General features: G+C 41.1%; 1 protein-coding gene across 1 annotated transcript; it reads left to right on the top strand.

Moving 5' to 3' along the window:
* Positions 1-15289: 15289 nt before the first annotated feature.
* On the top strand, positions 15290-71432 carry ACER3 (alkaline ceramidase 3; the record flags this gene model as incomplete). Its single annotated transcript, XM_082498760.1, has 11 exons — positions 15290-15392; positions 37142-37252; positions 45864-45916; positions 50545-50597; positions 52822-52903; positions 54072-54107; positions 62105-62163; positions 66418-66519; positions 69170-69274; positions 70993-71038; positions 71286-71432. The coding sequence occupies 11 exons, from the start codon at positions 15290-15292 to the stop codon at positions 71337-71339; spliced, it is 804 nt and encodes a 267-aa protein (XP_082354886.1). The 3' UTR covers positions 71340-71432.
* Between the last annotated feature and the right edge of the window lie 657 nt (positions 71433-72089).

Genomic DNA, 72089 nt, shown 5'->3' with positions numbered 1-72089 from the left:
GGAACAGGCTGCCCAGGGAAGGAGTTGAATCAGCATCCCTGGAGGTGTTTAAAAGATGGGTAGACGTGGTGCTGAGGGACATGGTTTAGTGGTGGACTTGGCAGTGTTAAGTTTATAGTTGGACTTGATGACCTTAAGGGTCTTTTCCAACCTAAATGATTCTATAATTCCATGATTCTATGTTAAGTCAGGGTCCACCAGGGACCCTGGAGAAGGGCTGTAAGGTCTGAATCAGACCAGGGCCAGGTCATTGGGTCTTACCAGCCAGCAAGGGGAGTGAAGTAAATACATCCAATAAGTGAACAGAGAGGGACTGGTATGTTCAGTGAGAGATGTTTCAGACAGACAGGAAATGATCTTCAAAGCCCGAGCTCCAGCCTAGACACACTCGTATGCATGTCCATCCCTGGAATCGCATCCATTCCCACAGACAAGCTGGTTTGCTGATGTGGCAGCTCTCCGAAACATCAGTGTCTCAATGGTCTTGGAAAGGAATAGTGTTTTCTGAGTATCAGGTCTTTTTAGGTGCCTCAGATTAGATAACTAACTGAAAAGTCATGCTAACAAATTCAGCCTGATATTAGGAAACTGAACGCAAGCGTAGCTGTCGCCGTCATTCACCAGCACAGCTATGCCTATGCTCCTCAGGGTCACAGCTGCAGCCGACATTCGCATCCCAATTCACTTATTTAAATACAAGACCATGCTCTGGCATTGGCTTGAGGAAACCTTGAGGAAATCCTAGCTTCCCAAATGGGACCTGACCCCATTTGTCAGCTGCCTGGTCAGCTGCTTCTGTATGCCCCCCTTACTCTTGCAGCGACACTACGTGATCAATGGATCCTTCTAGGAAGGGTTTCCAGGATCACCTTCCTTGAGGACATCTCAGGTCTGCAAACAAAATTGTGTGAAGTCAGTAAAGTGTGCACTTCTGGGCTGGATTCACATCATTTCAAGACATCTGAAGTCTTAAACCAATTCCATCCAAGCTAGTCAGCCTGGGCTCTGTGTATAATTAACACACACACACACACAAAAAAAAAAAGAGACAGTCTTATAGCATGATTAATCTGAACCCTTTTTAGACTTCTACTTTAAGATTAAATTATAGTGTCCGCTGACAATAATGGGCATGTGTGGTAACCAGTTTGGATGGAAACACCTACTCTGTAGATATTTGTATTCCATCCAAAAAAATTCAGCCTCTGAAGTGTTATAATCTGAATGTTGTGCAAAGGCAAAGAGGAAGCACGCCATATATGTAGGCAAAGCCAAAAACTTATTGTTAGTATAACTGAAAACTCTCTAATTCAAGAATTATTATTAGTCTTATTAGAGAAAAAAGAAAGAATAATAACTCCGTGCAGAGTAATTCTATACAGAAAAAGTTTCAATGATATTAATAATACAATTAAAATTGTATTAGTTTAGTTTCTAGCTCTTTTCCTGGTGGTAGGCTCCATTGCTCCGTTGGGTCTTAATATCAGTAACTTCAGACTGCTGGAGAGGGTAACACTGTAAGTCATCAGCCTCTGGTGCCCTTCATTGGGAAGAATACGCTGTTTATGTTACTGGTTTATCCTTCATCACTCTAAAATCCACTTTGGATCATTTTTATATGCTTGTTAATATGATTTTACACCTTTGTCTTTCTTCATGAGTCTACAGATCCAGGTTGCATCCAAATTTACGTATGTTATGTATCTTAGATACTATTTCCTTGTTACCCGTAAAACTAGTTTTGCCCAGATCCAAGTCTGCATTTCTGTCACTACCCATGGCTGAGTTGGCTATAGCCATGAGGTCTCCAGTGCCAGCCCATGCCCCATCTTCTGTCATACCATGCCGACACTCCTCAGCGTCGCATCCTCTATCTCCACTGCTCAAGGTCTCTGCTATTGTACCAGCCCTGTATTTCTCTATAATACATCGTTGTGTTAGAGCTGTGTCTTGTTTTTCATAAAATAACTGTTTGTTACTGCTGCTCATGTAAACTAGGGTTATACAAAAGTATAGCAAATTAGCCGCAGACACCTGGTCAATCAGAGAAATTGCCGTCACAGTTAAATGAAGTAAAACAAAGCTTAGGCAGGTGAAAAAAAGTTCAGTCGGACAACCCAGCAAGGCTCAGTCCTGAGGCTTTGCAAACTCGGTACAAAGCTGACGGTCTGTTGCTACCAGCAGCAATACTGGATCACAGCACACCCTTACAGAAGACGAGACATCCCAGTGGTACTACGATGCCCAGAGTCCAGGAGAGCACTGGGCTCTGGTCTGCTTCACCCTACAGCATCCCTATATCTGAGAACTGAAAACCAAGGTGGACCAAGGTCCTCTGATGATGCCAGATCATCTCGCTGGACCACCAGTAAATGCTCTAGAGAGCAAACGCCCAGTTAAAAACACCCTCAAGGTAACTCCGAGCATTCTGGAAGACAGCCCATGTGAAAGTCTCTGTATAAAATAAAGTGAGATCCCGTGTGGCAGCCCCTTGTTAGCAGCAGCATAGCGGAGCAATGGGAGGAAATTACAGGGTATTTCTCCTAATTTGAGACATCCAAGCAGCACAGTACAGAAGTTTGTCCTAACTACGCTCCTGAGAACAATGATGGGGGCTCCAGGGAGCCACTTGTCTCAGCTCACCCGCCTGGCTGCAGCGATTTCTGTGCCTCCAAAAGAAGCTGTTCTCCTGGAGTTCCACCAAACACTTCCAAAAAGCATATTCTTGCCCTTGGGTGAGCTCAGGCTACAGCACCTTGCAGGTTTTTCTCAGAAACCCCAGGAAAAGAGGTCCTGCAGTGTATGGAAGTGCTCCCAGGGCTGACCTAGACTCAGGTGGGACATAAAGCTGTCCTCCTTTTCTCCTTCACCGGCACAAGCCAGTAGGAACTAGTGCTCCTACTAAGCAGCAGAAAGACAAAGGGAAATCACAGCCAAGCCCAGAAAAGCTCATTCAATGCAGGAGCCTCATCTCCCTCTCCCTTACAGTGGTTGCACACCCAGGCTACCCTGCTATTACCTAAAACAGCTATTTCTGACATCTCTTTGTGAACCAAAGGAGTTTCGTGCTCCGGCTGTGGATCTCCTTTGCAACAAGATTTAGGCATACTGAAGGTCTTGTCTCTCCACCTGCGTTGCTCTTGTCCGATGCATAAAAAGGCTGTCGTGTTTGAGCCCATTTTCAGGACCAGGCTGATGTCCACGTTCTTCACACACGCATGCACAGCCCAGGGCAGAGCTGTGAAAGGAAGGCTAGAGCCCATGTTGGGTGTAGTCAGGCAGGTCTGTGCTGGTTTTGGCTGGGGTAGAGTTAATTTTCTGTGTAGTAGCTCCTATGGGGCTATGTTTTGGATTTGTGCTGGAAACAGTGTTGATAACACAGGGGCGTTTGCGTTATTGCTGAGCAGCGCTTACACAGAGTCACGGCCTCTTCTGCTCCTCACGCCACCCCACCAGCGAGTAGGATGGGGGGAAACAAGAAGTTGGGAGGAGACCCAGCCAGGACAGCTGACCCCAACTGACCAAAGGGATATCCCATACCAACGTCACGCTCAGCCTATAGAGCTGGGGAAGAAGAAGGAAGGGGGGGATGTTTGGTGTGATGGCATTTGTCTTTCCAAGTAACCATTAGGTGTGATGGAGCCCTGCTTTCCTGGAGATGGCTGAACACCTCCTGCCGATGGGAAGCAGTGAATGAATTCCTTGTTTTGCACGCGTGGCTTTCGCTTTACCTGATAAACTGCCTTTACCCCAACCCACAAGTTTTCTCTTACTTTTACTCTTCTGATTCTCTACCCCGTCCCACCCTGGGGGGAGATGAGCAAGCGGCTGCATGGTGCTTAGCTGCCAGCTGGGGTTAAACAATGACAAGGTCCCAGCTCTTGTTCACATTACCCAGAGGAGAACACGGGAACTGGCAAGGGAGCGGTTTTCTCAGCTCAGCTATTCCTAAAGACAGGGTGGAAGTTTTGAACTTCTGCTGCAGGCAGGCTCAGAGCCAGCAACGTGCCCACACTGCGAGACTTATGAGTTTGAGTCCTCTTTTCAGAGAGCAAGCACAACTCAGGAACGGCTCCAGCCTTGGAGCCAGACCCGTTGAGCACCACTGACCACCGCTAAACAAATGCGACGGTAAAACAGGTATCACAGAATAAAGGGGGGGGGGGGGGGGGAGGTGGCCAGGGTGGGGTGTTGTTACGCACAACCGTACCTGTTTGGTTTGTGCGGTGGCGTCCTACCTTTGAAAAAGAAGCAGGACTCTCCATTTAGTGATGCAGGTTTGCTTTGAGGGGGGTATTGCAAACAGCGAGATAATCTATTTTCCCCTCTTAACAGAACCCCTAGAGAATTAAGACATTAATCTTTCATCCCAGATTGTTTGCCATTCCAAACCCGCCTGGACGCTGTCCTGTGCCACTTGCTGTAGGTGCCCCTGCTCTGACAGGGGGTTGGACTAGATGATCTCCAGAGGTCCCTTCCAACCCGGACCATTCTGTGATTCTGTGACTCCTGCTCCAACACGTAGCTGAGCTACAAGCCCCAGCCACCTCCTCCTGCTCAGCCAAGGACAAACCATACTTTCCATGAGCTATAGGCAAAAATCAAAACCAGCTTTTACACCGTGCCTCCCCCTTTCCCCTGCCTCCCCGTTCCCGAGGTTCCTCTCCGCGCTTTGAATTAGGAGGTATGTCAGGCTTGTGGAACCAAGCCCAAACTTTCCTGAGAAAACACAAGAGTCAAAGGCATGTTTTGAAAATAAATATCAAAGCTGGCAAGTGAGGGCGAAGGAAGATGGAACTGGCATTGTCAGAAGCTGGTAGGAGCAAAATAAGAGGGGCTCTGTATGGCAGTTTCACACAGGACTCAGCCTCCTGCCAACAATATCCAGGGAATATTGCTCAAAGACCAAAAGAAAGAGCACTGAGCTTCGAGCAGGGAAGAAATTAGAAGTGTCTGTCTCTGCCACTCCGATAACACGAGGAATAATAATAGAGTGGGAGAAATAACTGCAGGGGGGGGAGGGGTGGCGTTCAAAAAAAAAAGAACGAGGAGAAACTGGGCAACAGAAAAGCATGTCAGAGTTATAAAAAGAGACAGAGAAGGGAATTTTATTCATGAGCTTTCCAAACGCATTTGCCATTATCGCAGGCATGAGAATATTATTCTGCTGCTGTCAGAGGGCATGTGACTGTGGCTCCAGCCGTCAGAAAATCACTGCCAGCTGTCAGAGGGCCAAGCCATTAAGGGCGATGGGCCAACACCAATCACACCGTCAAGAAATACACTTGCTTGTCAAGAGATTAGCAGTCTGGCCTCCAAAGCCTTCAGAGAGTGTTGGCTTTAAAAATGGAGTTGGTCATGTGAATAGCGCAGAGTTTCTGGCAATGGAAGCAGTGGGTAGAAATGTTCCTTTTAAAAGGGGAATACGAGAAGGAAGGTGTTAAGCTCTTTCTGGTTGGATCTGGTACATCAGGAGCACTGAATAGCATATAGCATCTTTGCTCTGACGGCATCTAAAAATATATTAAGTAATGCAGAAACATTGCTTAGCCTTTGATCAAATGGGCTGATGTACGGCACTGACCTCTGAGCACATCGCAGCTTTCCTTGGGAACACTGCCATGAGAGAGCAGCTGATCTGAGCTGGACCCTTGCTGAATTCTATTCCCCTTTCCTTCAAGCATCAGCAGTCCCCTAACCTGTATCGCTTGTACCTGATGATGGACGGGGCACATGTTTTGGATGGCAGAAGTGATGCAAACATTTCAGTCCTAGAATAGTAGACTCCCAGCCTTGTTCAGCGATGGTCCTACAGAAAATCCAGCTCCAGGACCAGAAGTGGTTATTCCTTTTCTTATTTTACAGGTGAGAAACCTAGACTTGGTTTTTGAAGTATCGCCTGCAGAAAAAGGGAGAGTCGCCGTATCCCTTTCCTGAGACAGTCACACTCCAGGTTCTACCAGAAAGCTACAAAACCATTAATACGGATCACAGAAATCACACAGCGTTCACAGAAGGTGCTCTATGGCTTGTGCTAAGCATATTGCGTCAAGTTTAAACCACGTATTAGCGTTTCCTGACTTTTAGGTCACGCCTTCCATGGCATTTGAACTCAGAAAACCATTGAGTGATTCAGATTCTCCGCAGCTGCCATGCTCAGCACTCAGTACAGAGAGAAGTTGTCTGAGACAGTGATTTGGTATTATATCACAGGCTGGGTGGAGAATGGATGGATGCAGCCCCGAGGAGAAGGACTTTGAGTTGTTGGTGGATGAGAAGCTCAACATGAGCTTCTGGCAATGTGCACTGGCAGCCCAGAAAGCCACTCGCATCCTGAGCTGTATCCCCAGCAGCGTGGCCAGCAGGGAGAGGGATGGGATTGTGCCCCTCTGCTGCGCTCTGGGGAGACACCACATGAAGTACTACATTCAGCTCTAGGGCCCCCAACATAAGAAGGACATGGACCTGTTGGAGCAGAGCCAGAGGAGGGCCACGAAGATGATCAGAGGGCTGGAGCACCTCTGCTGGGAGGACAGACTTGGGGTTGTCCAGCATGGAGAGGAGAAGGGTCCAGGGAGACCTTATAGCCCCTTCTAGTGCCTAAAGGAGCCTCCAGGAAACCTGGGGAGGGACTCTTGATCAGGGAGGGGAGACATAGGACTAGGGGTGATGGTTTTAAACTGGAAGAGGGGAGATTTAGATTGGATATTAGGAAGAAATTCTTGACTGTGAAGGTGGTGAGGCACTGGCCCAGGTTGCCCAAAGAAGCTGTGGCTGCCCCATCCCTGGAGGTGTTCAAGGCCAGGTTGGATGGGGCTTGGAGCAACCTGGTCTGGTGGGAGGTGTCCCTACTCAGGGCAATGGGTGGGACTGGATGATCTTTAAGGTCCCTTACAACTTAAACCATTCTATGATTCTGTGATCACGCTGACTTACCATTGCAGCCATAATGCTTTAACACAGACAGAATTCACAACATGATTCATGTACGTGATGTAGCCTCATATGTTTTAATTAGGTAATTCACATTGTAATTAAATAATTACAGCATGCTTCTGGATGAAACTTTTCAGAAAAATGTGTCATGATGGACTCACTCTCATCTACAGTTTTGCAATGACAGATGTATGAAGTTTGGTGTGTCAAACACCTGGACACTACCATGCCCAGAAGCCAACTCATTCATATGAATTCATGAAGCGAGTGAGCATCTCCACGGTGGATAAAGCAATGGCTTTCTGCAATGCAAGCTGAAGTGACTCACGTCTCGGGAGCTGATGTCACCAAGAAAGTAGGGTCAGCGGTACAAAAGCTCCAGAAAACTTCTTTCTTTCTCCGTCTAGTAATAAGCTGTCCTACTGAGGCTGATCATCAAACATTTACTGTGGGAATGACCATGGGACACAAGTCACCCCAGAAGTTGCAAGTGGAAATGTATTACTGTATTTCCTCGTGTTTCCTTTTATCCCCCTTTTAGCTCACAGGTCTGAAATAGCCAAGCTATGCTAATAAAGTCAATTTGAACTGTCTGAGCAGTCTCCTTTATTAATGACTTGTTAAAGGAAAGAGTTTGGCTGAGGTGTAAGTTGATTAGCTCACTGGTAATTAAGTGATACCCAGAAAAGTAACAAAGGATTTTTGCCAAGTAAATAATGACTTGATCTCCTTCATCTCCTCCTCCTTCCTGCAGTAAATGAGAGAAATATAACAATGGTTTCTTTACATGAGCAGCATATGCTTCATTTCCAGGCTAGGTAGAAAAATTTGCATATGCTTGTGTCGTGGTTTAAGCCAAATCGGCTCCTGGGGACCTGGGGAACCCCAGATGGGACCGACAGATGCTTCCCTCTATCCCTTTTCAAAGAGAGGCAGAGGAGGGGAAAAGAGACTTATAAGTTTAGAAGGAACTAAACTACTTTAATGAAATATTAATAATAAAATAAAAAGAAATAATGAAATATATACAAAACCGTATCAATCTCCCAGGATGACAATCACAACACCAGCTGGCACTGGGGCAGTCCCAGGCTGGACTCAGTGACGGACGGGGACTGGACTCCGGATCTGCATTCAGATCAACCTGGTCTAGTGGGAATTGTCCCTGTTTATGGCAGAGGCATGGAACTCGATGATCTTCAAGGTCCTTTCCAGCTCTAAACCATTCTATGATTCTAATACCTTCCCTTCTCTTCTCCAAAAGCATCTGGTTGTAGGAGAGAACCAGTGATGTGTTCTCCTCCAAACCCTTTCTCAGCTCCGTTTATGGGGAGAGGGGTAGGATTGGAACATAAAGAGGGGAGCACTGCTCCTGTTCTCACCATGTGAAAGGGGATACTGCCCTTTTTTTTAAGTCCCAAACGGACTCAGTGCTGCCTGTTCAAGTGTTGGAGAGAACCAACATTTTGTGGTTCTCATCCTCCAGTATACCTCTCCTCCCAGGTTTCATAGAGGGAGATTATAGAATCATAGAATTGTCTAGGTGGGAAGAGACCTTTAAGATCAAGTCCAACTGTTAACCTAACACTGCCAAACCCACCACTAAACCATGTCCCACAGCACCACGTCTACACATCTTTTAAATACCTCCAGGGATGGTGACTCCACCACTTCCCTGGGCAGCCTGTTCCAATGTTTGATAACCCTTTCAGTGAAAAAAATTTTCCTAATATCCAATCTAAACCTCCCCTGGCATAACTCAAACCCATTTCCTCTCGTCCTATCACTTGTCATGAGGGAGAAGAGGTCAGCCCCCACCTCTCTACAACCTCCTTTCAGGTAGTTGCAAAGGGTGATAAGGTCTCCCCTCAGCCTCCTTTTCTCCCGGCTAAACAACCCCAGTTCCCTCAGCCGCTCCTCATGAGACGTGTGCTCCAGACCCCTCACCAGCTTCGTTGCCTTTCTCTGGACACGCTCAAGACCCTCAATGTCTGTGTTGTCGTAAGGGGCCTAAAACTGAACAAAGCACTTGAGGTGAGGCCTCACCAGTACAGGGGAACGATCACATCCCTAGTCCTGTTCACCACACTATTCCTGATACAGGCCAGGATGCTGTTGGCCTTCTTGGCCACCTGGGCACACTGCTGGCTCATATTCAGCCGGCTGTCCACCAACACCCCCAGGTCCTTCTCCACCAGGCAGCTTTCCAGCCACTCGGCCCCAATCCTGTAGCGCTGCATGTGGTTGTGACCCACGTGCAGGACCCGGCACTTGGCCTTGTTGAACCTCACACCATTGGCCTCGGCCCATCGATCCAGCCTGTCCAGATCCCTCTGTAGAGCCGTCCTACCCTCAAGCAGATCAACACTCCAGCCCAACTTGGTGTCATCTGCAAACTTCCTGAGGGTACACTTGATCCCCTCGTACTGATTGTTGATAAAGATATTAAAGAGAACTGGCCCCAATTCTAAGCCCTGTCCTTAGGATAGGTGACTCCAGTGGTATAATATCCAGAAGAAAGGCTGCTTCCCATAAATACCTCAACTCCAGCCAACTGAGGTCAAAGCAAATCCAAGAGTCGATTAGGTATGTGCCTTCCATGGACCCTGTGAATACAGAAAATGTAACAGGAGCTTCATTGACCTCAAAATGGGGTGGAAAGCTTTGCAGAAGAGAGTAATGAGTTGGGATTCGTGACCTCACCCAACTTCATCAAGCTGAAAAAGCCAGACACCTAAGCTCAATTCAGCTACCAAGATACAGACATTTAATGCTTTTGGACACAAGGCAGCTGAGAGCCATACGGGGTATGACACTGGATCTAGGGAAGACCCAGTGACCCTAGAGCACCCTGCCTGGACTTCAGCTGTGGCTCTGAAAGAATCTCAAATGACACAAGATTCCAGCATTTAAGGAAGTGAACTGGGCCTTTAAGGCAGGATCCAAATTGAGATTAACACTCTTAAATATCCTTATGAAGTTCATGCAAGTTTCTTCACATTCAGCTCTGTGTATGCAAATTAGCAGGCAGAAAAAGACAGCTTGCTATATTTTTCCTAAGGAGAAAGCTGTTTACAAGTGTAAACAATGAATCGTTATGGCATTTGCTTTTCCTTTTTTAAAGCAGGGAGAAGACTTCCAAAGCACAAAGGCAGACCGACTCCCAGATTCCTTTGAAAGTCAATGAGACTGAGGCACACGCCATTTGTGCTTTTGCAAAGTCTCCCTCCCATGATAGATTTTCATTTGATATTTCAGCTTAAGCTGGTGTACGTTTCCCACAGACATTCTGCAGCTGATAAGGGCCCCATATAAGGGTGATTTAAGCGCAGATGACTGGAAGTTACTAAGATGAGCTCTCCTTCCACACCATTCCCCCTGTCAACTGCTTCTCCCTCAGGAATGGCTGAACAGCAGGTTTATCTCCTCCCACACCAAATTCAGCCCTGCAAATTAGTGCAAACTGCCATCAATTTTATTTCATGCTAATACAATGGGTTGAAAGCTGCAGGTGCTTGGAGACACCTACGCATGCTCTCTGCTTTCAGGGTAGTAACCACTGGGTGTAGATAAGCTCAGCTTAATCCACTGCTACAGGAAAGTAAACAACCCAATTTTGGTAAAATGGGATCTGCGGCAGACGGTATCATGTGCTTTTGCTATGAAAGGTTTAGGGATACATCTACGATAGACCCAACTGGATAGGCTTGTGCTAGGAAAAGGATGGAAAAGAAAAATGTCTCCCTAAAATCTGCTTTGAGAACTGGATATAGAGTCATAGAAGCATAAAATGGTTAGAGTTGAAGGGACCTTAAAGACCCTCTAGTTCCAACCCCACTGCCATGGGCAGGGACACCTCCCACCAGACCAGGTTGCTCCAAGCTCCATCCAGCCTGGCCTTGAACACCTCCAGGGATGGGGCAGCCACAGCTTCTTTGGGCAACCTGGGCCACTGTCTCACCACGCTCAGCATAAAAAAGTTCTTCCTAATACCTAAACTAAATCTCCCCTGTTTCAGTGTAAAACTGTTCCCCCTCCTCCTATGGCTCCCCTCCCTGATCAAGAGTCCCTCCCCAGCTTTCTTGGAGCCCCTTTAGGCACTAGAAGGGGCTATAAGGTCTCCCCGGAGTCTTCTCTTCTTCAGGCTGAACAACCCCCAACTCTCTCAGCTTATCCTCCCAGCAGAGGGGCTCCAGCCCTCCCAGCATCTCTGTGGCCTCCTCTGGACTCAGTCCAACAGGTCCATGTCTTTATGTTGGGGGCTCCAGAGCTGGACGCAGTACTCCAGGTGGTGTCTTCCCAGAGCGCAGCAGAGGGGCACAATTCCCCCCTCGCCCTGCTGGCCACGCTGCTGGGGATGCAGCCCGGGATGCCGATGGCTTTCTGGGCTGCCAGTGCACATTGCTCATGTTGAGCTTTTCATCCACCAACACCCCCAAGTCCTTCTCCTCAGGGCTGCTCCACCCAGCCTGGATTTGTGCTTGGGACTCAACCGTCCCCTGCATGAGGGAATGTCCTCTCCTCAGCAGGTCGCACCTCCTTCCCTAAATACCTGTGCTCAGCAGCCCCTGTTTCCCTCAACCCTTTATCGCACTATTCAGCTGGCTGTATTCATATCTGAGCCCTTCAGTGCTGGATGCTCACAGCATCCACAGAGCTGAAATCCGTGACACTGTCATTCACTACCACAGCCATTTGCCAGAACGCATACAATAGCCTTGAAAATATGACTAAGAACAGTCACATTACACTGGCGAGTTTATGAATATTTATATGGCTCTAGGACCCGAGTCCCTTTGATGATGCTTTACAAACGCATGACTCCATTTAACTTCAGCGCAGACATTGCTGCTTTACCTAGCTATGAATAGGAAATCAGTTCTGCTAAAGTCTGCTCAAGTTTCCTGCATCAGATCCTTCACATCAGGAAACGACTTCTCTTTTTCACTTATTCAGGTGCCAATAAATTTATGTGATATTACTTCAGGCATAATTATCATCATCCCAACAACAGTGCTCACAAAGAGCCCTTAAACTTCAAGGCGCTTTACAAAGAGTCTGATTCAGCCTCTTATAATCCTGCTTTTAGCACCTTACTCATGCTATCTGCATATAAATCAACGGGATAAATTACATGTTTCGCAGGATCAGGCTTGCAGGATCTCGAGGTGTTAATGACCTTTTTCTGTAACCAGTACGGACTAGACATTTCAGAAAGCTGCCAATAACGACATTTGGAGTTGCAGTGTTTGGGAGCCGACATTATCATGGGCTGTGAGCCTTCTGAGCTGAGAACTCTGACTCAGGATTCCACGCTGAAGATGCTGGATATGCTATGACCCTGTAAAATAAGATCCTAGAAGAGGCACAGGTTCATAGTTAACGTAAAATCTGAACAGCTTTATTTATGTGGTTGATACCTTTATTTTAACATTATTAGAACCAAGTGGTGAAAGCATCTTCAAGATTTTGTGTCAATTTTATCTCCCCCTTTGCATGTATATACTGATGAGGGTGAATACGTACAATCTTCAACATATGTAGCTGAAATGAGTTCTAATCAACCTGTTTGTTAGGTCTCATTTCATGCAGAAATTAAACAACCAGCAACACAAGCCATGATAAAGTGTTTGCATAGAGCAGGGACAGAGAAAAATGTTCTTCTTCAGGTGTCATTGCCTGAATTTCATGGATCACAAGGAGAAACAGCTGAACATGGGCAATTTTTGACCAGCAGCCCTTCCCCACTCCCCAAGCAAATAAAACTACTGGATCCACATACTAAATCTACAGGACAAATCCCTCTAGTGGTGTAGACTGACATGGCTCAATTAACCTAACTGATCAGTTAAGCCATGAGGCTTCAGGGCAACATAAAACGCTATGGAAAGAGGATCCTTTGCCACAAGCAACCCGAGGCCACAAGAAGTTACTCCATTGGCACATCAAGTGCATTTTTAGTAATACTGAAAATAGGCATTTCAGGACCTCTAATGTTTGTTTCTCTGCTTGTTATTTCAGAAACAAGACATTCCCTCCATAGGTCGTACAGGTCAGACAAAAAAAATCCAACACATGGCCATAGTTAGGTTTGACCATCCAGTCACATTTAGGTGCAAATAACATCAGGCTGTCACGTTATATTCAGTGCAGTAATGTACACTACAAGGCATAGCTCAAGGTTACAGTGGAAATGTATTGCTTTTAATATGTATTATTGTAACAGCTGAAATGGGCAAAGTGTTTTTTTTTTTTTTTGTGGAAAATGAATTTACCTTTACAAAACAGTATCAGGGAAAAAAAATATGTGTATTATAACAGTTTGTGACTGCCTCTTCGATACTATCCTTCTGAAGGCAATGCCTGAAAGGTTTGCCAGAGTTCAAAAGCAGAGAACCAAACCACAAAGTCAGTCAAAAGTAAAGGCATATTGTGATGGAGACTACTATAGAAACGTGTCAAATCAATAAAAACTCCCCAATGATTCAAATTAAAGGCTAGCTATACATTTTTGCTCATCTTTCCATCTAGAAAAAACAGAACAGATAACAACCCACAGTTGTTATTTATCCCGTGCAATCTTTCATTAATTTATCTTGCTGAGTTTTAAAGACAGTTTCATGTCTGACTTGTTTCTACTCTGGTTGCAGATCTTCTCATGCATGTGATGAGAAAACAAGCATCAATATTTTTAATTATTTATTTAAAGCCGACTGTAACTGAGTATTACACAAAATTGCTTCGGTTTTCATATTGTTCCTATTTTGTGCTCCTGGGGTGTGCGAACAGTATATTTAATAGTTTTTTCTTCAGTTTCTGAACTACTGCAATTTCAAACTTTGAACTGTTTTTCTGTTAAGAACTTTTAATCTTAAAATGGTTAACCACGATAACAAAAGATAGATCAGAGCCCCACAAACTTCCTTACTATACAAGCTGAAACTTCAAAAGTCCAAAAAGCTAAAGCGCATCAAGCAGGCTAGAATCTTCCTCATTTTTTATAACCAGTTTTTGTGCTTCTGAATCAGTTTGGTACTCTTCCAGACCTCAGTCTTGAAAGTCTAAATGTGGGGAGGATAATCTAGCTCTGAACAAAATAAAAAGACAGGTCTGCATAAAAAAATCCAGTGATTTTGATGGTGTTTTGACAATCTAAGTATTTTATCAATGCCATCACTAAAATCAATTTTGCTTTGAAGGCTTTGTATTGCTATGAAAAAACGCTAAATATATCTCTACCTGACGCTGAAAGCAATTACATGCTAGTTGAACTGCAGAAGGCAGGTTATTCTTCACAACAGATGTATACATTATGAAACATCAGCATTTACACTAGGAAAGGTCTGTGTTTAGATTGGATTTTTTTTAGCTTGCAGAAGGGGAGGCAAGTTGAAATAAGATGTGGAAGAAGTATTGTGTGTTCCTATGCAGGTATAATAAATTCTGCTGACCAGCAGGGTATAAGCCCTGCGTACAGCCCTCAAGGTCTGCCTGAAGCTCCTCATCAAGTCTTTGGATCTTCTCCTGAAACATAAAAACCACACAGTATTATTAGGTCTCTACCTATGTGTTTTATTCTTTTCCATTGTTTCAACTCTTCCCGGTTTTAGACTCTACTTTCCCTTGATACCAACTCTACTTGAAAAGCACTTTGCATATTCTGGGTGTAAGTATAGTATGCGTAGTAAGCACTGAGGAAACTAAATAAGGCATCAGCTGAGAGAAAACCCCCGTGTAGTAGGCAGCTCTATAAAAAAATCCTCCTTCCTCCTCCCAGCCCACCAGTACGAGAAACACTCATCTCTTCACTTAAAAAACACGAAGCCAGCACGCTTCCTTGCTCACCTTACGAACCCTCCTCGCAGCCTACAAGGAGAACCAGCCAGGAGAAACCCACCTCGGTGCCACCAAACCCACCCGGGGGAACTGATTTTGGCCCCCCAAAAAACGGGTGAGGAACCAGCGGCCGCAGCGAGGCCGCCACGCTGCCCGCCCTGCCTCCTCTCCACAGCGGCGTCGGGCGGGCCCTCTGAGCCAAACATGCCCTTGGCCGCTCTTTCCTCCCTTGGATTTTCCCGAAATCTCCGAAATCTGCCTTTCTTGCCTCAGCAGTTTTCTCATTTCCAAGTTGCCCCCCTCCCCCGGGCCTGAAGCGAGCCCGCCCGGCCTCCCCGCGCCTACAGGCCGCAGCCCGTCGCCATGGCAACCCGCGGGCCTCCGCTCCCGCCGCGGTGGCTCCTCCCTCGGCCGGGCGGGCCAAGCTCCGGTCCCCGCCCGCCGCCGCCGGGTCCGGCGCCCTTCTCCCTCCTTCCCCTTCCCCTTCGCTCCGTTCTGGCCTGAAGCGGGCGCCGCGATGGCTCCGGCCGCCGACCGGGAGGGTTACTGGGGCCCGCCGACCTCCACCTTGGAGTGGTGCGAGGAGAACTATGCCGTCTCGTACTACATCGCCGAGTTCTGTGAGTGGCCGCCCCGGCGTCCCGCCGCCGCCGCCTCAGTCACCCACCTATCCTCCCCTCAGACCCTCCGTGCCCCCACCCCACTGACTAGGCCCCACGGCAGGGGAACACCCCCCTCCTCCCCGGCCCCTCTTTCCTGAGGGGGGCAAAATGGCGGAGTAACGGGGCCCCTTACCCCTCAGCCAGCCCCGGCGGGTGGAAACGGGTGTTGTCCTGTCTCCTTCCCCCCCAAATCCGTGTCTTAAGGAGGGGGTGGTGTAGCTCCCCCTCTCCCCGTGCCCCAGCATGTTGTTTGGGGACACCCCCCCTCTCCTATCCCAAATCTGTCCCTTTGGCTGGTGTCCGAAGCGGTGGTGGAGCAGGAGGAGGGTGTCCGGGGACTTGAGGGGGTGGCTGAGGTGGGGTGGCCCGGTGAGATGGGGCTTGAGGGGCTTGGCACTGGAGCAGGGCTGGTTGTGTGGCCCTACACGGATGGCCAAAGAGGGGAGTTTCCACTGAAATTGTGGCTGGGGTGTCGTGCTGTAAAGCCGCGTGGGTCTGCAGCTCCGCTCCCCTTGAGAGGAGGTGGGAGCGTCTGCCCAGCCGTGGATGGTCAAACCAAGCAAAACTGTTCAGGGAGAGCAAGGAGCGAGAAGGTATTTTCATATGGAAGAAGCATTCTTCATCCAGGAGAGACACCTTCACCCAACTGGTCTTTGGTGGGTCTTGACCGTCATTAGGTCACTCTGGTGCAGGTGGTGGGAGTTAAGAGTAGCTGGAAGGGTCGCTCTGGTGCAGGTGGTGTTTTAGGATAGCTTGGAGCCATGGCAAGACAGCAGGTCATTGTTTTGACCTCAAAACTGTTATTCAGAGGCAGTCAGGAACTTGGATATATTCAAGCGCACGTTAGGGAAGGAAGAAGGTGCTCAGACTACAGTGTCACCCAGCAGGTGCTTGAGAAGAGGGTATATTGTGGTAGCTGGGAAAGGATCAAGCCATTTGTCACTGATGTTTTGCCGAAAAACTAAGTATTTTTGTATCCTGGGCAGTGACTTTAAAGGGTGTAGTAGTTGTAGTTATGTGCTGCCACCTGACATATGCCCTGTCCTACAAAAAGCTTTCACACGTATTAGATAGGCAGCTGCTTTTGAAGTGTTAAATCCTTAGGAAAATAGTACTCAAGTGAACACGCTCACCTACCCTGAAGTGCTTGGAGTGGGCAATCTGAGGAGACCTTTTGCATAGCTGGGATGTTTCAGCAGCGCTTTGGAAGAGCTTGGCATGCAGGAGATGGAAGGTTCTGGGCGTCCATGCCAGGCTGTGACTCCTGGTTACGAACCCTGACGTGGGTGAGGGACCAAAATGAATACTTGTGAAAGAGGTTTCAGAGTGTGGGAATAGGAAGGAGTACAGGATCTGAATAACAGAAGCATGGGCGGCATAGAAACTCAGAGGAAAAAGGAAGTTGATGTGTAGATTTATGGCTGAGAAGAAGCAGGCTGGCTGAAGACGGAACAAAATTAAATACACTTAAGCCGGGACAAACTTAGAAGTTTTTAAATAGAATGAGACTTTTGCAGAGTATGTATTTTGGTGTTTTCCTTGTGGTAGAAAGTAATTTGTGAGATAATCCACACAGGGAAGAGGAAGCTCTCTTGCTTCACCCATGTTAAAAAAAAAAAAAAAAAAAAATTGACTAGCATGTAAATTTTTGAAATAATCCCTACATTGTTGGTCTTGTGAACTGATACTTTTCATCTGCTTCTAGATTATGCATGAGAAGGAAGATGAGGATGAGATTAATGGTGGGAGGTGGAAAAGTATATGTTCTGAAGAAAAAGGGACTAATTATAGAAGGTCTGGTCCCTCCATATGGTTTCATTGTTTGGGACTGCAGTTTGTTGGTCTGTCAGTTGCCCTGAAAAAGATGTGTATAAGGGCTGTGGTGTAAATTAGAGCATTTAAATGGTCCAAGTTTTAAAAGAAAAACAGTAAATAAGCCCACTTCATTTTAGGGTTAGCTTAACAGTAGATAATTTTCTAGTAGTAGATAGTTTTTCTTTAGCAGTAATTCTGTGACTGTACTTTCAGGGTAAGAGGAAATATTTTTTTTTTTTTTAATTATATGAACCCATCGCATTTAAATCTTAGCCAGCAAAAGTTGGTTGGCAACGTATCTTACATGAAAACAACTGAGGGTTTCTTTCCCAACTTTCTCTAAAATACTTAATGTGAAGCTAGTTACTTTGGAAGATCAGAGAGATGTTACCTTGAAATCTAGTTGCTTTAGCAGAAGAGCTGAGAGTATATTCGGGGTCTGTGTGGCCCAGCAGTCTTCTGCAGTTGCCGCGCCTTTGTGGCCTTCTTAGTCTATCAAAAACCCAAGTTCAGAAAGCAAACAAACCAGAAAGTACAAAAATAGTTTTCTCATCTCTCTCAGAGTTCTCCTTGTGTTGCTGATACTGTTTTTAAAACTCGCACACAGAAGAGTGAAAATCGGTTTCTGACTTCTCACTGTCTTGGTACCATTCGGTTAAGCTGACGATATTTAAAAATTTTGCATTAAATGTTTGTTATAAATAATTTATAAGAAACTATTGGAGGCCAGAAGCTTGAAGCGTACTGCCAGGTCCAAATCAAATATTATGTTTTCCTTAGGTTGCAGGCTGAAGAGCCAAACTGAATGCTTGTTGTGCAAATTATGTCTTTGTGCCATTTAGCAATTTGTTTTTAATATGCTAATTTTAGTACAAATTGCTACATTGTGTTCCGGAAGCCTACATGCAGTTCTTTGCCATTCACTCCTTAAAGAGCTACTGTAAATGATGGCAGCTAATCAATTGCATGTATTCAGAGATGTGAAGGTGAGGTAAGGTGTTTTTGTAGCACTTCATATTTGCATTCTCTTGACGTACCCCAAACACAATGACCTGTATTCAAAGATTCATTTTCTTTAATAATGAAAAATGCTTTTTCTTGCCTTTCTGAGTCTGCACCTAGCCAGTTTTCCTCCCTCATGGAGGTGGATGACTAACTGCTCTACATCCTTCTGTAGAATATTAAGCCAATTGAAATGGAAAACCAGTTGAAAAGGATTATTTTGCCAGTTCAACTATGTTAAGCCCTAAAACGACTCTTAAATCCCCTCACTGATCAAATCTATTGTATGGTGTAGTAATTCCTTCTTCAGGGTTTCTCAGGAGCTTTGGATTGACTCCTGTGTGCTAGAGGGCAAGCAATAGAGATGTTTTTTTTCTTTTTAACTAATCTTTTCCAGCTCCATGCTGAATTACCTAAGATTTTGTACACAAACATAAGCAAAATAATAATAATAAGGGGAAAAAAAACAGCATCCTCCCACCCAAGCAAACAGAACAAGGTCAAATGTAAGTGCTGTTGTTTAACACTAAGTGCTTGAATGTTACAGTTAGCTCCTTATTTTAGCAGGGTTGATGCTTCAGGCACGTTTAGCCCACATAGTGTTCAGTTTTGGAGGTCTGCTTTGATGTGAATGTCTGTATGACAAGTGCCTTACGCTTCTTGCGTTCACTGTTATGCCTGTAAGAAGGGTGTGTTTTGTAGAATATGAGGAGTGGATATAACTAATCTTCACAGATTTCCTTTGTTGAAAACACGGAGAGTAGTATCAAATTAAACAAATACTTTAAATTCAAAGGAGCCCTCTGTGGTACCCGAGGGTTTATAATTCTCAGTCAGGAGAATCATGGGGGTGATTTTGTTGTTGTTATCAACTCAGCGTTGTGTTTCAGTTTGGATCAAACTTGAGTGATGTTTCCAGGTATGCGAAATATTGCCTTGAGCTATCATTGTCCATGAGTAATACGCATCATCTACAACATGACTGCTTTTGAGATGGTATATCCTTATGTTGGCGTTTACACAGCAGCAAACATCTGCAATGTGGCTTCAGGCTTCTCAAGAAATTGGTCAAATAGTTTCTTTCTTGGCTTCTGGTCCTCTCTCAGTATTTTCTGCTACCTTCATATAAGAAAATATTTTTTTATTACCAGAGTTAAATCAATTGCATTTTATTTTCATTAGAGATCACGTAAATAAGTACTTGTAACTGTGATTTCTTTATGGGAATCTTGTGTAGATTCTCTTTTTTCTTCTCTAAATGTTTCTAGCCACTTTTGCTGCTCTTCCTTCAATCCTTCCAGTTTTTGCTTCAGACAAGAGATAAGAGATTGAGATAAGATTAATGTTACTTGTGTTGTTAGATGCGAGATATCTCATTAACGCTGCCATACAAGCATTCTCTACATTGTGAACAGTGACACAAAAATACTGGGGTTTTTTTGTTGGTTTTTTTTTAAGCTTTGCTCAAAAAAGACAGCTGTCAAACATGCACAGATTTCTGTGTTGCATGGGGATCGTTATTTTGGAACTTAACAGCTTGCAAAATTTACTTCAAGTTAGAATAATGTTATTAATATTGAATTCTGACTGCCACATACGTACTGTCACCTGTTCCTCTTGGGCATCCTGCTGTATTTTGCCTCTATTGCCAGAGGCTTTGGAAAGCAGCCAGGGACTGTTGGGCTAGGTACTATCCATGGGAGTTAAAAAATAAAATAAAGCCAACTCTGCCTGGCTTCAAGAGCTCTGTCTGTTCCTTTAGTAATAAAGTGGCAGGTGAAGGAAGAATCATCAGGATTAATTGGGTGTGATCAGCCCAACTGCCTGGCTGCAGCTGAATTATTTAAAGACATCATGACACAGATGAGTTCTAAAATGCGATTTAAGAGAAGATGATGTCACAGCCTCACAGACTTTAGGACTGAAAGGGATTTGAGTGTGTAACTTTAATGACCTAATTGCAGGAAGCCACATTACAGGTTTCCTCTTTAAATTTATCAGGCTCCTTGAGGGAGCTCCCTCAACTTAGGGGGCAGTACTGACAAAAAGGTAAAGGGAACATTAAACAAATTGATGGTGGCTGTAAAGTCAAGTGGAGTGTACTGAACGATGCTCGGCTGTGGGATACTTTTTAAGATGAACATTTGTACCTCGCTTTTTGTGCTGCAGGCAAAAGGAAGTTGATAGAAGGGTTCCTTCCTTCAAAGAGTAATACAGCGGAAGTAAACTTGGAAGCCAGGTGGATGGCCACTGCTGTTGTGCTTTCTTATTTCTTTAACGTTTTCAAGTGATTTTGAATCAGTGGCAAATACTGTTGCATTAATTTTGTTTTGCTTCCCAGATTGTAAATGTATATACTTAAGCCTGAAGATAGTTACGCGGCACTGTAATTGTGGCAAAATACATCAAAATGATTTATATATTTTTTATAAAATCCTTCTTTTTTTTTTTGTCTCTTTGCCACTTTCTAATCGATGATGCAACTCTATCTTTCATCTCAGGACAGCTATCTTTTCAACAGAAAATTATTTCTGATTTCCCAAGAGCTTTCATTGAAAGACAAGGTCAAAGGCTTTTGGGAAGTCTGCATTTGTCCAATCAACAGATCTCATTTATCCTCCATCACATTATGGATATGCTTAAAACTTGACGGACACTATGGTAATGGATCACATGTGTGTTTATCTACTAAAACTTGCGTAGTTATTAAATGACAATAAAATTCTTAAATATGGTTTAACAAAGCGTTTGACTACTCTGTAATTAGTGCTTCATATTCAGTACTTGTGCAGCTGGCAATTGGACATCTGCCACTCCAAATGGTAACACAGCAGCGGCATTTGTACAATTTAATTTTGCTTATGTGCAAACTAAGGCAGACAGGTTTATGAACTGCATGATATGAATTTGCAGAATGTATATTTGTACCTAGAAATAGGAAGATTAAAATAAATTACGGTAAAGGAACACTGCTGACTTTTTAAATGCCTTTAAGTGAGTCTTTAGTCACAGATATAAAAGACTGTTGTCATAATTGAAAGACAAAAATCTCTTTAGTCTGGGGTTTGTTGTGTCTTTTTGTGTATGTGAAACTCCTATTTATGTAATGCATTTTCTGTATTTGCTGGAGTCTTTCGCAGATCAGTGGGGAAGATGTTCTTTAAACCAAAGAAAGATGTAATAATTGCTGCAAAAATGTTCAAAGGAACTCTGGGAGTTGTCTGCAGCCCCAACAGCTCAGTGGTATATGGTTGTTTTATCTTGCAAGGCATGCAAGTGCTAACACACTTGACTGTTTCTCTTGACTATCTCAAAGGCCTAAAGAGGATCACGGAAAGGTTCATGGATCATGAAAGGTTAAGAAAATGCAAAGAGTTCTTTTAATTCCAAATATATATATAAAAAAAGAAATTTATAATGCTGGAAGGGAACCCACTTACAAGTGTTTATCAGCGAAAAGCTAACTACCTTTGACTGCTTTGAGTCTTCTACGTGTGGGGCTCTTTACACCTGCCTCATTAATTACAGCCATTTTCCAGTCTGTTAGCAGAGAAGCTGAGCTGCTGCATGAATTAAAGGTGCTTGGTTATTCTGTGGTTGTGGAAGTACTACAAAGAAGAAAGGAAGGTGTCAGGAAGAGAGAAGTTTCTGGAGAATGTTACAACTGTGAAAAAAAACCAAACCAACAGAGCAGCACTGCTTTAGTGTTGATCTTTTACCATTAAATTGATCTGAATATCCCCATCTAGGCAAGCTCTGGGTAGAGTCCCAGTGATTTTGCTGGGCATGGTTTAGATTTAAGGTTTCAGGCACAGACCCTTTTGTGCACTTGAAAATGCAACTGCAAAATACCTGATGTTTTGGTGCTAGCTCAGAAACCTGTAGTGTCTGACCAGGATGTTTTCTTCCTATCTGTTTTTAAAAATTAAATTCCTTGAAGAAATATGCTGCATATGCACTGTGATCAGGGACTGTAAAATGGACATTGTCTAAGTGATTGGTGCAGTCAGCATCTGCCGGATCATTATCTCCTTTACAGTAAGGTCCATTGACCCCTGGCAGAGTATGTCCTTCAGTGTGGCTGGAGCTTGGGAGGCAGAAGTAGCTCTTTCTGTCAGTCCCGGTGGGGGGATGCACCCTTTGTGCCCCCCCCCCCCCATTACGAGGTTCCTCTCCAGTTCTTTACCTTTCCAGCAACTAGTGTCTCAACCTGCCCTTCATGTTGCAGAGCTTTCCTGAGGGAAATTCCAAACTTTATTTCAAAATTGAAATTAGTATCCAGCAGCGTTTCTGTTTCCCAGCTGTGGCCTTGGGCTTTATTTTATTTGGTTTTGGTTTCCTTGGTTCCTTTGGACTTGTTTTCTGAGTCCAGTGTCCTTGGAGTGACCCTGGAATGATGTGTGCTGTAGTGTGTGTCTTTTAAAGGATCTCCAGGTGGCTTTGTGGGCCAGAGGGTATTTTCCCTTGAAGCCTAGTTCAGGCAACGGTGCCCTGATTCTCCTCTCTAACCAGAGGAGCTGGAGAATGGGACAAGAGTGTGGGTTGATTTGGCTGGACAAAGTTCAGGATGTTAGTTTGAGACTTGACTTGTAGGTTTGAGGTGAAGTCAAGGCTCAGCCTTCTTTAGACAGGAAAGCAGACAATCAGAATTAGAAAAAGACGTGGTGAGCTGAACGTCTGCCTCCACCTAACAGTACAAGGTGAGTGAAGCCAGGACTGTGTATGTAACTCATCCTAGCGGTCCCTCTCCCTCAGTTTCTTCCTCCACATCTGCTTTTCTGTGATTCATGGATGCATGGCACAGGACACCAGACTCAGTTTTCTATCAGTTCCAACTAGTAGGATTTCAAGGTATCAACTTTATGGTCGTAAAACATGACCCTGGAAGCTCTCTGATTTATACAGTGCTTTAATGAGCTCATTATTTGCAGCGGAAGCTCAAGATGCTACTACCCCGTAGGCTGGATTTTTAGTAATTGCTAATTCCAGTTGGATAAGGATTTTCATTTGGACAAGATCCAGCATTTAGGAATCAGATGCAGTGTTAGATCAAAGAAGTCATCCTGTGGGGCTGTGTAGCATAGTTGAGCATTAAAAATAGTCTGGACACTGATAATCTTGGGACAGAGTATTTCTGTATTAGATCTGTCATTTGTTCATCAGGTTTTCTTCATCTCCTCTGGTCAACACCATTTATTTGTTCAGGCAGAGAGCTGCTTCTTGACTTGAAAGCTTGCTACTGTGATCCTTTCTAATGGGTGTTTTGACCTTACAATGAGGAAACCCAGGGATACCTGAAAAATCACTTACATGTTTTTGTGTAATGGGATTTGCAGACCTGGCTTTCTCTGAAATCAAATGGGTCACCAACAGCAGGGAGCTAAAATGCCCCAAAGAACTGATTTTACTGTCCCAGAGTGGAATTCACATTTCTCTAACAAGTGCTTAACAAGGTTTGCTGTGTAAGAAAGGGTATGTTTGTGTGACTCTCATTATAGACTTGATTGCTCTTGGAGGGAGTTTCCAGGGCTCTCCTCCTGCCAGGGACTGCCAGGTCCAGTGCTGGCCCCCAGCTGCAGAAGGTGAGCTGTGGAGCCTGCTCTGGGTTAGTACACTCGGGAGGAGAGCTGCAGGGTGTATTTCTACAGATATCCCCTGCATTCCTCCCACAGGATACAGATTTTTTTTTTTCCAGGCTTTAAATCTTGTAGACTTAAGAAAGAAATACAAAATATATAAACTCAGAGTTGCTTCAGGTGATGTTTTGCTCATGAATGAAAACTGATGCCTTATCTTTTTTCTTTTTTTTTTTTCTTTGAGTTTTTCTTTTTTTTTTTCCCAAGTCCTTTTCACAGTTGTGGAAATGACTCATACAAGCAGAGAGAACTAACTGTATGCAATGTGCTGACCAGTGCATGAGTAAACAGCCTGGAAAACTGGAGAAGCAAAACACTTTATTTTTTCAATTTAGTAACAGATTTAGAAAGAAGGCTGGCAATGCGCTTATGTACATGGCACCCTGTACCTGCAGATCCGTCTTCTGCAAATGGGCAGAGTTTAATGCCATCTCCATAAAGCTGCAGCTAGCAGCAGCAGCGTGAAAGTTCATGGCTTTCTTTACAAGAAGCGGAGTGAAAACCAGATGACCATTGCCACTTTGTATGGCTTGTGCCATACAAGCTTTCGAGCTGGTGAGCGCAGTCTCTAATAAGAATCGGCTCAATTGAATTGTGTAGACGCCTTGGAAAGCAGCAGAGAAGTGCACCGTGGTAGTGAAATCATACAGCAGATGTTGTTTTCGTTCACTTAAACAAACTGCGATGGCTTTGTGATCTGTGATATCACAGTTGCTTTTCACTTGGAGGCTTGGGGTTTGGTGGCTGTTAAATCTTTCAAGGCCCAAATTTTATCTTCCTGTGGTGCCCCTAGGAATATAGTCTTCAGCATAATGTCGAGCATTAGCACAGTACTGGAATGTTAAAACTCTTCAGTCCATCCCAATTTAATTTCTTCTTGTTCTTTTCTTCTTTCTCTGTTCTATAGGATGCAGAGAAATATTTTAAAGCTATTTCCTCTTCTTAAGCGCATTCCCTTCCAAGCTCTTTAATTCTTTTTCCTACCTTTAAACTCTTCCATGCTGATTTCCACATGGCTTTTGTATTAATTTTTTTTTTCCCTCAGCTTTATGGTACTTTTTCCACATTTGTCTCAAATCTGCCCTCTGCAAGTTTCCTCTGCCAGTCTTTGGGCCACCATTTGTGCTGGGAACTTGGTTGATTTTATGTTCAGTTTTTGATTGTTTACTACTCAATAAAATTGACTTGTGTGCTTGCCACTCACCTTACGAACTGTTGTTGTGTAGGTACTATATTAAGTTATATTTATAGCAAAAAATGTTTAAAGCTTGAACCTTCAATGTGTTGTATATCTCTTCCTGTATTTGGTTTAGATTGTGAGATACTTAAGATTTGGACTTTGATCTTACTGTCTTTATGGAGAAGCTTCATTTTCCCTCTAGATAAATAGCTTTTGCCAGGGTTTGTTGGCAGATAGGTAACTGCCAATTTTTTTCTTTCCATTTTTCAAGCAAGAACCAGAAAGTTGTCTTGAAATAACAATTGGACAGTAACTAAAGAATAGCGTTGGAGTTAGTTGTGGACCAGGAGCAACAACCTTCGAGCCTTGTGTTACTGAATTAATTGGGCATTGTTGAAAGTTCTTGCCAGAGGTTGTCATATTAACTGGAAAAGGTTATAAAGACTTTAGAGAAAAGAAGTGCCTACATGTAAGAGATAAAGTTAGGTATTTAGGAGTGAAGAAGAGTCGTCTGAGTCATTTCTGAGATTGGGTGCCTTTCATTTGTCAGATGTTTGAGGTAGCCTTAGGAATTTTCATTTAAGGCAGTCCTGCAAAAATATAGGTAGTTCCAGAGGGGATTTTCTGTTAGTACTGCTGATAAGAGAGGGAATGTCTCCAGCAAGTGTTTGAATGGTCGCTGTATGTCTGAATCAGGCTGTGGTTGCTGACTAGTTTAATTATCTCCATGTGCTCTGATTTGCATTTGTCACATAGCATCCCACCTTTAATTGCGTACCATCCAAGTAGGGGGAAATGCAAAAAAATGGCATTAGTAGGAGAGACTGAACACTCAGGGGAAATCCACACTGATAGCAAGAAAGGGAGGCAAGTAAAGAGAATTTGGATTTCGAAGAAAGGCTACTCAAACTAAATCTACAAATACCTGGAAAAGAGCTCTGACACACTTTATTCTCCGCCATCCAGTGAGCATCTTGGGCTCCCCTGTGTCACTGCACAGTGCCTGGAAGAGTCGTACGGAGCCTCCAAGATGAAACCCACAGCTTACTGTGACTCAAGTTGGTATCTCTTATTTGTGGTGAGGACTGACAGATGTCGGGCTGGATGTCCTCTGGGAGCTCAAAACTTGTCAGCTGCCAAAAGCTGTGCTTTCTGCTCTGGACAGACCCTTAGGTTTAGAGCAGTTGGTGCAGACACTGAACGTGAAGCTGGGGTGCTGACACCAGTGTAGAAGAAAGGTGAACTGGTGGGAATTAAGTATGATGAAAATTCAGTGGTTGATTTCTATAATGTCATTTAGTCACTGCTTGGTTTTAGCAGTGGCTGAAGAGTAAACTTCCCCATCTTGGTTGTTTCTTTCCAATCTGACATCACCAGCCTGTCTTAAAATAACATTTAAAATACGTTTTATTTTGTTTTCCAGTAAAGGCTATAATAGCAGCAAATCTGCCCTTCAGCAACAAGCTTATTGCATGTAATATTCTAACTTTACATCATCTCAGCCTAATCTCTTTAGACTTTGATTGCATTTTCCAGCTGTAAGCACTTGCTTTCGGTAAGCTTTCTAGATTGATATTTCAAATGATCTGCTTATGTCAACTGTTTTTACTTTAAATTTACTTGCAAAATCCTTCCAGGTGTACTTCAAAGTAATTGGTCTGCTTGCTATCATCTTAGGTGCACGCTTATCAGGGAAATGATGCTTTTCTTCCCGTGAGGCTTCCCATATTCTAGGAAAGCAACATTAAAATATGACAGGCTGGCATATTAGCTAATTGTCATGCAAGTTTATTCCCTGTAGTCCAGTTAATTGTGGATATCTTGGATTGGGAATGAAGTGGCCTCTAAAGGAGCTGCATACTACCATGTTTGTCCAGGCTGTTTCCAGCAATCTCAAAAAACGGCCAAGGATGGATTCTGGCACTTTTGTTACATCCTTAAATACTGTTATTTTTCATGTAATGGTCTCTTCAAAACCCCAAAAACATTTAGTAATGCTTCAGAATGCCCTGTACTTGTGACAGACCTAGATGTGATAGATGTAATTAGAGCCCCAGTAAGATAATTGGCCTCAAAAGTGAGGAACATGGCTTTTTGATTTAGCTGTTGTAGCTATCTTTGTTCTGGCCTGTCATCTCAGTATATTTCCCTCGCAATTGCTTTCATAATTATCTGTTAAACTTCACAGTCAGTCCTCCACATTTTGTAATCTGCCCTATTAACCCTTTTGTGAGGAACAGCATCTTGTGCAGACCTTGGACTTCAGTCATGAAAGGCTTCAAGACAGATACCTCTGAAAAAAAAAAAAAACAATCAGTCATCCTTCCTCAATAAAAATGTCAATCCAAGTTCTGGGTCTTTAGACACTTTTTCTTCATTTGTGATAGTCTGTAAGAATTCCAGGAGGAGGACTCTACTACACTAAACATTATAAGAATTGGTAACAAAAATGTTGTTTCTGGAAAGTACCCAGTGCTTACCCTGTAGTTTCTAATTTGAAGCTTTATTTATGAGACATGTTGTGGTGAACTCATTCATTGTTATTGTGGCGGTAAGGATGGTCTAGTGGCTAGAGGAACACTTAGGTGTTTGAAAGTCCTGGCTTCAGTTTTAGGCAGGTTTCTTTGTGACTCAGGCACCTTCTTCTAGCCTGACCTTTTCTTGCAAGGATATTAAGGATAAGTCCACAGAAGCATTGCTCTGCTCAGACACTGCAGTAATGGAGACAAAATAGGTAACCAATAGGTTTTAGATATGAAGGAGTAAGATCAAAAACTTCTTAGCCCAGCAATAAGTGTTTCACCATCTAAGTTTAAATTTGCATTATGAACAAAAATGTTGGATTTCTGGGATTGCAAGGGTGTCAGTTTTTTACAAAGAAATGTGGAGCTTTAAAATTTGGATTTGTGTAGTATTAGCTTTCACTCATTTATTTTTAGCATAATATACATAAGAAGCAAGGTCAGTGTTAGTACAGTCTCCTGTTAGGTTCTGATTTTCTAGCGTCTTTACTACACAGTAGCAAAGCACTTTGCAGAGAGGTGAGGCTAAAGAAAAGGATGCTTTAATTGTAACCTAGGGCAATTCAGAAGTAGTTTAATAATAAGTGCTTTTGTAAGACGTGCATACCAAAGAGAGGCTTGTGCGTTAGAAAATACACCCACACTTTGCAGGTTTGAACTGAGCTTTCTTGTGTGTGCTTTGTTAGTCAGGAGTGTTGAGAGTTGCTTCTAATTACCTTTTGATTGTTTTGAAGAACACAAATGTAACACAAAATACTGTAATCAGAGTAACAATATCTACAAAAATATTAGCTGAACTAGTATGATGAATGCCAGGGGAATGAATTCTGCAGCTGGAATATAAAGTGTGTAAGGCCGTGAATCAGAACTTATCACTTGACACAGCATGTTGGAACCGCTCATAAATGAGCATTGGGAATAAAAATCAAATTGTGTTGTTAATAATTAATCTTTTTTTTTTTTCTCCTAAAATTACCTCATTACCCCTCCCCAATCCAGTAAATCACTGAAATGGTTTACCTGTACAATTTTTGTTCAGAAGGATATCAGCATGCATTTACATATCCTGGAGAAATGGAGGCCCAGCAAGGGAGAAGCTAACTAGAAAGATGTAGAAGCAGTGCCCTGCACGCTGACTTTAAAAACTGAAACTTCCCAGGTGGCCACCAGCTCTGCAGCAGCAATGCTGCCTTTGGTTTTTTTGGCCTTGTCCCAGCGCTTGGACTTACTGGAAGCAAGTGCTGTGTTGCAGCTGGGGCTGAGACGCGTGTGACGGGAACGCGGTGTGCTCACACCAGTGGTATGCTTCTGTGTTGGTGCTAGCATTGAGGAGGAGGCTGTGCTCCTGCCTCCTTTGCTTCCTCTCTTCACCCATGCTGGATTGTTTTCTTCATGTATCTTGCAGCGTGTTGTCCTGTCTTGTTTGAAATAGTTCCAGGATTCATGGCTTCTTTTAGGAGTTGTTGTTGCTGCCGCCGAATAAACTTGATTTCTAGACATTCTACCTAAACTTCGCTTTTCCTTGCTTCAGTCTGTTTGTGCTGATCAGCGTGCTTTTATTTGGTAATACAAATAATTTTTTTCAGTCCTTCCCCCACGTAAATCTGTTGGCTTCCAAGTTGCTTTCTTGTAGCTGCTGCCTGACCAAGGTTTAGGTAGCTGGTTTTTTTTTTTTGTTTTCTTTTCGTCTGTATCACTCCTGGTTGCTGTATCTGATACCCCCTTTCATTTGTCTCTTACAGTTTTTCTCATAATACTATGCCAACATCTATACAGAGCTAGATTAATGCAGCATTCCTTTGAAATGTACTCATGTTATCACATTTTTCTATGGTGTTCTATCTACCTTCTAATTTTATGGTTCCTATCGTCTATATTAACTTGCTATTTAGATTTCTGATTTTATTTTAAATACCTAGAGAGATCTAACAGTCCTTCTAATAATCCATTAGATTGAATTGTTATTTATCTGAGCCCATTTTTATAATTCTTCAGGAAGCTTTCGTATATAGCTTATACAGTTCAGTAACTGCTTCACTACTTGTTTCCTTGAGTATTTTCCCCATTTTGTTATTAGAAACGTGGTGGCTGAATTGCTGAATTTGCAACTTCAGTTACCGTCCAGGTAAAGCAAATCAAGAAATCAAGGCTTGCTTAGTATATGGAAAGAAGAATTACAGGAGATAAGAAATGGATCTTGTCACTTAAAAATAAACACTCTAAACACTCCCCCCCATTTTTTATTATTTTTTTTTTTTTAAATCGTCATTCATCCTGTTCTCCAGCTTGGAGTAACCCTGTGCTGTGTTTCTCTGAGTAACAGGAAGTTTATATTGATCCTTCATGCACATTAGCAAGCGGGGAGTTTAGTAATTACATATTGGCAAAATTCCCATTGGGATGACTTAGTTTCCTCCCCTTGAGGTCCTTCTGAAATATCAAATGGAGACAGGAGTTTTCATTTCCTGACGCTCTGAAGCGCAGTTATTGTAGACTTTGAAGTGGAAGATATTAAAAATGGCTGGTGGAAGTGAAAATCTAATTGCTATACTGCCCTCCTGGTGATAAGCTGTAAGCGAAAACAGTACAAGATTGAAGTTAGTGGCCAAACCACCTGATTCTGTGTAGTTGGGTCTTCTAACAGTCATGAAATAACAGTATTTTGAAACGTCAGTGATACAAACCTCCTCTGGGCTCTGTCTTAGTTATTATTGACTGATAATATATAGCACGTACTGTATGGAAACTTGTTGGATTTTATTCAAATTCATTCCTCTGTTGACACTTAAAATGCTGTGATAGGTGAGCTATGAATTACTTGTATCTTAGCAAGGACTCCCATATTAGATTTGAATGAATTTCTTATTCATGTAAGGAAATACTCTGTATTTCTCCTCACTCTTTAAGCTGTCAGCTACCTACTCCTCTAGTTGAAATCTTATTTCCAAACACCTTTTTGTCTTTCATTTTTTCACCTTACCTGGCGTTGCTGGTCCACAGGACCACCCTTTTTATGCCTTTCTTTTGCTGTTATTCTCAATGTGTGTTCATCTTTGGTTTCATATCCCTAGAGATCATTCCAAGAGAAACCCTCTTTTGAAAAGATAGATTTAGTCCCATCATAGATGGTTACACTCTCAAACATGCCTGAATCCTGTGTTGCTTCACAATTACTTTAAATTTGGTAAATGAGCTGTATTTTGTACCGGAGCTGCTTGAGATTATTCCAGAAACAAAAGCCGTGAGATAGAATTTCTTATATCTGAAAGCACCTAGAAGGATGATTCAAGTTCTGCATGTGTCATGATGCCATCTGACAGGGTTTGGTAATTATTTTTATTTTCTTCATGCAGTGATGGAAAAAAGAAAAAGCTGCATGATTCAAGAAGCGCACTAAAACTGACTGTGCGGAGCACCATGATATCCAGACAATGAAATGGATGTTTTCAGCCTCAAAATCTTGTTTGTTTGTTTGCTTGCTTGCTTGTTTGTTTTACTTGAAAGAACACTGACTTTATTGCAACTTAGGCATCTATTTGAGAAAATAGCAGCCACTTCCTTTCTCGCGTTTCACGGTGAGGTGCAGTTGTCCTTAAGGAGAGGCTGAAAGCCTGTAACAAATGTCATGTTTGTTAGTCCTGATTTTAAATGAGGTTTTAAATATAGTCAAGTGTTTTAATTGCAAAAATTTTCTTCTTTGCTGTCTGAGGGTAACACTTATTTCTATTGATTGAGTCAATAGAAATTGAGTGAAAAGTCTTCATTTGCTCGACAGAGAAAGAGCATTTTAACATTTGACAAACACAGGAGAAAGGGTCTCAACACTGTGTAAAACACATTGGTCACCTTGTCAATAGCTGAAGATGATAATTTTTGCTTCTTCATTATAGTAGCACTTTTACTCCCCCACTAAAAAACATCTCTTCTAGTCTAACTCCCAGTGTTGTGTTCCTGATGTTTTTTTACATCCTGTGTATTATTTCTTTATGACCATGTTCTGTTACAACTTGACATACTTTACTTGTTTTATCCTTTTGACTCCTCATCCAAATTTATTGTAAAAATGACTTTCTAATGTAGAATTAACTACATATTTGGGGAAGCAGAAACTTTTGAAAGCAAGATCCTTCAAATTTGTGTACTCTTGAATGGTACTAAGCTGTCTGTATACCAGTAAGGAGTATATTGTGCCTATGTTTGCCTGTAAATACTATTTCCTCTTTAAGTTTATATTTTTTGTCTCTGAGGTGGTTAGTCTTTGTACAGAACTTTGTGCATTTATGATACTATGCATATTTTTTAGGACCTGAAGATGACTCTGAATGTACATGCATCGTAAAAAAGACTTGTCAGGTTTTGCTGTTGTGTTTGTAGAACAGGGTGCAGATGTGGTTTAACATTCATACAGCTGTCCTTCCTGTAGACAGAGGCCTGTTGAAATGTTGTTTTGCATAAATTTGATTTTGTTGTGGTACTGTATGGCATTGTCTCAATGAATAAAACAGTATTTTGAAACAATGGTTTGCATTAAAACAGTCTTGAAAGACTTTTATGAAAATTTGTAAGGTCAGTCATGCAGTCTGCATTTGCCATGATTAGACATTAATTTAGCACTTTACCTAGTACCATCTGTAATCTTTGTGGATGTAGTCTGCTTTACTACTGTGATAGGCCACCGCATCATGTAAGCTTACTGAGCTTCACCCCGAAAGCAGGTAGGTTCATCATGCTGCCCATTTCTATTGGGAAGCTGTTGTAAATGTCTCCCCTTCTGTGAGAGGCTTTCCTCTGACTTCTAGCCCCCATTTATTTGGGGTTAGTTTATATCTATTTATTCTTTTGTCAGTATTATCCTTTAGTTCAAATAGCTCCCTTTCATCCTTGGCATTTCCCCGTGGTGTATTTAGAGAGCACAGTTTTATTCCATCCAGCTGTTGTTTTGTTGGGCTAGGGGAACTAGGCAATTTTTGTCCCTTCTGATGTTGTAAGCTCCCATTCATCATTCCCATCTGAGTGATGCATCTCTGCACCTGATCTGCTTTCTCTTTTCTTTTATCGATAACTAGAGAACAGTGTATTCTACTACAGGCTTGCATGAAGATATTACTATTTTCCCTGCCTCTACTGGAAATAAATTTAGGGGGTTTGATGCCTACCTTTCAGTGATGCCTTATGGTCAGTCACCCTGCAATCTTAATTGACTTCTCTGCCTCTTCAAATAGATTAATCCTACGTTTGGAATAAGGATTCATATTGGTGTTGAAAAGCTTGTTCTTGGCCTTCATATTTAATACCCTTCCTGTCATTTCAGTCTGCGAGTTCATTCATTTCTTCCTCTGATAATCTAGTCCTCCTTTCTGTTGTCAGACATGCTGGAGATAAAACGCTGAGAAGCAGTGCTTGGTCACTAAAATAAAATTAGAGCTCTCCCTGGACCAGTATTCAAGGAATCCCAGTACTGAAATATAAGAATGCTGTACACAGTTAAGCCCAGGTCCATCTACATGCATTCATATAATTTCTGATATACTGAATTTCTTACGGGCATAACCAGCAATCTCTTCTTTAATTATTTTGCATACCTTCTACCTTGTTCCTTAGTTGCATATTCTCCAATCTTTGGGTTTCCCAAGAGGTCTGCTGCATTAGTTTTTTTTTCCCCCCCTTTTTTTTTTTGTTAAAGAAAATAGGGTGAAAAAGATTAGGTTTCTTGGCAATTAAACTTTTTTCCCATTTTCTACTTCCATATCTATGTCCTTCAAAACTAGTTTCACTTTGTTGTTAGAGTTATGGGACTGTAGTTGGGTCACCTTTTTCTTCTTTCTTGGTATTGTTTGCTAATCTCTCTGCATATCCCACTGCCGTTTTTGGATAGAATTAGTAAAAATCCCTTTTAATGAATTTATAAGCTATTCTATGTGAGGATAATCCTGTAAAGACTAGCTAGACTTTTATGAAATACGTGCTCCTAGGGACCTCGGGTTTGAAAGAGACCTTGTAGTTTTTGTTCTTGAAAGAAGTAATTTTGCTAGCAGCATGCCAGACGACTTCATTGTTCCCCCACCCCCATTTCCCTTCTTAAAAAAAATTTGCACAACTTTCAATAAGTATGTTTTGCAAATAGACTTGCCTAATCCGTGCTATAAATGTTCTGAATAATATGGGCCAAAAAGTGCAGAGGAGTGGCAGGAATTTACAGCTAGATTAGGTCTATGGTATTTCCTCTCTCGGCAAGCTGGTCCTAGATTAAACGCTCATAAATTTTCAAGAATTTAACATAATTATAGCTTTACAGGAAGTGTTGAAACCTTTGCTTTCCTACAGAAGAATCTTCTGCATTCTTACATCCATCTGAAGCTTGTTATCCTACTGCAACCCTATTCTAAAGTCACATGCCTTCTCAGTTGCTCATAAACATCATTGTATTTCTTTTGTTCGGCATTTCCATATTTGAATATTTGCCAGGTTTTTGACAGTTTCATAACAAAGTGACCTTAAGCAGTGATATTTATATAATGTCTAATAACTTCTCTTGAAAATGGCTGTAGTTGAGAACTGCTTTAGAAAGCAGAAGATTCGCTCTCCACACTCCGTAGCCTTTACTCTGCTTCTTGAGGCTGGATGACGTCTTTGCATGATTTGTGGGAGGACGCGGTAATGGTCAGTGTACCACACAATATTGAGTTTTAGTGGATTTCTTCCAAACTTGCTCTCCACTGAAAGTGAATCATTGCCCGTTGCAACACTGTGGGAATGTGGTAAAAGGTTAATGATTCCCCAAAGAATTTAGGAATGAAAAAGGCCTTTTATATTGGTATAAACTTGTATGTCTTTGCAGAGCTGTTTTGATTTCAGCTGGGTTTCTTTTCATGGAGGAACTTACTACAAAGTTGACTAGAAGAGTAAGATCTCTGGCACATCCCTGTTTTGCTTGTTATAACTTGGTGAAATTCATGGTTGTGCAGCAGGTGATGTTAAATCAATAAGGAAGTGATTTAAAGAAGGTCTGATAAATATCGGATGTGATTTTTATCTGGTCAAGAAGACTGTCTCAAACTGAGATTTGGATCTACTTTGTGAGAATTTAGAAGAGCTAACTCGTTAATAAGGTGCACTTCTGCTTCATGTGTTCGGAAAAAAGGTTGTTTCAGTTTGGTTTGGAATTTCCAGTAAACCTGTTGTTGTGTTTTAACCCGTCAGGCAGCTAAACACCACATGTCCCCCAGTGGGATGGAGGAGAGAATCCGAAAAAAGGTAAAACTCGTGGGTTGAGATAAAGACAGTTCAATAGGACAGAAAAGGAAGGGAAATAATAATAATGATTTAAAAAAAAAGATACAAAACAAGTGACATACGGTGCAATTGCTCACTACCCATTGACTGATGCCCTGCTGGTCCCTAAGCAGCGGCCGCCTGCCACCCCCCGGCCTACTCCTCCCAGCCTTATATGCTGAGCATGACATCACATGGTATGGAATATCCCTTTGGCCAGTTTGGGTCATCTGTCCTGGCTGAGTCCTCTCCCAGCTTCTTGTGCACTCCCAGCCTCCTCGCTGGCAGGGCCCTATGAAAGGCCAAAAAGTCTTCGACTTAGTGTAAGCACCGCTGAGCGTGAAAAATAGGTGCTTGAATTAGGGGAGTGATTCAGACATGGCCTGCTCACTCTTGCTCTTTGTTTTGGAAAGTGAAACTCTTCTGAGATTTTCAGCTGAATAAAAAAGCCAGATACAGGGTTTTTTTTGGGCCTCTCCATAGCCTCACACATTGTACTTTTCATTGAGATATTTGGAAATGAGTTTCAGTTTTATATATATTTAACTGTTGGCGTGTGAAAGTGTGCAGTTTAATTTATGTAAGCAACGTTCTGCTTTTTAAATAGATTTGCACTTTTTCCCAAATTGCATGTCATTTTGTTCCCATAACATAACTTTTATTCTCAAAATTATGATTTGTGGTTAGGCTAAAAAGCTGAATCTGCATCCCTTCTGCTGAGAAATGTACCATTTCCTTATGCTTTGCTTAAACTTCTCAATATTTAATTGTACTTTTGCATAGGCCAGGACAGTTTAAAAAAAAAATCATCTAAATTGGATTGGGAGAGTAGTCTTAAAGACAAAAAAAAAAGAAAGCTTCCTTCATCTTCCCCAGTGCTGGAAGATTCGTCATGCCTTTGGGTGCATCAAGAAGACTGTGGCCAGCAGATTGAGGGAGGTCATCCTCCCGCTCTGCTCTGACCTGGTGAGGCCGCACTTGGAGTATTGTGCCCAGTTCTGCGCTCCCCTGTTCAAGAAGGACGGGGAACTGCTGGAGAGGGTCCAGCAAAGGACTACAAAGATGATGAGAGGATTGTAGCATCTTTCTGATGAGGAAAGGCTGAGGGACTTGGGGCTTTTTAGTCTGGAGAAGAGAAGACTGAGGGGGGATCTTATCAATGCTTATCAGTACTTCAAGGAGGGTTCCGGGGGAATGGGAACAGTCTTTTTTCAGTGGTGCCCAGTGACGGGACAAGAGGGAACGGGCACAAACTCTAACATAGGAAGTTCCATCTAAACGCGAGGAGGAACTTCTTTCCTGTGAGGGCGGCAGAGCACTGGCACAGGCTGCCCAGAGAGGTGGTGGAGCCTCCTACTCTGGAGCCATTCCAAACCCACCTGGATGCTGTCCTGTGCAACAGCTAGCTCTAGGTGCCCCTGCTCTGGCAGGGGGTTGGACTAGATGATCTCCAGAAGTCCCTTCCAACCCTGACCATTCTGTGAGAGCTGGGATCTTGGCTTGTTCTTGCTTTCTCTGATTTCTGCAACATGTGTCATTTCTTCATGTTGTATCCCAGCTTGAGCAGGAGGGGTGGAGAGCGGTGGTGTCTTGTTGAAGGTCAGGGTCTTGATAAGCTTTGACAGTTGCCTGTCATGCTGATCAGTAGTGGCTTCCAACTTTTTGCTGTTCTTTATCATAGCCTCTTAACAGTCTTTGGTCTTGCGATGCTGTATCGCGGGTCACATCTGGTTTGTTCCGTGTGTGCGCCATGACTAGCACACTAATATTAAACACTGAACTGGTTTCATTTGGAAACGAGTCACTCCATGACCTTAAAGTATCTGAAGGGAGCGTGGAGGAGAGAGTTCCAAGAATAGCTTTAAGAAAAGAAAAAACAAACAAACAACTCTTTTAAAATACCAGGCTTGAACTATTTGGGGCTTATATCTCCTTAAGGAATTGGGTTTTAATTCGTGAGCTGTGCAATCAAGGTAACCCTATTTTTCTGCCTCCTGCCAAGAAAGTAAGCACAATCGAAGCCAAACTTTCCAGTTAAATCAGTATTTTACTACTATCCAAACGTGTGGAAAAGAACAAAAGAGTTAAAATATCCTCAGCCTTCAAGTCGTTAACTCTGTTGTACCAAAATTTAGCTTTGTGTGAAAGCAGAAGACAGTGTCCAAAAAGGTGTAGCTTTCTGGATGAAAACTGTTGAAGCTGTCTTTAATGAGTGCATGCAGCTTTGTTTAATGCGTAGTACCCAATTCTAAATCTCTGCTTTTCATTTCTGTCCTACAGGGAACACAGTGAGTAACCTGATTTTCATTCTACCTCCAATCTATGGTGCGATTCAGACCTATAAAGATGGCCTTGAAAAGCGGTATTTAGCTGCATATTTGTGTCTTACAGGTATGTGTAAAACTTGATTTGCTCTTTCATTATAAAGGGAGTTCAGATGTGCAATGAACAATATCCAAGTAGTTAAATCCAAATACTGTGTGTATGAAACATAAAACTCAATTTGTTATACTTGTTAATGTTTACAGAAAATTGGTATATGTTGGAAGGATGTGAAGTTAGAATTCACTAAATAACTTTGAGGTTTTGAATTGATCCTTCTGTGGCTTTAGGTCCTGCTCAGTATCTGTTTACGATGATTTAAGTACTGTATCCATTTATGATGATTTACACAAGACACACAACGTCTTGTGTGTCCTACCTCCAAACAGTTTCACACTATATTAATATTTTTCTGAGATTTGTATGGAACAGTAATACAAGAAATGGCAAAGATCTTGAAGGAACTGGAAAAACATTCTTGATGAGTATGAATTTGTTTTCAGTTCCTCTTTGGCATTTATTACTCAACAACCTAAGTGCCATCGTACCTGGGAAATTTTGCAAGCGTGGAAGAACAATGTGACATTGGTGCATCAGTGAACTTCAGGGCAGTCTGTTTTTTCTAACATAACAAAATCCTGAAAAGAACCAACTACCTTTAAAACATTAATTATGTAACTAGACGTCATGTTCCTCATTAGAAAAGAAGATGTTTGAAGATGGTTCAGATTTGGCAGTTGGGTCTCAAAGTAGGTTTCACAGAATTTCTGTGTTTCCCAGGATTTTTGTTTGCTATAGCTCCTATCTCTGTGGAGGCTGTATTTCCCAGTCGTCTTAGTGGTAAGAGATTGGTTTATTTTAAATGTTACTTTTAAGATTGGCATACTTATGTATTTAGACAAACACTGTTGATAACCACATATCTCTGTGCTAAATGTCTTCTTGATGCCAATTAAACTGTAACATATACTAGGTACAACTTCATGATTTTTCAGTTACGGCAGCTTTGCTCGCTCATATGTGTGAAAGATAAGCAGCAACAATCATAGAATAGTTTAGGTTGGAAAGGACCTTGAAGATCATCGAGTTCCAACCCCCCTGCCATAGGCAGGGACACCTCCCACTAGACCAGGTTGCCCAAGGCCATGTCCAGCCTGGCCTTGTACACCTCCAGGGATGGGGCCTCAACAACCTCTCTGGGCAACCTGTTCCAGTGCCTCACCACCCTCACAGTGAAAAACTTCTTCCTAATGTTCAATCTGAACCTGCCCTCTTCCAGTTTAAAGCCATTCCCCCTCGTCCTATTAATACATGCCCCAGTAAAAAGTCCTTCCCCAGCTCTCCTGTAGGCCCTCTTTAGGTACTGGAAGGCCATAATAAGATCTCCTGGGGGCCTTGTCTTCTCCAGGCTGAACAGCCCCAACTCTTTCAGCCTCTCCTCATAGGAGAGGTGCTCCAGCCCTCGGATCATCCTCATGGCTCTCCTCTGGACCCTCTCCAGCAGGTCCATGTCCTTCTTATGTTGGAGACTCCAGAGCTGGATGAATGTACAGCTTTGGATGTTATCTGAACACTTTCCAAATAGCCATTTGTAGGCTTTTTATGGTTTTTGAGTAATTGCTCATTTTTGTCTCAGTATAAAAGTTTAGCAGAAAGAATTCCTTGAAGGTTGGGCTTTCCTTTTAAAAAGACAGGGAAAGAAACCGTGCGTAAGCATTTGCTGAAGTTGACTCTTGGCATGTTCTTGAATCAAAGTAGCCTATACTGCCATTCTTTCTAAACAAACAAACAAACAAAAGTAAAACTGTTTGAGACTCAGTCTTCACTGTAAGTTGTGGCTTCCTCTGCCAGTGACACTTCACGATGGACGAAGTGTGCCACTATGTGCCTAGAATGTCACCGTCCCACCAAGACTGGAGTGGGCATTTCTCATACACTGTTTAACTTTTATTTTCTTTTTCTTTTTCTTTTTTTTTTTTTTTTTTTTTTTGTAAAATGTGTCTGCCTTTGGTCACAATGAATACCATGGACTTCAGTTTTATCCTGTTCTTGGTGTTCATGAAGGGGAGCTCAGCCTGTGTATTTGACAGCAGTGCTGGAGGGCAGCCCTGAGTTCCAGCTGGCCTCTGCTCATCTGGGACTGAGATGCCTTTGACTCCTGTCTGAAGTGATAAATGCTTGCATGGCTTGATTTTTATCTCATATGTTGGAACCTAACATTAAAGGTCACTCCCAAAAATGTTTCTCTTCTGTTTTGTCTCTGCTTCAGTATTCGTAATACTGAACTGTTTTACAGCAGTTGAAAGATGTAAAGGAATATAGAAGGCTTTATAGTTTCTCAGTCAAAACCAGCAACAGGATGGTTTGGAAGCACAAACCTTTTAACATTTGTTCTACTACAGAATAAAAGCGGCAAATGATAAACAGAATTTTAAATATAGTTGAAATGTGCCAGGAACACGGGCATTCTTTCTGTGCACATGACTGAATGAGAAGCATACTGAAGTGGAGCTAGAGTAAGTGTACAGAAATGTCTTTTTGTAAGCAAGTGCCAGAGAGAATTCTTTCCCTTACAGTAATTTTATTTAATAACACATTTCACTCTAATTTGTAACAAACAAGTATAGACTTAATCTGTAAAGGGATAGTGAATTTAATACAAACTTCTGATTTCTCTTCAGACACCATGCTTCATTAAAGACCACACAGCAGAGCTTCTGACTTGCTAGTAGTATCTAAGGGTTCTTTTGTTAAAGTAGAAACTCTTCAACAATTCTATTATGAAGATGGGGGTGGAAGGGAGGGCAATTTAGTTAGGTTTTAACAACTTCGAATCATTAGTGAGATTTTACAAGATGTTAAAAGACAGCTGTCAAAGCGGACATCAAAATTAAAGCTGTTAGCATTTGAGAACATAAGAAGTGTTGTTTCTAGACGTTATTTTGATCCAAATCAGCTGTTTCTTTTGGATGCTTCCAGACATTTAGCTGATTGTCAGTTCCTTTGTGTTTTACCATGCCATGTTCAGTGCTTCACTGTGTATCCCCCAATTTCTTTTGTTGACATTTATTTCCTCTTTGAACCAAATGCATTTTGAATTAGGGAATGTTTATTTCACATACATGCTAAGATCTAAAGCTGGCAGGACAAGAAGGGGGATTTCTAAATAACTGTTCATATAAACTTCTTGTTCATACTGGTGCCAAGACCGAGTTGTGCTTTTCAGCAAGTTTTTTGATACAGCACACTGTTCTTAGCCCTTATTTCTGCTGCCTTTCAGCTCAAAGGGCACGTTGTCAATGAACTCAGTAGAGCTGGATATGATTTTTAAGCTTTAGAGAACTATTTAATCAACTATAAATTATGAAGAATAATCTTAAGCAATTACTTTAGCATGTTGCATCTCATGATGTAGGTGGACAGATCATCAGACTGTCACTGCCTTGAAGAATAAGCAGTTGGTTTTGGATGGTTCCTATGATGCTGTGGTATTGTATGAGATTCTACCATATCTCATTTCCTCAGGTATCCTGGGAAACTATGATTCCCAAATGGTTCATATTCTAGAAGGGTCTCAATTTAAAAAACATTATATGTGTATATATATATTCAAAAAAGACTGTAACTGTTTTGAACCTAAGATGATAAGAAAAAGCAGTCAATGGAGTTATATACTTTATTAGATGCTTTACTTGAAATTTGGAAGGATGTTTTGTATATCTTTGGCTGTTTAATAGGGCTCAGTCATTCAAGCTGTGCCAAAGTGAAGGAAAAAAAGGATGTGAAACGTTTTCTAGGTTAGACATAGTCATAGGAACTTGTAAACAACTTACTACATTTCCAGTGAAACTCTGTGTCTGTGAAAATAGTTGTTAGAAGCCCTTCAGTCGAAGTTAATTCCCTTGTTCTTACCTATCAGCCGTAGAGAAGGTGCTTAGGCCATGTTGTTGTTAGTAAATCAAACGTGCTCACGAACATTCCTGAGTGCTGAAGCCAAGCAGTGTGGAACAACCCGTGTCTGTTCATCTTAGCCTCCAAAACAAGGTGACCGCATACAAATACCCTGCTGGGCATGGGCCCTGGACTCTTCCGGCTGCCAGGCTGTGCCTGGGAGCTGCTCGGGGAAAGGGTGAGGTGGAACAGGCCAGATTCACGCCGCAGACTGTTCCAACAATTCCCTAGCACAGACGGTTCCATTATAGTGTCTGGGAACAGTCCCAGCCATGCTCGAGTTCACTTGTAGAGCTGGACCCTTGGAGTAACCAAGGTCTCTCCTGCCTCTTACCCTGTGGAGGGAAACCATTACAAAACAAAATAATTCAATAAAAATTGTTCATTTAATGCTACTTTTTCATCTTGTTTCATTCTTTGACTGTTTTTGGTGCAGTATGTTGTTGTTTATCTTTAGGTCAGTTCTGTCATTGTAAGAAACCATAGCTGGAATTCAGCTCCAGATTCAAACACCTAAACTTGTGTCTACCTGTGCAGAGGGGTCTGTCTCCCACTGCAGTCAGTTAAGCTTAGAGAATCATTTAGCTCATCCTAAAATATCCCCTTATATTTGGCCAGCTGAATTACTCTTTATAGTGCCATTCTCTTTCATGCAAGTTTTGACGCCTAGTTCATGTGTAGATACCTAAATAAAGGTGTTTGCATCTGGAGCATCCTTTTCCTGTTCTATGTTTTCATAGAATTATATAGAATGGTTTAGGTTGGAAGGGACCTTGAAAATCATCTAGTTCCACCCCCCTGCCATAGGCAGGGACGCCTCCCCCTAGACCACTTTCATACAGTGCCCAGACAGTTTAAATTCAACCATATCTATGAAATCCTGATAAACTACTTTTTCTATAAAGGCTTGAGGTTTATGATAAGAATTTTGAATGCTGATGGATAGTCTTATATCAAAATGAATTATCACTGATTATGTGATACTTCTGATTCCTCCTAAAATTACTGAAAAACTTGTAGGGGCTATTTGTGTCCCTGTAGGGTTGAAAAGCCGAGAATTTATATGGTTCATATACGGAGCTGCATCTCATGTATAATGTCAGATTATTTCTAGCATGATTATTTCTAGCATTATTGTCTTGAAGTCTTTGACAGTGTTGAAGCACAATGAAATAACTGTGTATGAAGTAGAGTTTGCTGATGCATTACATTTACACAGTCACTAACACAACTCCTTTATCAACTGGCAGTAACCACACATTGCGTTCGCTGCGTGACAAAAAAGACCATGTTAGTTTGCAAATAGCAGCTAACCTGACTTTGCATTTCCAGTCTCTTTAAGTGCTATTCTGATCTCATAATGTTGTGACTTAATGTGTATTCAGTGCTTAATACATAATTTATGTATAACCCCTGTTACTTGAGAGTTTCGTTGATGTAAAAAAGCTGAGTGACTTGTAGTACCTATGAAAAGGGAGTTGCAGTAGTTAGAGGTGAAATGGTATTGCTTCCAGCGATGTTAAAACTTCCCGACCCATATGCAGCTTTTAGTCAGTTAAGCTCCTTTGCAAAAGGAGACACCTAAAATGAAAACGGTAACCTCTGCTTACAAAATAAGGAGCAAATCTATTGCTCAGTTTGTCAATGGCTGTATGGGAAAGTTGCTTCTATTGAAAATTGGTCTAATTGCAGTGATTGTGTTCACTCGTATTTTGAAAAGTACGAAGCTGGTAGAATGTCTCATTGCAGTGATGTTTTTTTTTGTGTGAAATGTCTTGATCCTGAAGTTATGCAATGAGAAGTATATCCAAAGATATCTGCATTCCAGTAGAGCTGCAGGTAGAAGCTACATGTGAAGACATTTGAGCTTAAGTATTAAACCGCTATTTACTGGGGACAAATACGTGTTAAACCCCTTGTAAATTTACAAGTTATACTTTTAAGTGTGACAGAGGTGGTGTGCTCTGGGCTTAGCAAAGGAAATAAAGATTTCCTTGCCATCATTAGCCTGTGATAGGTGTTGCCTCTTTTTACTTTGCATGTTTTTGGCACTGAACACTAACCCTGCACTGAGCCATGAGACAGCCGCTCTGACCAGCACAGCTCTTGGCCCTGTAAGCACAGTATTAGGTATTAGTTCCTTTCTGCCAGATTACCAGTTATATAGCGACATTAGTGGAGCAGAATGTAACTATGCTTCAGCTGCTACAGTTCAGTTCATCATCTCTTAATGCAGTTTCCTTCTTCCTCCTTTTTGAACAGATTCATGAAGCTTTTTGCACAGTTCTGTGTTAACCTATAACATATGCCAAAGGTAGCAAACCAGAAACTTGTTTCTTAGCTCATTCAATGTCAAGTTGCAAAACATTTTTAAGCTATTCCTCTGCAGTGTAAAACATACCTGTTTAAGTTAAGCCTCTGCAATAAGCAGAGAATATGGAATATGTAAAGAATCGTGTTTCATTCTTTAGCCTTCATCTAAACCACCTCTTCAAAATGATGCTACTGTGCATAGTTCCCAGAATTGTGTTTGAGGAAATGTCTGTGCAGTCTTGAGAGGGAGAGTGTCTTCTGATAAATAATCTAGGCATATAATTTCTAATATTAATTAAAATAACTTAAATACCAAACAGACTGGACCATGTTCACGAGCTCCATCAAGACTGCAGCAAGCAGCGTTGTAGCCGTTTGCAGCAGAGGTTTTTATTTTAGTAGGGACAATATGATGTTTTCCTGTAAATTTCCTTTTTTCAGATAACTATTTTATTGCTACACAATACAGCTAAAGCATTGTTCTCCAATGCATAGTAAACTTTGATTATTAAAGAAACTCTAAGTGTGATTGTTACACAGAAGCAAGAGGTTTGTTTATTATTTTTAGAAATTAATTGTAGTAATGGGATTAATGACCTGAAACACTAATATCTGCAGCATTCTTGATTTTTGCAAAGGCTGGAAAGGAAAAGTAATCTAGAAATAACTGCTCCTAATTGTATAGGAGGAAGGGGAGGAGTTCAGTAGCTGATTGTTGAGATTTATTAATCCTGATAACATTAACAAAAAAAAAAAAACAACCCACCCCAACAATTTAAATTAAATTAATTTAAAATCAGTTGACGTTTCTTATGCAATGATTTTGCCCATATTTGAAAATTACACTTGTTACAAATTGTAAGAGCTTCTATCATGAAGATACTGAAATCACTGTGACAGCCAGGATAATGGATGGTACTGTTTTAACGATGATCTTAATGTGTTTTTTCTTCAGGATGAGCAGTAGTTGCAATATATTCTGTGTACATAGAAAAATGGCTATGAGAATTTCTCATTAAAATCTAAATGAAGGTGAAAAACAGTTGTTGCTTATTGTTTGGAAAGATTTTTCAGAAGCAAAACAATTTAATCAGAACTTAAAGAATTGCATATGATTGTTTATGTTCCGGTAGACAGCCATGCTTAATTTTCCCAGAGAATTAATGACATTAAAGTATTTGGCAATACGTTTTTAAATGTGGCTCTATTACAGTTTTATGTTTCAGTAGAGTTACATGCTTAGGTATTTCATTTCATTGAGTATGTGTGATAATCACAATTCCACTCTAATAGCATCGAAAGAAACATCTCCAGACATGTCTATTAACTGTCTTGGGAATCCTTTACAAAATGCACAATTTTTTAGATAGAGGGCTGTTTATGCATCGTTGAAATCTGGCTGTTTTGTGTAGAAAAGGTGATGCTCTTACAGCAAAGCACGGCAGCACTACCCAGGGATCGAGGCTCGAGTGCAAATTACTTGGCTTTCTCTAAAACTAGAATCTGAAGTAAAAACGTAATTTCTTGAAGACAAGACATCGCATTAATGTACTTATTCCTGCACAACAAAAATGAGCTGGTGCTTAATGAGAGTGTTTAACTGGTAACATTTCAAAGTAATGAATGATACATTAAATACTCCACCAGTTTTTGCTCTAAACAGTAGAATCTAGCTTCCGAGACACATTGTCCTTGTCTAACTGAAAAAGCTGTGTATAGGCAAAGAATATATCTCATAAATAAATTTCAGAGGTAAATTCAGAGTATAAAAATTTCAAATAAATAAAAAGCATTATGTAGAAGGATGGGCTTCCAAAAAAAGGCTTGGAAATGGTGTTCTAGTTTCATAAAATGAATCCATATTGCATGGGTTTTGTTTGTTTGCTCTGAATTTCTAGTTTTGAGTTCTAGTAGCAGTTGATTTCTGCTTCTAGAGCTGGAAAAAAGCTCCTTGTAAAATTTACCTTTTAAAACTGGACAACATGCAGAAATATCACAGGCTTTCAGGAGGTACTAGCAGTTGAATGATGCTTTGTGTTATAGAAGGATTGAGACAGATAAATCTTGATGTACTTAAAATTAAAAAAAAAAAAAAAGAAGAGAAATAGAACGATAATGTGTTCATTTCTGGCTTCCCTCCACTCCTTTCCTCATTGAGATTACAGCAGTTCGTAGGAGACAGTATTCAGAGGAGAGAAAGAGGACACCCAATCCCTGAAAAAAACATAAATTCAAGGACATTACTGGTGACTAAAGTGTAAAGTAGAAGGCTGTGGAAAACTGGGGTTTTGTCCATGAAATGGGATGTTGATGTTCTATTTTTTTTTTCCCAGTAAAGTTCATGCACTTAAGTTAATGTACCTGAAAGTTGTACATGTAGACTTTTATGTTAACCATAGTTTTGATTTGTTTTCAGCTGTGGGATTGGGATCTTGGTGCTTCCACATGACCCTGAAGTATGAAATGCAGGTGAGTATTGATAAGTAGCTGTGAACATTTTATGTATGTATCTCACTATATAGTCCTATTGCCATTTCTTGACTAGATGAGACTCGTATAACACGACTTAATCTACCTCAAGTATCATTGTCCAACAAAAGAGTAGGGCAGGTCTTGTTTCATTAGACGTTTTCCACCAATAGATATACAGGAATGTATACTTGCATCTAAAAAATAAGAGCTATTATCAGTTGCTTACGTTGGTAGAAGACACTATCCTTTGGGAAATCGTACTGTCTTTTTACTTGAGTTGTTCTTTTAAAATTCCTACAGCTTTGCCTTAATAGCAAGCAGTATAGACTAGAGTTATTTATTGTATCCTTTTTTTATCTTAATGTTTTCTATTATATTTTCTATTTCTAGATCTACCTGTAGCATTAATACTGAAGTCGGTATCTCCTAAGTAGCACTAGTTGAGTCTTCCCCTCTCTCTCTTATTCTGTAGTAGAAGGCATTCCAGCGTGTCCAGAGGAGGGCCACGAGGATGATCCGAGGGCTGGAGCACCTCTCCTATGAGGAGAGGCTGAAAGAGTTGGGGCTGTTCAGCCTGGAGAAAAGAGAGCTCCGGGGAGATCTTACTGTACCTATTGTACCTTCCAGTACCTAAAGGGGGCCCACAGGAGAGCTGGGGAAGGACTTTTTACTCGGGCATGTAGTGCTAGGACGAGGGGGAATGGCTTTAAACTGGAAGAGGGCAGATTGAACATTAGGAAGAAGTTTTTCACACTGAGGGTGGTGAGGCACTGGAACAGGTTGCCCAGAGAGGTTGTTGAGGCCCCATACCTGGAGGTGTTCAAGGCCCGGCTGGACAACCTGTTCTAGTGGGAGGTGTCCCTGCCCATGGCATGGGGGTTGGAACTCGATGATCTTCAAGGTCCTTTCCAACCTAAACCATTCTATGATTCTGCAATAAATCACTGTGCATGAGGATTTGGTTCTGGTATTTCCCATTTTCTAAAGGGACGCAAGGAGTCTTGTCCTCTTGTCCTGTTTTAGATCTGAGAAGATTAAGGAAATTCATCTGTGAATCAGAGTCAGGGTGAAATGGTATTCAGTTCGAAATTAAGAAACCTACATTGAAAAGTGTGTGCTGGCAGTCTGCGCTCCCACCGTAGTCGGTGGAAATCCAGTTAAGTCAGTGGAGTTTAGAGAGTCAGTCAGCTGGGCTGAGTCGTCCTCCCAACTCCGTTGGCAGTCTTAACTTGAGTAATATTCATTTGTCTGAATACAGGTGTTTAGTGTCACTTCAGACCCTGTGGGGGTTCTGTCTGGCCTCCAGCTGCCATCCCACTAAGGTGCAGGTCTCTTAGACCCCCATCACATCTGCCAGTCTTGGGGGTGGGTGTACTGGAGATGACTGAGCATCTCAGATGGCATTAGGCGCCTATGCCTTGGCAACTAAATTAAGTCCTGGATTTCTGCTGATCATAATGGAACCTGAAACATGGCATGTGTGGACACCAAAAGCTAGGTGTCTTGAACTTGATCTAAACTACAATCTGTATTGATGTTTGCCTCTGTAATGCTTTTTTTATATCTCTGGAGTGTGCTGGAGACTGTCAGCCTCCATGGAGCACACTATTGCCACCATGTGAGAATATTAGGGGCTTTTCTGGGCATGAAGAGGGTGGTTTCTAGATCCATTTCACCATTCCCTCCCAAATTGATGTGTGATTTACATGTATTCTCTTCCATGGTGAAACCGCCTTGAATTTCCACCTTTTCATCTCTCTTCCCTCCGCTGCTTGTTCCCAACCCTGCCAGTGTTTCAAATTCCCTTTCTTGTGCTGATGCAGAGGTGAGCAAGGCCACCCTGAAACCCAGAACATTACAATGATCAAGACTTAAAACAACACGTTCTTATGTGTTGGATTTTTTTGATTTTTGTCTTTTTTTTTTTCTGTGTGTGTGCAAAGGCTATTTTAATTCAAGTCACTTTGATGCTACTTACCATATAGTTCTGGTGTTGCATCAGAACAACGAAGGGGCCTGTGAAGTGTGGTAAGTAAAGGGTGGGCAGAAGCGGAGGAGAGGGGAGCATCTTCTTCCCAACTGGTGTGAAAGGCTTCGTGTGAGGCAGAGAAAGTACATTTATTATTTTGGCAGCCAAGTGAAATCCGCAAGTGGCCCATAATTAGTCTGACTGCTAGCTCAGGAATCACCATAGAGGAAACATTTCAACCAGTAAATAATCTTTTCTTGTTCACTTTATCTCTTGTTATGAGTCAGCCGTTCAAGAGATGTTGATTTTTTTACATTTGTTTCTTAATACTGTAAATGGTTAACTCATATTGCTTAATATTAAGAGAAAAGTGAAAGCTTCTGTTCCTGAAAGCAGTTTTTTAGAATACTTCTGAAGTGATCACCTCTCTCTTTCTCTTATTTTTATGGGAATCTGCTTGATTGTGCATTCCTCGAAAATCCAAAATGCTTATTTAACCAGCGAAATCAGGTCACCGAGTTTTCTTCTATCCATGTTTCTTCACTGTTGAGACATGTTCAGGCATGCTGTTGACAGTATTTCTGGAAGCATTAATTCCTCTGGATACAGAAGCCATTGTCTTCTGCAAGCAAATTCTAACTAGGATCTTTTGAGAGGCTCTTTGATGTTACCGTTATGTCCCTGAAATGCTGCCAGCACATGAACTTGAGTGTAATCACCTGTCTAAATTGGAAAATTTTGCTATATTGTATTTCCTATTCTTTTCCATCCCTTTTTCTTTTATGAGGCCTTACATGGCTCATGCTCTTAGACCTGCATGAATTATTCCTGCAGCGAACTCCTCTTGGACTTGGTAAAGCATATCACTGAACTTATGAATCGTAACTATTAGTATAAAGCTGAATTTGGCTATTGCTTCTATTTTTTCCTCTCTAAGGCATCACAGCAAAGATAAACTAATGTGATGGCAAGGTGCCACCTAACACGCCTGTTAGCTTCAGCTGCCATCTATGTTCCTGATAATTTCTTTGCGCTACCTGTTGCAGTTCCTGACCCTATAGTACATGGATTCAGGGATTTAAACCTTTTTCTGCAAGGTTCGTTGTGTGCTGGCTCAGCTGTTGGAGCTGGCTCACTGTGGGTCAGACGAGCACAACTGCCTCACTCGAGAGAAGCAGTGGGAGTGTGGGTGAAGAAGCAAAACCTGCCCTTTCGGTGGCAGCTAGTCAGTAGATCTGTTTAGCAGTATTGTGAAACATTTCCTGAAGTTTCTGTGGCCAAAACCACGAAAAGTTAATAGTTCACACTCAGGATAATACATCTCTCCCCTTCTATAAAGAACTAGATCACTTCTTTTTTTTTTTTTTCCCCAAGATGAAATTTCAAAACTGAAAGAAAGTTTTTGCATGTGCAGTTAGAAAAATTCTCCCAAACGAAGCAGAATCAGGCTGGCTTTATAAAAGGGTTTGTGTAAGCTGGTATTGCTCTTAATGCATCCCGTTATTCAGAAAAACATGATTGTGAACTTGTAAAGTACCCTGTATCAGTAGTAGGAAGGTAGTTCCTGTACAGGAATGGCCATGAACAACTTTGAGAGTGACGATGGAAAAAGATCGAAATCTTGTTTGCATCCAATTCTTGTTTTCCTTAGGAAAGACTCAGTCCCGGTGTAACAGCTCTAAGATCCTAACTATTAACATTTGCTTAAGATATTAGAAATCAGAGGCAGTGGATCTGCATTGATCCATTTGTATGCTTTTGCATTTTGATGATTTTCAGTCCTTCATAAAAGGAGGTAAGTTTAACTATATTTCTGAACAGAAGTTTGTTAATGTTCTTTGTAATGTTTTAGAAGAAAATGATGCTATGATGATTTTTTTGCCCTCTAATGATAAATGGCAATTTTCAGTGTACCTGTCCTTGAGAAATCACCTCTCTTGTGATTACTATTTTAATTCAATCTCCATTAAAGTGGCAAGTTCCTGGAGAAATTACTGTTTTAGCTGTAAAACACAAGTCTTCTCTCAAAGTATAAAAGTTATTTACGATAATAAACCATTATATAGCAGTCATAATTTCGGGGTGGGGAGAATGACAAGGACCAAGAACCCCACAACAAACAAACAGACCAAAAAAACTGTCTCTGAATTAAAACAATGTAAGAAATTTCCAAAATGAGAAAGTAAAAATGCAGACACGTCTCAAGGTACTTCCTAATGGGCTACAGTTCTATTTTTTGTTATGGAAAAAAATTATTTCAGTTTCTTTGTGAAGTTTGTACAGAAATAAGAAAATGCAACTGGCTGTATGGAGCAGGCTGTAAATGGGGTGGTATTATTCAATATGACTTTACAAAACTAGTTCTTATAAATGTTTCAAGAGGTTTGAACAGCAAAAATGGCATGATTCTTTGAAGCCGTGGGCTTTTTATGAAACGTAATATACAAAAGATTCAGACTAATAAGCTTATTAATGCAGCAAGCTTTCAGTAGTTGAATAGGACTTGACACTGCTGCGTACCAAAGTACAGTCAAGAAGGTGCATATCCAAATGACTTAAAAAATCCTGTTTTCTTAAGACTTATCTCTACTTAATTAACTTACATAAGTGTGAGTTAAAAGTAGTGTTCATGTTTTGATGTCTCTGCTTTTTGTAGCTGTTGGATGAACTGCCAATGATATACAGTTGTTGTGTGTTTGTCTACTGCCTGTAAGTATTTGTTAAATGTTTTTTTTTTTCTGAATACTTATGAAATATTAATGTTTGAAATGTAGAATCTGTGAAGGCTGATCCAGTGTGTAGCGAGGCTGACACGGTAGCTTCTACCAATTTGAGTGAGATTTCAGTTTTGTTAGCAGGACAGCTTTATGACTTGGCCATCAGAGCACCAGGCTGCCTTTAGTCTAGCGTGTGCTAATTTAGAGATGTTTCACCAGTGTTTGTTTAGCAGGAAAAAAAACCAACAACCCTCTTGTTAAAGGCTTTGTGTAGTATACAACCAGATCTCAGTGTTACTTGGTAGGTAAACAGCAGACTTAATAAAATCAACTTCAGTAATGCCTACAAAATCATCTACGTTGTAATTTATTTGAGCTGTATTTCTATGATGCAAATGCAAATTTCAGATTTCTGGTTAAACCTGCTTTCCACTCATCTGGAAAACTAAAGAAACAAGATTTTGTGAAAAGTTGCATGCGTATTTTGTGGAGAGTGTCCTGGAACATGCATGTCAGCTTAATGCCATGCCAGGATGTTTTCTCTCGTTTAATTTTGGGAGAAATGTAGATTTGGCGACTGTAAAGATACCATAAGTTGGCTTTTTCTTGCCTGTTGCTGCAAGGCCTGGATTTAAGATGATTTGTTCTGTCACTTGGAAAATCCAAATGGTAAATCACCTTGTTGCAGACAAAAAAAAAAAAAGTCTTTTTTGCTTTTGACATATCAAATATTCAGGTGTTGAAAACTGGAATATCTCTGGTGAAGATTACTGGTAGCTTGCAATGGAAATGGGATGCTACAGGACCAAACCCACGTCTGTGGAAATTATCATCGGTTTGTGATTCATACATTAGTATGACTTGTGCAGACTCAGGACCAGAATCATAATGCCTCTGTTAGTGGAAATATTTCCATTGTAGCTCCCTATCTCCTTGAAATTGCCTTTGCATTTATTTTGTCCGATTTGAATGTGATTGTGGACAAGGATGAGAAGTGGCTATAAAAATCTGTTTGAAAAAATAATTGTGCTTATTTTGTGCAATGGTTACTCTATTATCTTCATAAGCACCGAAGTCTGTTCCTGCATTTATAACTCTAATAAGATTCTGTGTATGTATGTTTGGTGGTAATTAAAATGTTCTGAAGAATGAGCTAATGTGTAGTTTAGGAGGCCTTTAATAATTGTTTTGGTTTTCTTGAAGGTAGGTGGTGGGGTGGTTCTGCACAGGACATTCCCTTACACATTGTTCAGACCTCCTGACTCTCAGGCTGTGTAACTACTGTGGAAAGCCATTTTGCAATGTAGCACATTGTGCTGTCTTGTAGATTTTATTTTTTTGTCCCCCCAGATATTCCTCCATGTTTTTTCTTTGTTTCCTTCTATTCATCCATGATGGTGTCTATTTCCAGAAGTTTATAAAAAAAAAAAAAAAAAAAAAAAAAACCAACCAAAAAAAAAAACCAAAACCCAGGCAACTGTACCTTGGAGTTATATTGACAGCTTCCTCTAGCCCTAATGATTTTGTGCTTCTCAAAGTTCATTTTTGTTGGATTTTTGGAACCTTTTTTCTGATGGAGATATGGTCTGGGATGTGTGTGTGTAATTCCATCCCAACTGTGACTGACGTGTAGTGTAGAGACCGTGAAGCTAATTTTAATTAGTTGTTTTACATACTGGGAGCAATTAGCTGTTTTTACCTTCCATTTCTACCAGTACCCAATCTAGCAAATTTACTGCACTGTGACTGTAGTAAAGCCATAAACAATCTGCATTTTAACAGATCTCTAGAGTTCACTGTTTTGTAAGGCAGTTCCTTTCCCACGCTGCCTTTAGCTCACAGATGTAATGTTTTCTGGCAGCTGTATTGCATTTTAAACTCATTTCTAATTTGCCATCCATTATCACCCCTTAAGCACCTTCTGAAAACGCTTCTGCTTCCCAAACTCCTTACGCTGACTGGGTTATTTTTTGTATATGCATGAGCTTACTGTTTGGGTTTTTTTCATTAGATATTTTAAAAAACTTTTATTGGTAGAAGTGTGACTTTTTATATTGAAATGATATATCTTTATTGGAGGAGCTACAATTTTTTGGAGGGCCTAAGACTCATTTGGCTCAATTTTCTCACAAATTTTGTGATAATATACTTTGAAAAATGCATCCTTTATATAGTAAGGGATGAATGTTATTGTTCTCCTTTATGTTCTGTTCCAGGTATGAATGTTTCAAGTACAAGAACACAGTCAATTATCCACTGCTTTTCTTGTTAATAACATACAGCTTCGTAGTCAGCATAGTAAGTAACGTTTTCTAATACGACATTTTCACCTGTAGATTGACAGTTTTTCTGCCAGTGAAGGAATGTTACACAGACAGGACTGAATCTCTCTCACTTCCAGTCAAGAAGGACAAATCATTCTTCTTTTTATTGGGAAAATTATGTGCTGTCCAGAAAAACCTGAAACCTTTCTATCTAAACCACTGCATAGAATAAATGAAGAAGAAAAGTAGTAATCCAGTTGCTAGAATAGGAATGTGTAAAAAACAGTCACTGTTGAATTGTTACGAGGCATCAGACAAGCTGCATTCCTCATCTTCCCTCACTTTAATTCATCTGCGGAGATGAGAATAATCCTGTTCAACAGACTGCAAAAAGTGACCTGTGATACGCAGTCCAGAATATTGACTGGTGTTTTAAAACAACAGCCAAAATAAGAAGGGAAGTTAGCTATTAAAAAAATGAGAAGAATTTTAACTGTGTCATGGTTAACTTGATTCACTTCCTCAGTGCAGTGTGCTCCCTCTATGAATAAAATGAGTTTTGTGCTGGCTGTCAACCACAGATGGAATCTCCTACATTATTTTTATTGGTAGCCATTTCTTAGGAAAAAAAAAAAGTATTATAAGTACTATATGTCATTTTTTGCCTTAAAAATATTTGTCTGTTCTCTTCTGTGCCTCCTAAAATTTTTTTACGCTTGTGGCAAGTTATGCCTAAGGTCTAGTGTCCTTCTCTCTTCAAAAGCAGAAATTAAATGAACTGCTTTAACAATAGGAGGACCTACTAGCTTTTTGTAAAATGAATTGAAATGTTAAAGCATTGTCAAAAACATTAATAATAGCAAATCAAAGTGGAGTACATTTTCTTCTTGCAGTGCATATCGAGCATGTGTCTGGTAATTTCAGCATCTTAATTGTTTTTGTATGTGTTGCAACTCTATTAAATGAGGCGATTTTAGATGTTAATGTTTCTATTTTTGCTTCTTAATTTAAAGTAATTCCACAGTTAAAAGCCCAGGTTTTGCCAGAGGAAACTTCAAATGTTTAATCAACTTTAATGGTGCATGTATAGGCACCCGTGTCTTGATTCTAACAGAACAAGTCTTGGTAGTATTTAGATGAATAATGCTATGATCCTTCTCTGTTGCCAATTATTTCTCTTTTTTTTTTTTAAATCTTTCCAGGTTTACTTAAATTTGAAAGAGCCTGTATTCCATCAGGTAAATCTTGCTCTGTTGGAGAAGCTAATCTTGTTTTTAAACTATGCTGTTTTAGTGGAATGTTTTACAGGATTTTATAGCTGGAAGGAAGACAGAAGGCAAGCGCAATTTGCTATTTGCTTTTTCTTTAAGCAGTATTGCTGCCTGTCATGTTGTCATCCTCTTACTTGGTGACCTGAAGAACTAGAATGGTTTAATGCATGTTGTGTTTTAGCATTTGACCTAATATTTCACGTGGGTTTTGATCAGTGGCAAGTGTAATGAGGTGACCCTCGCTATGGGCTAAGGTGTGTGTGAGAGGGAGGGCTTAATGAGTTCTTGTCCACTTCTTTCCATTAGCAGCTGCCTTGGAACTATGACCTGACATCGTAACGTGTCTTGGGTGACTTCACACCATGTTCTTCTTTCCACTTTAACAAATTAGTTTGTTTTCTTTTTTTTTTTTTTTTTCAAATACTCAATTTTAATTTTCAAGCTGAATTTAAACACAGAATATCTTCTAGGGCTGTGTAGCAGACTGGTTGTCATGGTCTTACCAGCTTAATGGCATATTTGGTACAGGTTCCTTTTGTAGGAGCCCAAGAGTATGAATATGCATTCACTGCCTGGGGGGATAGGACTTGTATCATTTACCTCTTCATGGGAGGTTAGAAATCATGCTCGTTTATGTATGCCGTGAGTAGTTATCCTTCATTTATGATTTTTTGATTAGGGATAACAGCTGAAAAATTGCCAAGCAAAAGCACTGAGCTCTGTGCAGGACAGAGCTTTAAAGCCTGAATTTCTGAAATTAGTAGTGCCACACTTGTCAAAATGCGCCTGCTGCATCAGCAGTTGTAAAAATGATACGTGATTCCTGTTGGCAGATTAGTGAAGCACTGATGAATAAAATAAATTCCCAGCTGCTCCAAATAATCTCTCCTAGAAACATGAATTGTTACTCTACCTATAGATAAAAAGAGAGCCTTGCAGGGTTTTTTGATAATGTTAATTAAATCCTTTCTTTTTTTCCCCCCTACTTAAATTTCCAGCAGGAAGATACTGGCTGGCGTGAAAGCAGCAATTTCTGATGCTTTTACTGAGCTGTTTATAACTGGTTTTGAATGAAGTGACTTAAAGTAACTTTGTTAACAACAGTGGCAGAATTAACTACTGATATTGGACTTTAATCAGCCATCTTCTCAACCTGCATTTATTGCAAGAAATACATCACAGCTTTTGATGCATTGGCAAAGGTATTGTCCTGTGTCACAAATACTAAGACAATAGATTTTCCCTCTTTCCTGACAAGTCGGGAAAGAGGGAAATAGGGAAATTTTAAACTGTTGCCCTAGACCTTTAATTTTTTGCATCTGGTTTCTCTTAGGTTCGGAATATAAATCCCCGTTATAATTTATACATGAGGAATCAATGTAGAAAAGATTTAGGTCTATAAAAGTGCTGGACTTTTTACAACAACTCTTTCCAAATTGATTTTTATGGAGAACATACAGTTATGGCCAAATTCCAAATGTTGAAGTACTGCACTCATTTTTTCACAATCTTTGCCAAATATGTTGTAAATCCAGAGGAAACAGTTCTTTGACTGCACAGCCAAGCAAGGTTATTTTCTTAATACTTGTCCTTTATTTTAGAGAGCACCAAAAAAAACCCCCACCCTCAATATAATTTCAGTAAGTGTTTTCCAACTGAATGGATCGCATAGACTTGAAGTAAAGTTAAATATGCTCGTGCAATCATGGTCTAAATCGCAGTCTCTATTCCTAACTGCATTGGAAAGCAGCGTCAGGACATACAGCACCGTTTGATTCCTCTAGGTATTTGGGATCATCGTCATTTGTCAGCCTTGCAAAAAGGGGAATAACTACCTGGACAGCTTTATATTGTTCATTGTTTCAGTGTAGTTTTTTTTCCCTGAAAGGAGAGCAATAAGAATGGAAAAGGATCCTATTATATTTAGTAGCCAGCATCCAGGCCTCATTTTTCAGTGAATTACTTTCTGCTTTCCTTTCCAACTTAGGCTTATAAATTGCTTACTGCCAGCAGGGCATGAAGGGGATTTCGGTTTGTTATTCATGGCACAGTGGTGACAGAGACCAACTTCTTTTTCTCCATCCACATATTGCAGATCCTTGAGGGTCTTAGTGCTTTAAACATAGGAGGGATGAGATGCAGGTTTTGGTCAGTTGCTGGCTGCACATCATTAGAAGGAAAAAACCACTTCCCTGCCTGACAACTGATTTGGTATTTTTTGCCGCCTCATCAATTAAAAGAAAGATAGCAGTGGCCTTTACAAGCACGTATTGTCTTGTTTATGTCGAAATCTCTCAGGCTGGAGCATTGTTATTACCTAATTTCCATGGTGCTAAACAGCCCTTCATCCCAGTTTCCTAGTTGTTTTTAAGCCAGCATCATTGTCGAAGAAACAGCTATGCCTCTCCCCTCTTTCCCATCTGGCACACAAATTTACTCTCTGATGTGAATTTGATTGGGGAACTCAACAGGATAAAACTCTCCTCAGAATTAGTTTTAAATCAGATTAGTTGCTTATCCCTGTTTACTGCATGTATATTTGTGCTTATACAATGCAAGGGGAGGGGGCAGACTGACTGCTGGTGTGGAACGATCCATAGACACACAAATGTAAGATGGCCCTGGAAGCAGAAGAAATTACACTTAAACTTTAAGACTCAAGTCGTATAAGTAGTCTTCTTTCTAATATGATATGGCTGAGAAAACTGTCACCTACCAAGCATCGTTTTCCTTCCTCATTTGTTTACTTGCTATGTACCATATGCTGGTTATACACTTGTAGCAATCAAAAACCTCATTCAGCGAGTGGGCCAAGTTATGTGAATAATGAAATAGATCTGAAAACCTGTTATATTTGCATAGTCATCTGCTGCAAGAGTTTGAAACAAATTTTGAGCAAACAAATGATTAAAAGGTGAACAGAAATTTAGATTAAATAGCTGTTTCTTCTACATTAGGAAATGTGATTTAAAAAATGTCTTTGGTATAGACATTGCAGAAGCATTGTTATGGTGTCCCATGAAAAACTAAGCAAGCTGGAGAAGTAGATCAGGAAGAGAATTGCAAATAGAGTAAGGGAGTGAGTAGTGGAAAATGACTAAAGGAGATGATGAAAGGCAGCCAGATTAGTAGTGGGACTGTTTTTGTTTAATGACCTGTAGCAGGAGAGAGAGTCATGTACTGATGCTATTTGTGATGATACAAAGTTCAGAGGCATCACTGAGTACAGAGGAGGACATGAAGAGATAACTGGGAGACCTTGAGGAGTAGGATGACAAGCGATTCAAAATGGAAGACCATGCACTGATGGGCAAATACCAACTATTCTTGTTCTAGACTGCACACAGATCACCAAAGGAGGGAGCGAGGGAGTGCCTGGATGTGTTCACTGATGGCAGCATAATAATACGACCAGTGAATTTTCTGCAACAGTGATAGAAGTAAAATATGAGCATTTGATTTACCAATTAAGGTGACTTTAATTAAGAAGGAGAGAATGAGCATGGGAGAAAAAGGTATTTCATTTGCCTCAATGAAAAAATTAATAAAATTGTTCTCCACAAGTGTTTTAAATATGCAAATGCAAAGAAGGAAGTGAAATCATGGTGAAATGTCTATGTAGAAGTGTGTACAGGAGCCTGAAACTGCGTGAAGAATGTTATGTCAGGGCACAATCTGTTCAAACTTGCAGGACTCCCTAATTTGGGGAATCTGTATGGACCCACTCGGTGTCCTACAGCTCTCCAGAGTCCCTCCTGCTTCAAAGGCAACACTGAGTTGTAGTCTTATGGCTTAATATATTGTGCCTTTTAGTGGAACGTGTTCTTACGTTCTGCATGTTCAGGTTGCCAAGCAGTCGGTTAAAAATGACCTTTTCAGGGCATGTCTTCACCACAGCTTTTTCTACTTGGGCATTGTCCTGCTGAAGACCAAGTATAAAACTAATTTGAGTGACGTTTCACTCTGTTCCACAGCTTGTTTGAGGATGTCTTCCAGAAAGCCAGTACAGCTTTCATTCTGGCTAGTACTTCTACCTGCACAACAGCTTAGGGAATGTGGAAGGATGTTCAGATTCTCCAAAGGATCAGCTCTACGTGTCATTGTAGAAGCTCAGTTTGCTGCTGCGGACAGAAGCTCTGGAGAGCAGCTCTGTGCCATGCAGCAGCAGTGACTTGTATGTCGCTTTGCCATCACGTACGTGCGTCTAACCAGGACCAAACCAAGTGAATCTGAATTAGTTCGTTCAGGAGCTGTCGGACAACATAGAGTGCTAAACAGCCATAACTGTGCTGAGTTACTCGATCTTTTACTGTCATCGTGGGGATTGTCCTTCCTTTTTCTCTCTGCTCAGATTTCTTTTCCAGAAATCCAAGAACATATAGAAGTCTGTTTTCTTTGTTGTAAATTGCAAATGCAATTTCCAGCTACAAGTACTTACGCAAACTATTTTTTGATAGCTGGATAGCATGTTAATAGATAAGCAGTGGTTGCCAAGAACCCAAAATCTCTCAGTGCGGTTCCCAATGTGTACACTTAATATTTGAGGCTGATAAATTGACTTTATTAACCAAGAATGGGCAGGAGGCCAGGAGCAGAGGAAACAGAAGTGGAAGTAACAGGCTGTTGCTGCTTTCTGTACTAGAAGGGTAGATGAAGAACCAGTTTTGCATGTTCCCCCCAGTGTGGAGTACCAGCATTGCCTCCGACTTGCATGAGAAGTGAATCTGTATCATTTGCTTAACTGCCTCCACATCAAAAATGCTGCCAAACACTGAGCCCTGAAACTCTAACTTCCCATTTGTGAATTAAAAGGCTGTTCTTCATATTTGGCTTTCATATTGGGTAATTCACTGTCTGTTAATAAGACTTTGGGGTTTTCCCCATTGCAAAGGTACGGGCTTCAAAGCCGAAATACATGCAACTTTATTTGCATCTTAAACAGCAAAGAGCGAACTGTCTAGTGATAACAAAAGATGATGAGATTCTGCTGCTTCCTTTTGTTTCAATTGTAGTGCAAGGGTGTTCTTTGGCATGCAATTTAAAAGCACCGTGAGACAAAATAGCACAAAACTTGCTTGGGTTTTCATCTGTCACTTAAATGATGTGTTAGTTAAAGAAGAAGAACAAAGGGAGCTAAAGGAGTTGAAAAATTTGAGTCAACTTGAATAAGGTAGACTTTTTTTATTATTGTTTTATACTTTATCCTTCTTTGGGTAGACAGATAATACCTAACAAATTTTTGGCATGATGAAAGTAGTAAATCCATGGGTGGTAAAGGAGTAAAAGGAAGCACTGCTCCCTGAAGTATAAACTAGGTTGTGTGGCTCGGTTTATAGGTCTCTAGTAAAGAAACAGCTGTAGCGAGACATGCAGCTACAGTCTCTGCCGCTCATGGCGACACCTCCATGCTTGCCTTCAGCGTGAAGAGGAGGATTGGAGCACGCCGAGCGGAACACTTTGTTGTTCCAGTCTTTCACAGCCTTTTAAACACGAGTGTGTTTTACTGCTAACAACCTGTTTGTGTGGGGGAGCGGAAATGGCAAGAAATTGAAGTGTCAACTGTGGGCATATATTTTTTTCAGTCACTGCAAGGTTCTTTTTATTTTTTCTCTTCCTCCCTCCATTAAGACTGGCCTCTCCTGCAAGCCATTAGGTGACTCACTAGGAGATACCAAGCCAGAGGGTCTACAAAGAAAGCTTTTCTTAGCTTTTGCTCTTTCCTGCTTTTAGCAGCTGCTGCAAAAGAAGAGCATTTTTAGCCTGTGTTTTACCTGGGCTTTCGGCTGCCTATAAACCGTGTTTCTCTAGGCACAGTCTGACCCTATTTGACTCCTTGTACAAAGAACCCAAGAGCAAATCGGATAAAAACATGAAGGTGGGCACACCCCTAACGAGTACGATAGAAATTTCTCTTCACGGGTATGTTTTTCCTGTGTCTTTGCTGCAGAAGAGCATTTTAGACACGGAAATTGTACAAAGGAGAAGATCAGCAGCAAGGAAAGGGCATCACACTGTGATTTGGGTTCCAGAGGAGCCTTTCCATGGATTTCTTCCTCTGTGCCATCCCTCTCTCAGAATAAATTACTGGATTTGATTTGGAAAATGAAACAGGCTGTTTTAAATGAGGCTGATGAAGTAAAATGGCATTTAACTTTTAAATTTAAGTCTGCATTTGTGGGGTCTTTTTAGGCAAAATGTCAGTGGTGAAGGATTGTACCAGCATGCAGCACCTGAACAGCCCCTTTCTACCTTTAGCTTGGGACTGATAAGCTCTCGGTACTCAGCCTGTGTCAAGCAGGTTTTGTTGGGTTTGGGGTGTTTTTCCCAATTTACGTACTGTACCACAGCAAGGGAACTGGAATTAGCTAACAGGTTTTTCTATAAAGTACAAGCCAGAACCAATAAGCCTTTTAAATAGTTTAGCTGTGTTTAGCTCTACGGAGCAGAACACGCAGTAACAGCAGTTTAGTTACTGAAGTTATTTGATCTGACTCTGAATGCAAATAAAGAGCTGCTGTGCTGAATGACTTTGCATAGTCAATACTGGAGCTTACTTTTACCTGTTGTCAAACAGGAGGGCTCTATTGCCTGTCTTCAGTGTGTATGCACTGATAATACAGGGTGTGCTACTAACCTCATCCTTAAAGCTAGAAAGAGTTGGAAAATTTGCCTTTATGGGCTTTGAAAGGCAGGTTTCGCTTTGCGTTATTACAGCAATCTATTTTATGTCAGGTATCTAGACCCGTGCGTGTGCTTGCAGGATAGTAATAGGTGAACGCCGCGGTTCCAGCAGGGTAAGAGGTAGTCCTTGCCCTGAAAACAGCATAGTCTAAACGAAGGAACGGTATGAGGAGGTCAGTAGAACGTGGTAAGGACACAGGTTTGTAAACACACCTCTGTGAGGTTTAGTGGCTTTTAAAAATAGGCAGCAAAGGTTTATCATTTGTTCGTGTAAAACAAGACAGCGTTAGATAGGAGTTAACTAAAAATGAGAAAGGAAAGGCAATGACCAAGGAAGTGAAAAAGAGCGAGGGGCTTCTGGGCCGGTGGAGAGAGGCAAAGAGCGGGGCATGACTGCTTGGAACAAACTGCCTTTTGGCAGGAGGAAAACAGTGTTCGGAATAAAAGGTGTGGAGAGTAACTTAATGTCACCAGTGTCTGAAAATCCTCCCTGCTGCAGTGACTTCTGCAGCACTTTTCAGGCATGACTGACCACATTTCTTCTCTTCTTCAGTGTGTATGTCTTGGAGATGGTGTTCTGTGGATCCTAAGCTTGTGAATAAAAAAAAGGGAGAGTGATTTAAAGATCATGAGGCAGAAAATAAATGATTACTTTGACTTTTTATATAAATCGGGTGATTACATTCAAATTCATCAAGTCTACAGTCAGCCAGATTTTGCTCATGGATCTTTTCAGAGCATGCAGCCTTCCCACTGTATAATTAGATTGAATCCCAACAGTCTGTAATAGTTGGTTTTAAATGTTGCCTGGAAAGTTTCTTCCGTACTGGTGCTCAGTGTGGGCATAGTGCGTAGTCTATTCAGGTGTTTGCTTTCAGGAGAAAATATTAATCAAATATCAGTGAAGAAAGCATAGCTTTCGAGAATGGTTTTAGCTGATTCTTACGCAAACCTGGACTAAAATGCACAGATGCTGAAGAGATGATAGGAGTTAAGTTACCGTTTTGATTTCAGGATGTTTATTGAGTGCCATCTAGTGTTTACTTTCTAATTCAAAAAAGTGAAACCGCTTCTACACCATTGACTTTTCCTGTAATTGCATAAAGGGCATGGTTTATAATCATACTTTTATTTGAAACTTTTATGGAAGACTTTCTGGAGTTATTTTCCTGAAACTAAGAAATAAAAATCAACAGAAACTTCCAAAATATTTTTACTCCTGTAGTGTTTTATAAAGTCTCTTGAATCCAACTGCTGAATTTTATCTCTGTTTTTATTTCCAGATCATGTATGGAACACTAGTTTCCATTATAGTTCTACGATCTGTGTATATAGTATTATGGTAAGTAACCATTTAGTTCAACATTTTAAGATATAACTTAGCATTTGCATCTTTTTTTTTTTTTTTGGTGGGCTTAACATGAGAAATTGGCAATGGAAAAATTTCTTTAACTAGGTACAAATGGTGGCTCACGTGCTCTGCTTGGTTGAAAGGGAATGGCTCATCTCCTTGCATTTTTTTGAAGCCACTGGGATAACATTAAACAAAAAGGAAATCTCTATACTTCTCATCAGTGTTCACTGCCAGGTGTTCTGCCACTGGCTGCCACTGTTAGCCTGGGACTTCAAGGGGAATGGAGTTTCTGTCTTTGTATTGCTGGGTAATTGTGAAATCGATTGCCAGTGTCCAAACTCTTAACAGTGATACTTGAAGAGAGGGGAGACTAAGACTGCAGAGCTGAACCATTGGTTAAGGTTTTCCTTTCCTCTTCCCTACTCAAGCGTCTAAAATTCAAATGTAAAAGATCATAATACAGAAGGTCAAATGATAGTTTTCCTTACAGTTTTGACTAGGTCAAGTTAGATATACATTGTGGAAATTGAAATAAAAAGTATTTATAACAAACAAAAGGGTATTAGAAATGTTAGGGGACATTGAGAAGCGTTAGAATCATCGGAGCATCAGACTGGGTGGGTACAAGAGAAGAAAAAGGAATTGTATCAGTATTGGAGTAAACACGTACCTTTAGCTCTCAGGGGCTCCGTTGGTTGCCCCTTCCTGTCTCTCCCCTGGGGATAGTTGGTGTTCTCGCATGTTTCGGGATTGACCTTGAAAATTACCGATTTCTCTCTACTGTCTTAATTCTAAATGTGCTTTTTGTTAAACTTTGTTTCGAATTACACCCAAATCTGTTCAGGAACACAATGAAGAATTTAACAAAAGGTGTGAATTTGAAGTACATTCATTGAATCACCTTCCAGTAGCAATTTCAGTTAATTCGGTTTGACTTTCCCCAAGAAATCCCCACACACCAAGTGTAAATGTTCACAGACTTTTATTAAGTGAGAAGAACTTAAAACCAGTAGCTTGCAGCTTTAGAAACAATCATCAGTTTAAAGGCACTTTTCAAACCCATTAACATGGAAATTTTAATCCGAACCTGGAGATCTTAAGTGATATTACCTTAATTCACTTTCAAGGGAAACTAAGTTGAATCAAGTTCAGATCATTTTAATTTTGTTCTTATACAAGGATTTAGCACAGCGCTAGTCAGATTAAATTTCTTTCTGTCTGTGTAGACAAACCCTTGAGCCTGCTATCTTTCCAGTTCTGCAAATTCCCCACACTTGTGCATTCTTACTATTTCTGAAGCATTTCATAGTCCTCTGTCACTATCTATAACACCCTCATCCTCCCTCCCAGGGTATCATTCATTGTTTTCCTCCAGCAAAGTCTGTCTCTGAAGTTCCACCTATTTTTTTCACTTCAGTTTTAGGGGGTTGGAATGTATTTTCTCAATTAGCTAGATCACTTCATTGCAACATGACCACACAAAGATTTGCTTCCCCCTTTGGTTGTATTATGCAAACTGGTTAGAAAGTTGGAATGGGGAGAGAAGGAAGTTTAAACTACTTTTAAACTTTAACTAAACTACTACTAATTTTAAATTAGTTTTGCTAGAGAAGCTGTGCCAACATGAAGGTACACTTTCTTTTCTCTAAAAGTCATCCCCAAGTAATGCTTTTGGATTTACTTCCTCTGCGTTGCTAAAACATAGTCCTGTCTTTCCATTGATAGTGCTAGCGCTTGTCCAACCCTGTGTCAACTTACATATTGACCCCAATTTCTGCTTATTTTGCTTCTTACTTCCTTAAAATGTATTAGCTTTCTGTCACTCATATTTCTTAGTGCAGGGCTTGAAGTTGCTCTGAGCTTAGAGTAAAAATCTCAAAGAGCAGCACGTTATTCCTTCCAGGCTGCTGCCTCCTCGTATCCTCATCGTTTGTTGCTGTTCCCGCCTGTTTCCCCCACACTTTTCATCTCTTTCTCGGGTCTACTTCCTTCCCAAGATTACAACTTGGCAAATGTTGTTCTCTGTTCACAAAGCGTGTTCCCCATTAATAAGTGATGCCAGCCTCTCTCCCATTCCTTTGCAAAACACCACCATTTATTCCCTGAACAATTCTAGCTATAATTGCCTAATTACCAGCATGTACAATATACCATTTAGTGCTCTTTCATTTCCTGGGCTTGCTTATGTCTCTAGAGCACGGAGTCGGGAATATTAGCGTAGTCTCTGCCACGTACCTCATGGTGCTCCATGCATTTATTAGACTAAACAAATAATAATTTTGCTAGTTTATATTGGCAGTACACTTGTTGTGAACATGTACAATGTGTATGTGGTTAGTTTGCCCTGTGGAAGAAGCTCTACCTGTCGCGTTTTGTGCGTTTTGGTTGCCAGTGCTCACAGCTCTGAAACACGCACTGCATATAACACAGTGGAGAAAGAGCAGCTCAGGAATGTGTTTTAACCCAGAATCTAAACTGTGTATTCACAATGCTTAAAAAATAACTTGAACAGTATTCATGGCAGCCTTTTAGGGTTGGAACTGGGTTTGCTTTTGGACTTACTAGTGGGAAAGGAGCAATTGCTACCAATTTGCATGTAGGAAGTTTACAGTTCCATAGCCCAACCTGGATGCAGATAGTGAGGGTAAATTTATTAATGATGCACTTTATTGCAACTGATTCTTCAGTGTGTTTCCCATATCCTAAAGAGTTTCTTTTTTTTTTTTTTCTCCCAAAATTAAATTGACAAGACCGGGTCCAGTCTTGTTCAACATACTCATCAGTGACCTGGATGAGGGGACAGAGTGTCCCCTTAGCAAGTTTGCTGATGACACAAAACTGGGAGGAATGGCTGACACACCAGAAAGCTGTGCCACCACTCAGCGAGACCTGGACAGGCTAGAGAGTTGGGTGGAGAGTAACCTAATGAAGTTCAACAAGGGCAAGTGTAGGGTGCTGCACGTGGGAAAGAATAACCCCACACACCATTACAGGTTGGGGGCTGACCTGCTGAAGAGCAGCTCTGCAGAGAGGGACCTGGGAGTCCTGGTGAAGTTGACCATGACCCAGCAATGTGCCCTTGTGGCCAAGAAGGCCAATGGCCTCCTGGGGTGCATTAAAAAGAGTGTGGCAAGCAGGTCAAGGGAGGTCATCCTCCCCCTCTGCTCTGCCCTGGTGAGGCCGCATCTGGAGTACTGTGTCCAGTTCTGGGCTCCCCCGTTCAAGAAAGACAGGGAACTACTGGAGAGAGTCCAGCAGAGGGCTATGAAGATGATCAAGGGACTGGAGCATCTTTCTTATGAGAAAAGGCTGAGGGACTTGGGGATGTTTAGCCTGGAGAAGACTAAGAGGGGATCTCATCAATGCTTATCAATATCTAAAGGGCAAGAGGATGGAACCAGACTTTTTTTCAGTGGTGCCCAGCGACAGGACAAAGGGCGACAGGCACAAACTGGAACACGGGAAATTCCATCTCGATACGAGGAAAAATTTCTTTACTGTGAGGTTGGCAGAGCACTGTCACAGGCTGCCCAGAGAGGCTGTGGATGCATTCCTGTGCAACCTGCTCTAGGTGACACTGCTCTGGCATGAGGATTGGACTAGATGACCTCTAGAGGTCCCTTCCAACCCTGACCATTCTGTGATTCTGTGACATTCTTCCATCACGAATAGAACTCAATGATAAAATACAACATGAAATTTCTGTTTTCTAAAATGATTCATTTGGTTAGTTTTTTGTCCTGGTGGTCTACATTCACAAAAAACCTACAGTCATTTTCAAAGACCTTATTTAAACATCTCCCCTAGTATAAGGATATCATGTATTGGAAAAGTGCCTCTTCTTTTGGGAGAGTCTTAATTTGTAGCACGGCTATTTTTTAACCTGAAAGGTTATACGTAGGACTGAAGAATTAGTACCTTGTAGCCAACTTCAGTTTTCCCACTTAACTTGTTGCATTAGGACAGAGCAGTATTTAGGGGAACAATTAAAAATATAGAAGTAAAACATTTAAAAGACCAGTCTTGGAGAATGTGAATTCAGGACAGAGGGGAGGAGGTAAAATACAATACTTGAATAGATCAGATTTGAAGTCAATGTTTTTTCCTTTTGGAAAAAAAAAACCATTAAATTAATAAAGCAGTTTATTTGTATATAATAGTATTTATATATGTTACATAAAAGCTGCCTTTAAAGAATCTAGAACTAAACTTTGCATTATTTCTCTCTCTCTGTCTCTCTAGGGTATACCCATGGCTTAGAGGTCTAGGCTATACATCTTTAACTGTATTTTTAATGGGATTTTTTCTCTGGAATGTGGACAACATTTTCTGTGATAAATTGAGGTGAGTTCTCTCACTTTGTTCAGATAGCTCTTAATAGTCTTATATCATAAAGCTTTTTTTTTTTCCTGTGGTGTATATTCAAGTCTATCTCCTGGCATGTAGGGTACGCTGCCTGCAAAACATTCACAAGGGTTTTACCCAGTTTGCTTATAACTAGACTCAGCACTCAACAGTTTTTTAACTTTTTATTTTTATCCATGAATAGATTTATTTTTTTAAATAAGTGATATTTCTCTTTATCATCAATTTAAATTGAGAGAAAGTAATGTCACTGAATTTTGAGGATCTGTGGCTTGCTAAAGCTTGCTACTTACACTTGATTTCATCTGAATGAGTGTCTCATACTGCTTTTTTTGGTTTCTGCTCTTGCCATTTCCCAGGAAAATATCAAAAGCGGTAGTTCTGCAGGTTAAAGAAATATCTACTGCAATATATCTGTCACCAATAAACAACAGCTGTTTGGGCGTCTCAGAAAGAACAGTAATTCTGTGAACCAACACACCGTGCTCGGCTGTCGTTATTAGCCTGAAGTCTTCTGGCTTAGCACTTGTAGAGGAGGCCAGGAAGGACATCCTCTCTGTTTAGTGTGTTGCCAAATGGGGTAAAAAAGGCTTCGAGACAAAGCTTGTAGGAACCCCCCATCTCATCCTATGGCTAGATACCCTGTCCGTGCAAGAAAGAGCACCAGTCCAACAGATTCTTCTATTAATTGGGTGCTCCTCTGGAACTGCACCTTTCTTTCGCTTAGTTGCGATGCTTGTGTTCTGCCCCAGGCTGGAAGAGATGGACAGATTGACGCCAGCATCCTGAAAATCCCTTCTTGGCTCTCTGATACACTGTTATGCTGCTGAATCTGTGGTGTACAGAATTGTCCTAGTAGGTTGCTTTCTCAGGGTCAGGTCATAGTGTGCTGTAAAGAAGGCAAGTGTTTTCCATCTGTCCCTTTTGGTTCTGTTGTCTTTGTACTAAGTTACACCAATTCAAAGGAAGCTCCAACAGAATTTTCTTGAAACTTTTTTTTTTTTAAAAAATATAGGTGTACTGAGTGTAATATGCAATGCCTCATCCCTAGAAACACTTGATACAGGTGGCATAGAAAAGCTATTTGCCAACCCAAGTGGGTGGGTATAGAGTGACTTTGCAAATATTGGCATCGAGGTTGATTTTTGCAGCTGCATCGCATCAGTGGTGAGATCATAACCCCCAATGCACTAAGCCTGCTGAGCTGTTGCAGGTCTGTGGGGCTTCTGAAGTTGTTCCTAGCCTCAAAGATTACACCAGCTGCTGAAGCACTCTTTTCCATCCTCATTTTGCAAAGGGAAGAGAAGTTATCATATTTCCTGTAATGCTTGTTTGTTTATGGTGCTGGAAAAAAAAAACAAATACGCTTGTTTACTAGCTTTAATCCGTTGTCTGCAGAGCCTTGAATTTCTCCAGGTGGCATTATATCTCGAACCTTTGGAGAAAATATATTCCAGTTCCTTGTAATTTTTTATTCTCTAAAGATCTAACTTGTGAATCATCCACCTACCTGCTCTTTTTAGTTTTAATGTTCAAAATTGTATTTTGGTTCAGTGTTTGTTTTTCCGTATTTCATTGAATTTTGAGCTTATTTAAAAGAAAATAATAATAAATCTATAGCATGCAGCTTCCCGGGTTCCAAGGCACTTTTGAATTTGAGCTTTGAGATTTCCTGCCATGCACAGGCTCAGAGGCTTCACCGGCGTGACAGCCTGTGTGTTCCACATGTCACTCCCGGGCTGACTGAATCACAGCTCTGTGTTCATATTTGTGATTGAGCAGCTCTGGAAACTAAACAGTAGTTCAGGGATTAGCGTTTAGTCAGGGGAACTGAACGCTATGACATCAAGCAGTAAATAAGTATTACAAAAGCTGCAAACTTTTCTTCCTTAACACCCGAGATCATTGTTTTCCTTTTTTTGTTTTGACTGAATGTGAAAGTCAAAAAAGACAACCAGCAGATGCAAACCTTTGCTCCACCATCAGCCAGACTAGGTGTTATCTGGAGAAGCCTGGTGAGCAGAAGAAATCAGGGCAATGTAGTTCCTCCCCTTTCTTTCTCTATCTGCATCCCTTAGCCTCTTCCCAAGTAGCTCACACACCGTAACTGTGCAAAACATCCCTTTTGTCCCTGTTTTAGAGTACAACAGAGAAAGGCAAGCTAAGTTTCCACGGAGCTGGAGGATAGGTGGTGTGATTGCCAAACGTGAAATGGCAATGTCAGATAGATCCCATTTCCTCTCTCAGACCTTAAGCTCAGCATTTCATCCTACGGACAGTGGTTCACTGTTTGGGGGAGGAGGATGGTAGAACTCATTTGGGACTGTGGGATGCCATAAATATATTACTTGAAATTTGAGGCCAGAAGTAACTGATCACCCATTGTATGAAGAAGTGTGTGCTTTCTTTAACTGTTTAAGAAAGGCAGTTTGCTGCTTTCTATGTTGGCACTATAAGGCGTAACTGCCGTTCCTCACCTGCTGAAAACCTGACTGCGTGAAGCCTCACTCGTGAAGCACGTGCCTGAGATATGGAAAGAGTAATGTGTGATCTGACGGGCAAGCACTGCGATTTGAGATTGCTTAGCTTGAAAAATAAAACCCCGTTGCGTGGTGTTTCTTTCTTACAGAGCACTACGAGAGAAGATGCCCCCTGTTGTGGGAGCTGTGACGCAGTTTCATGCATGGTGGCATATTCTCACAGGCCTGGGCTCTTATCTTCATATCTTGCTAAGGTAGGAAATGTTTTCCAAACTGGATGTGCATAAAGTCTTAGGATTTTTGCCAGGTTCAGATTTACTTCAAAATGTTCTGTTGGCCAGAAGAGCGGGAAAATGACTTCTTACTAAACTGGTGAGAGTTTTTCTTTCCTCTTTGCAACTGGTCTAAAAACTCCGTAAAAGTCATTTATATTCTTCAAAATGTAATCAATAATCTTTAAATAGTTACGGTTCTTCCAGACAATGCAATTCAGAAACAGGAGCCATGTAGCAGCTGAACTGCAAAACTATTTGACAGTATATTAGTTTCAAAATATAAGCTATGAATATCTTTCTGTTCTTGAGCAGCAATCCTGAAGTACTTAAACATGTTTAATTTTAGAAGCATAACTAATCTTTTTGGTGGGCACTGTCGCTTCTGAAAACTAGCAGGCATCATGCTGTAGAGCAGGAGGCGGGTGGCTGAAGTGGTTGGAGCAGAGCTTGTTCCCAGAAGTGCAGGATATTAGTTATAGAAGGAGATTTAAATGAGAGCCTAAGTTTGCGAGTCTGAAGCCAGTAGATGTTTGTCTCTGGTTTTGCTCTATACCACCATCTAGTGGAACCAGGAACAAAAATAGAATTTAAGCTGGAATCTGAAGAATTCCTGTAGTTTGTTCATTATGTAATGAAATAATGTTTTACCACTTAACCATAAGAGAGTATCTGTTTAACAGATACATTCTATGTATCGATGTAGCTGAGAAAACCTGATTACATACTGTTTTTTCTACATCTAACGTCGTATTCTCCTTTTTTGTCAGATATTAAAATAGCTAGTGAAAGGAAAATGCAAGGAAAATAAGTACATTTCCAGTAGCTATTCTGATAGCTTTTTTTTATATATACATATATGTATATATGTACGTATATACATGTATATGTATCTATATGTATGTGTATATATAAAATATGTCATGGTATGTGGATAACAGCTGCTCCATTTTGGCTGACAGGTTGTCTGCTGCCCTAAACAGCTTGAGATAATCATCTGAAGAAAATTCCTTCCAAATAGCAAGCTGATGCAGACAGTTTGGATAGCATAGGGGAGGTTTTTCCAGCATGCTGCACAGAGAAAATAATTTGGGTTTGCATCCTCTAGCCCTTGGGGAACGTGCAGATGACTGATTTGTCTGTCCTACCCCAATGAACTGCATGCTTTCCCTGCAGGAGTTTCCCTAGTATTTTCTCAGCCATGCAGTGGCATCACCTATGTCTGCTTAAAAAAGTGAGGAGGTCATACACAGGAAAACATCTATTGGGGGGAGAGGGTCTATAAGAACAAAAATGAGATACAGAATCAACTTATGCTGCTTCCCCAATTCTTCACTCCCCTCCTTAATGTCTGCTGTATTTTGTGGTACACTGATTTAATTTCATCCTTCCAAAATGACATGCTCTAGTCCCTGTTTAGTCTTTTCCGTATTGGAGAGAGACTTCCTTTCTCTGGGTTTCTCTCTTTCTACCCATATGGGTGATAGGGTAGATTAGCAAACTAATCATGGTGTGGGACAGGGATTTACTGTAGGCTAATGTCTCCTACTTTGCATAAATCTAGGCAGAACAGGTAGCTCTGCAATCACAGAAGCAATTTTTTCCTAGTTGGAAAATAAAACTGGGATTAGTACATCATTATTATTTTATATGCTGTCTTATACGTGACATTTTAAGCACACTTCTCTCCTTTTCCTCAGTTTATACACAAGGACACTTTTCCTGAAACACAGGCCAAAGGTGAAGGTAAGCAAGCAGTATCTTGTGTCTTTTAATGTGCTGCAGCATTCGGATATCGGATATATTCGGATATATTTGTGCTTTGAACTTGCATTGGGGCTCGCTGATTGTGCCTGTTAGGGTACTATCTTTGATTTCTCCTTACATCCCAAGAAGTGCGGTTGAAATGATGGTTAACAGTGTTTGGTTTCTGTTCCCAGAGACATAATATTCCAGGAAAACTTTCCCTTCTTCCTGTTTTTCTTTTTAACAGTTTGTTTTTGGAATATGGCCTGTTCTTCTTGTGGAGCCGCCCAAGAAGCTTTGACTGAGACCTAGGCAGTCACATGCGATCACCTCTCCTGGCTGAATAAAGCAATTCAACAGTTCCTATGGCTGAAGTGTCAAAATTATGGATCAGTTCAAGTACCATTGCTATAAAAGGACTTCTCTGTGTCATTAGGCCAGCCGGACGGACCAGAGCAATGAGTTGGCATGCTAGGGAAATAATGTTTAGTACAACTTTATTCTAAGTTGTTAAAAACAAAGAGTAAGACACAATATTTTTATGTATATATTGTATAGCTGATGATACTGAGCTAATATTTCGTGCTGGTCACAGAAAACTAACCATTTTTGAAGTGGATTGCATCGTTTTTTCATTCAGTTGTTTTTCTTTCTGTGGTTTAAACTAATATTAGTAACTGAATGACAAAACCAGGCCATTGGTGGCCAAGCTAAGCATTTGTGTGGCCTATAGTGAACTGAATGCTTAACCTGAACTACTTTAATCTTGCACTTTTATACAATTTAATGAAGTATGTAATGGTTGATTTAGGGCTTTATCCTATCTTGCTTTTCCACAGCCTCCTTTGCAATTGATGTTTAAAGCGAAACGGTTGGGAAGCCTGTGCCATTTAGTTCATTTTGTACCAAGCTTCATTTTCTCTTTAGTCCAACTGAGGTACATCACGGAGGATGTTCCAGGGTGTCACCAGCAGAAGACACTTAGGATGGTGAAGCGTTATAGGGGTTCTTGTTTGTGTCTGGAAACTGAATTCCTAATTTGTTTGACCAG

This window comes from Vanellus vanellus (assembly GCF_965231255.1).
Source record: "Vanellus vanellus genome assembly, chromosome: 1".
NCBI classification, from domain to species: Eukaryota; Metazoa; Chordata; class Aves; order Charadriiformes; family Charadriidae; genus Vanellus; species Vanellus vanellus.
The sequence above is the reverse complement of the archived record's forward strand: the minus strand, read 5'-3'. Positions and strand labels throughout refer to the sequence as shown.